We start from the raw sequence: 72,089 nt of genomic DNA on the forward strand, positions 1-72,089 counted from the left end.
CTCAACCCCTTCCTTGACAAAAGTGCTTTATTTTGTTCTTATGGGCTTATTATTAATTGCACTTTGTGACTTACAGCAAAAGATCCCTTGTCTGAGTGGTCTCATAGGTGAGAAGCAATATCTTTATGTGCGCATGAGGGTTTCTGAAGCATTTGCACTGAATATGTGGTTATGTTTACAGCAATGAAGAATGCTTAATATGGCTGAGGAGTTTTGTTTTGGGGGGAGGGAGGAGAGGGAGCAAGAGAAGTCATTCCTGAAAGACCTTGGAGGGAAGGTAAAAATTCTGCAAATGGTACCCTGACTTGAAGAGCAACAGGGCTAATTTACTGATGGTCTAGTAATTGTCAGGCTCCAGTGAAAGCCACAAAAAACCTTTAAAATCCCAATAAAAAGGGTCTGTTTTAAAGAGCCTGTCATTGCTGAAAGGAAAAATAATAGACTAATGGGACCAATTCTAAATGCAGCAGGTCTGGAGGTGAGTCCCCATAGAATAGAAAGAGAAAGCAATCATGTCAGATGAAAGAAAACTTGTAAGGGAAGAATATTCTGCTGGGTACCATCAAGCCAATTGTGGACTAATGCACATGTCTCATTGCTGTCAGTAATTTAAATAGGCTGAACATTCAATCAGTGTTATTATGTTATCTCTTCAGCTGAAGGTCGAACATATGAGCATTTAAATCTTACAATTTCTCCTGCACTCAGGAAAAGCAGATTCCTCTAAATTTGGTTGGTAATATTACACTTGGCAACTAGTGCATTTACTAGTAACTAGAACTGAAGGATGTATCTAAGCAAAAGAAAGCAGAAAATGCTTTGGCTGGGTGGAAGTCTTTATCCAATGAGTAGGGATATATACCACCAAGGTAAAGAATGGGATGCTTCCCTCTCACAGAGCTTGCCAGTATGGACATACATGCTTGGTTGTGGCTGCCAGCAAGCAGGTCTTTTTATTGTGGCTCCTATGATTATTTATCATAAGACTGTATGATGGAAAGGGACAGAAGTCTCTCCTTTATTTATGCACTATATAATGCAGACACTGGGGAAAAAATCACAAAGCAGACTAATTAGCAGGAATCTTAGTCATAAATCTGTAATCCAAAACAAAAAAGTATCTCTGTTCTCTAGGTTTTTTTAAGAATCATGTAATAATTAGGGTAATTTAGATAAACCTCCAGCTTAGGGCCAGCTTCCAGTTTAATAAGGTTGCTCAGAGCCTTTTCCAAGAAAGTTTCGGGTATCTATTCCAGTGTTTCTTGTTCTCACTGTGCAGAAATATCTTTTTTATAATTGTCTGGAAGATTCAATGTTTCTACATAGTAAAAATTGTCAAGTATGGTATATTCAGCATATTAAATACTTGTGGTGCAACTCGGAATACAATAATATATGTTTCATAGCATATGTTCTGCAACAAAACAAAATTCAAGGACTCTTAGGATTTTATTACTCTCACAATGGGACAATGGGAACAGTGGAAACAATGGGAACAGAAATCACAGCTTTTCATTCTGCCTTTAAAAAAATACAAGTCCTACTTTGGATGCACCCTGTTGCAGCTCCATCTCCAAGACAGGACACATGTCATGCTTCATCAGCACTCACCAGACAGTCACTTAAGACAAGCCAACTAAGGGATCAGAAAATATTTAAATTATAATTATTTCTGTATGTGTCCCAGTGTCTTAAAAAGACACGGTTCTGCTACAGATGGTGCAGCAGCACAAGAGTTTCTGTCAAATTGAAGCAGTAATCCATAACCCTCATAGGAGGCGCTTAAAAGGAGGAAAAGAGGACATAAGAGAACCTCCCATCTTTATCTCCTGACTTCTGTCCCAGCCCTAGGCTATCCAAATCACAGTCCCAGAAGCTCTGCATAGAGACCTACTTAGGGGAACCTGCAAAGTGTTGTGCCCCCTCATCCCAGCAGCATAAAGAGAAAGAGGTGACACATGCACATTGGTATCACTTTATTCTCTTCTTCCCCTTCCATCCAACCTGGGTGCAGTGACCTCAGAGCCAGGTGCCTCTGGTGGACAAACAGATGAAAGGGCAGAAAGAGACAAACCTGGCACAAGAAAGTGCTACACAGCAAACAATAATTATAGAAGAACTAAGCAGCACACAGAAATGTCCTTCTACACATGACTGAGTTGAACTTAGGAAACAACAGATTTTAAATGTTTTAACTTTTTGGGATGCCATTGCCAAAATACTTCAAAGCCCAAGTCCATGCTGGTGTTATGACAATGCTCAGTGACCATTTACAAGTCAATGCAAACAATGTCATTGTGTCTTTTGTAGTCAAAAACTATGAGTGATTCAGCAATTGTCAAGCAAGCTGAGACTGGGATAAAGTATAGTGATCTCTATAACTGGAGATGTTTCCTAAATTAATTTCTGCTTGCATAAGAACATATCTCCAAGAAAACATTGACTTGCAGAAGCTCCAATGACAGTAAAACCATTACAACCTTTGAGAAATGATTCAGATGATTAGTAACCTCCATGATTAAAAATGCAAACCCTACTTACAGACTGAAATCATCTTTCAGATATTAGGCTCTACCTTTTTTATACTGGGTCTCCTAATATGAAGGTCCAGTGAGCAGACTCCGATTTCTCCTGTAAAACTATCCTGAAGCCATTTGGCTTCCTCCTTGGGGAGCTCAATGGATTGGCTGACCTTATTTTTTTAATAAGTGGGTCCTGTTCTTACAGCTGTTGATGTTTCCACCACTTGACGTTTCCTCAAGGACATTTACATAATAGTTGTCTTGAACTGTGCTTATTACTCCAGCAGCTGAAGCAGGGCACACCATGGTAACAGGCCCACAATCACTTCTTCCATCTCTGACAGCGCCACAGCAATCATTGCAGTGAATGAGATGAACATATTTACTGACAGTCTCAGGGAGAAAACCTGGAGAATGAGTGCATAAACACTAATCATGGTCTTCCATTGTAAATTCAAAACCATCTGAGACTAACTGACCAAATATTTACGTTTTCTTTAGGTTAAATGTGAATGTAAAGGTACAATCTGTTTTTATCTCATAAAAAGAATGATGGAATACAGATTTAGGGATAGAAAAATGTAAATGGAGATGTTTTGAGCTTTAAGCAGTATTCTTTTTTTCTCTGTTTCTCTCACTCATGCACAAACGCTGCTCTGAGCACACTACAGAATGAGTCAATGCACCATTGCAGTAATGGGAGCAGAACTGGCAGGTGCATTCCTAATTTTGAAAACTCCAGATTGGTCCCAACTCTTTTGAAAGGTGTAATACCCCCAAACCCAATGCCACCAGGTACCTCAATGGCTCCCAATGCTACTACTTGAGTGTGTCACTCAAGTCTCTTCCACACTACAGAATTTCCAAAGCATCTGCAGGAAGTTCCAAATTTCAATACAATACCCAGGAAGAAACACTGAATTTCATTTGGGTTTGCTTTGAAGCAAAGACCTTCAGGCACAGACCCTAGAGTTTCTGAAACTTGATTGAACCTTTTAGGAAAGCTGACTGATATTAGTAGTAAGAGCCAATGTTAGGTAAGCTTTCTTTTTCAGAAACCACTGTAAGCAGTTCAGAACATCAGAAGCACAATGCTTTAACCTAAAAGTAAAATACAATTGTAAAAGTGTGATTTTAGTTATAAATCCAGAGTTGACCTATGGAAATATGTCTGCTGACTGCAGCTGCTCAGAGCCATGATTTATGACTTTATAATTATGTTATTCAGTGAGTCAGCAAACTGGCTTCACTGATTAACCAGTAGAGCTGCTGAGCATGAGAGTTAATTTTTTCAAACTCAATAAGATAAGGGACACAAACAGAGGGGACCTGTGAAAGCTGAGCCTCACATCCTCCTTGGGATGCCCAACAGCTTGCTTTTTGGCTGCCATTGCCAGAATCCTTTCAAACCAAAATTCTTCAGAGATCAGCTCTGAAAGCCTTGTGCAAGGAGGCCACTACCTCCACCTTCCGCTGGGAATACTCAAATCAAGTCCTGAGAGTTGGCAAGGGTACTCATCAGTTGTAGTTCAGCCAGGGTCCTCCTCCTCCCCAGGCTCCACTGCCTGTTCTCACTCAGGGACTCCAGCTGGGGCTTTTCATGTTTCCAGTTCTTCTGCAGAGAGCAGAAAGAGGGTTTCACACATGCTAAGCAAATACTACTCTCTCGCTTCTCAGCCCTTGGCTCTCTGCTAATATTTGCAGCCTGCAGGACTGAACCCAAGCTCATTCACGGTGTACGATGCTTTGGCTTCAGAGCTGGCACCCTAACATGCAGGGGTGGAGGGAGGGGGGTTATGGCACATGAGTGTGCATAACAGAATCAGATTGTTATTCCAAGAAATTGGACCCAATCTCATCCTGGAAAAGCTAGTGGTAATTTTCTTAATTAATGCATTGGAAGCAGTCCTCAGGAACTATAGTGAAATGTAGTTTTCTATTAGCCTCCACAGGGCTGCAGTTTTACAATGTGACAATTATTCAAATATCATTTCATTGTAAAAATTATAGTTTTAAACTGTGTCATGGGTTTTGACATTTGATAAATCCATTATACATTTTATTACATGTTCCTGCTCAGGTGTTAATATGCAAAATCCCACAAATGCAACAAAACACAATAAAACTTCTGACTTAAGATAGTAATTAGGTGATTAAACTGTCACACAAGATTTGTTTGTCCTTTGTAAATTAGTAGCTCAATCCTCACAATTTATAAGCAGAACCAATCCTAAAACAAAAGGCAAAGGCTTGGTTCACTGTAAAAACCACTAAGCTTTTGCTCAAGGCCAAAGCAGCCATGGAAAATTGGTTTTCCACAGCTTAGTCTTGAATAGGCTCTGCTTTGTAAGAGACTTTTCATTGAGTGAAGCCAAAAGTCAGTATAGCTAAGACTTTTAGGAGCAACATGCAGTTTGCTCCATTAATTTTGATGTCACTAACATCACATTTTAATCTCATGTATTAAAATGGGAAGAGTAAAAAGAGCTATTTACGTTTTACTACTGGAATAAAAAGGGGACTATGCTAGACCTTTACTAAAGTGTGGACCATGTGAGAAGCAAATAGGCTGTGGATAAAGAGCAGGTTTAAGATCAAGTGAAGCAAGGATTTTTGTGCAGAGTACAATTGTGGAACTTGTCTATCTAAGGACATCTAAGGACAGTCAACACAGAAATAGTACTAGATAAATTCAGGGGACAGGACATTGAACAAAGTATTCCAGGTGCTGCTTAAGAAATCTTTCAACCAGTGATCACCAGAAGGTAGGAAGCATTTAGAAACCTGGTCTTTCCTCAGAGTCTGGCCTTGATCTGGGCAGCAGGTTGGACCACAGACCTCCTGAGGTGTCTTCCAACACAAACTGGCTGGTACCAGAAAGAAGTTAGAAAGCTACCTGGACAGCTGATCTGAGTTGGTATGGTAATTTTTACATGGTGGCAATACAGAAAATTGAATGACCTGATCCAAGATATATTGAAATCAACAGTTTCCAGTGGCTTCTCTGGTCACTGGATTGCTCTAGTTAATTTTGCCAGGATTATCCATTACAGTGCTTAAAACCAGAAGCACCAGTTGTGATCACCTAATCTGATCTACTTATCATAGGCCATTACCTTGTACTGAGCTCAATAACTTAGTGTTCGACTTAAATACATCTTCCAGAATGACATCCCTTCTTAATTTGAAAATGAAAGATGGGGAATCCATCTCTTCCTTCAATGATTAATCACTTTCTCTGTTAAAAATGGGCACAGACTCTAATTTGAATTTGGCTGGTGGCAGCTTCCAGTCATTTCTTCTTTAGTACTCAGAATTTTCTTATTGTGAACATGCTTGCGCATTTTAATAAGGTTATCTCTGAGTCTTGTTTTTAATTCACTAACATGCCAATTTCTTTATTTCTCCTGGGATGAGGTATTTCTTACAGCTCATAAATCATTTTATTACTTCTTTCCACTGCTCTCTTAAATCTTTCAACAGTTTTTGGTTTAAATATGAATATGAGCTGGATACAATATTCTGTATCCAGATGAATATGATCTGTAGATACAAGATATCTACACAATCCTACTATGAACCTATTTATCAGGAGTATGTTAACTGGATTCCTTTACATGAAATAAATGTCAGATTAGAACACTGACAGTAACTTTATGACAGGATCTTTATTACGCAAAGGTTTAGATGAAAACCCAGGTTTCTGTGTAAAGAAAACAGATTCCATAGTGCTACACACTGACAGTCAAGCTGTGGTCTTTCAAGTCACAATTACCCTGTGACCTCAGCTTCTGTAGCAATAAAATTGGAACACAGTCTTGTTAACTCCGAAGCACTAGGAAAAAGAAAATACTTCTTGCTGTATTACTATCACAGCAATTTCCTTTTTCACCAAAGCCAAAATTTTCAAATAAGTATGCGACCTGAATATTAAAAAATTAATTTTATGCTACAGTCCTTTCTTCTCCAAAGTCTATTCAAAGCAAATTCTTAGCCAGTAGAACCACTGCTGACTTAGAAAAACCTATTATCCTACTGCTGCAATGGTGAGATGGACGACTACTGAGATAAAAAAAGGGCACGGGCTGCACTTTATTAGTTCAAACTTACTCAATTTTACAAAGTTTTAGCTGATGAGTCTCACTTTAGAATCACTGATGCCATTATTGATGTTTAATGATGCCAATTTAAAAGCACTGCTCAATTGAAAAATTGAGCTTTCCAAAATGGGCATTATTTACTTTCAAAACTGTTCCTGTTTAGCAATAGAGATACGGGGTTTCTCAGAAGTGATGGATGCTGCATTCCTTTTGCTGCTCAGGATTCTCACCACTCTATCAGACAATTCAATGTCTCCCATTTGTAAAATTTATTACCAGAGGAAGAGTTGCAAGTATAACCCAATGACTGGAATCAGAACTGTTTTGGCAATAAAGGGATACTTCAATGATCTACACTGACACCTAGAAACCCATAAAAAAAAAAAAAAAATTAAAAATTACTTATGCTTAGGAATTAGAACATATAAAGTAACATGAAAAAGCTCATGAGGGATATAAATCCATTATATTCATAGAACAGATTTCTACGAGATAGACTTCACCTTGAATTAATTTGATGTTTTGAATTTTGGAGATGCCCTAAATAAATGTGAACACATTAAGTGCCTGCAGGCTGATTAGCCAGCGACACTAAAGAAAACAAGTGGAGGCAGAGCATCTTTATCCAAACAGGCACTATCTAGACAGGTTCCCAAAAATGGATCTACTTTAAATCATATGCAAAACAGAATTTGTCAGTAATCTAAATGGGACTATTAAACTCATGCTAGTAGATACCAAAATACTAATGCAATTTGTGACTTCACAAATAATTATTTGCAGAATGACTCAGAGAAAGTAATAGCCCTTTCCAGACTTAAAAATTTATGAACTGATGACATTATTGATTGGAGAATTTACTGCACCCTCAGTAGGTCAAATTAATGAAACTGTCCACAGAATTGAAGATGTTACTTAGCAGGATGACATTATGCCACCATGATCTGCAAATATTTCCATATCATGCTCATGGAGTGGCCTACTGAGGAGCTTACTGTTTGTTCTAGTGAAATCAGGGAGTGTTTCACATTAGCTTCAGGTATCTTATGCCTAACTACAAATGAACACAAAGCTACTCATGAGACATAAATTGCAACATCTGATGAAACAACCCTGTTAAAAATCAAATGTAAAATAATACTTTAATTTTTCTTAGTAAATTCAAATCATTATTATACTGATGCAAACGCAGATTGTCAGTGCAACACCTGGATACTGTGTCATGGATGGGGAAAAATAAATTTGTTATAATTTACAAGCTATATAAAACAGCATCATAATATGTTCCAATACAAAGGCAGAGATCCAGAAATGGTCAATCTAACATAACACAGAACAATACTCTGGAAAGCAGGGATCTGTAGTCCCCAGCAGAAACATGTAATGCACTCTTAAGCAGCTACACTATGGCAAGAAAAGTTAATCCCTTTTTTTAACACATTAAAAGAAAATAAATGAGTAAAAGCAGAGAGACTGTTTTTGTCTTTGTCTTTTGATGAGATCATTTCAGAATCATCTGTTCCTGTTTAACACTGAGGGGTTGGGGTTTTTTGGGGGAGGAAAACCGAACAAAAACCAAAACAAAAACCAACCAACCAAACAAACAAAAAACAGAAATTAAGTAAAAGCAAACCATGAAGCTCAAGGACAAGATAATGCCTTAAAGAAAGAAACCTCAGGGGATTTATCATCTTTATTTTTCAGGAAAAGGACTGAGAAGAGATTGGAAATTAAAACAGAATGTCCTGGTTTGAGCCGGGATGGAACTAGTGACACAGAAATCATGACATAGAAAAAGACATGAAGAAAATCAGAAGACAGACTCAGAGGGAGAGGAATTAAAATTAAAAACTAGACATCATTTTTTTACCAAAGATTAGTGAATTTTTCATCTGTCAGTTCCTTCAGGTGAAGGCTCAATACCTTTCCAGAATTTTTTTAGGGAAAAAAAGGTCAGTGGAACAAAGATTTCAGCTAAAGGAGATCAAAGTTTTCTGGCTCAATTAATCCTGTTGCCAGAAATACACTGGAATCTAATAAGTCATTTAAGAAGACTCAGATTTTGAAAGAATGGAATTTTATTCTTGTCTAACTGTTCAATCTATAAAACCATAGACCTGAGCCTCCCATCCTGAAAGTCACATTGCTACATTTGTAGTACCCTCCTTGTGTTGCATGACCTCATGTTAGGTATACACAGAAACATTTTAATGCACCAGTCTCAAAAGGAGACAAGTCTTTATTTTCTTGGTCTTCAGTCACCTTCAGTCAGTACAAAAATGTTCTTCATATTTGAGATGTCTTAGAACACCAAGGACAGCAAAAAGTTTTGAGCTAGCAGGGGGGCTTTCCACTACAAACCATCAGACAAACATGGTATTCTAAATTCTGAAATTTTGGCTAATAAAATATGTCTAATTCTCAAGTTAACTTAATTCTAAAAGCTTCCAACCTTTGGAAGCTGATAACCTCTCCTAGTCCATAGAATTTAAGTGTGGTTAGCAATAGCAGCACATAATTCATCTCTCAGTGTAGAATTAGAATTTCTCCTAGAAAGAGAGTTCTTCACTCTTCTGCTTACAGTCTCATTTGCTCCCCAGGAGCTTCCCTCCGTTACCTCTTTTTTTCATTCTGCAGCTAAAAAAAGTTTTCATGTATTGAGTGAAGCTGTAATCTGTAGGATACCAACACTGTGACCTATCCTGGCTTCTCTCTCTCAGCTTCTCTGGAGGAATCCCCATACACACACACTTCAAAGAACTTTTGAACAATTTGAATTACAGTTTAAAAATCAGTATGAACATCTACTCCTAGCTGGTCCCATTCAGCTGCCGAGCTGAGCATCTTAATACAATGTGATTTTCCATGTTTGGTTATTAAAATGAGCACTTACCATGGAGCCATCAACAAAGGCTGGCAGATTTTGCTCTTTTTTCCATTTTGGCTAATTTTAAAGCCTTTACAAGACTTGAATCTAACAGTATTTGACTGAATAGGAAATCAGAAGTCAGACAGGAATTTTTCAGCCCTAGAAAAGATAGAAATGAGTTACTGCTTTAATTGGCTGTTGAAGTAGCTAATATGAATAATAGCTCAAGGTCTTTTCAAGTGCTACAGTTTTGTAAGACTCTCTAACTTCTTTGTCTGAAGATTGACTGGACAAGATTAATTCCTTTTGGACAGAGTGATTACATTCAAACTCCAGAAGTGAAAAAAGAAACACCTGTGCAAAGCAAAAAACAGAAATAGTATAGGCCACTGGTAGCACTGTTTTTTTACTACCTTCTCCATGTGGCTAACACAAAGGTCTCTTAATTATGTTGCAGGACAAAAACTGAGAGGGAATTTCATGACATGGGGCTGCACTATATGAGCCATGCAGAGCTGCATGTAAAAATAAAGACAAGAGAAAGCAAAAAGAGACAGAGAAGCTGTATGCCAGTAGCAGAACCATCACCTTTTTAACAGAGCTGGAACTCAAGTGGTTCATGAGCTTTTGTAAGTTCAGAGCTGAACCAGAAAACACAGAGAAAAATTTTATGTGATCAAAATAGCAGAAGCCTATTGAGCCCCATCCCTACAGTACCCACAAGCAGGCACTACCAATAACCACTTTGTGGGGTTGAATAATCAAAAGTTAACAATTTTTTATTCTCCTTGAATTATTTTCATTGTGTTACTAAGTCCCTACCTACCTGACCACCTTTTTCCTTTTAAACAGTAGCATTAAAGATATTTATCTAATCTCCAGGTCACCATGAATTGTTAATACATTGCCATTATATTCCATAGCACCAACTAAATCTCTATTAAGCACTATTTACCCATAGTGTTTCCAAGCTTACAACTCAGAGGTAGTGATTATGTGGGACATAGTAAGGAGAAAATTTCCACAAGAGACAAGAATCTCTAAAAGCTTCATCACCTTTTGCTCTCAGAAGGTGAACTCACAAACCCTATGCATTTAAAATATGAATATAGCCATTAAAGTACTCATCACAAACCTGAAACTTCAAGCGAGCCAAACAAAAAGCCCTTTACTAGGGACAGAAAAAGGCACATGGAGCACCAGTATATTGTTTTATCCCCCTCTTATAAATGTCTCCTGTACAAGAGTGATAATAACACCTTGTATCTATTCATTTTGACAGTCTTTAATTTCTATTTTTGCACTGGACTACTGCTTCTTTCACCAAACAGCTAATCAATACTTTGCTTTCACCTCATAACTCATTGTGTGGCCCATGCTTTGTTTACTGCCCAGTATTCAATTGTATTGTGATGGCAGAATTATTAATTTTCTCCAGGGCTTCTCAGAGGTACCCATCATTTCAATCTCTGAGTGCTGTACAAATGCAAATTAATTTAGCCTCACAAAAATGCACAGTGGCAAAGAAAAAGCAGTGCTGCTGTCTAAAATATAAGGCGTGGAAGAAAAGAAAAAATAAGGGCAGAAGTATTCAGATTTTAGATAGCCTGTCTGAGGCAGCATGGATGTAATTTAAAATTAACAATTTTTCAAACATAGAGATTGGAGCAACAGTCGCAGGTGTGACTGCCAAGCAAATTGGATTTTGGGCTCTAAAGGTGGTCATTAAAAATTAGATAATTAGAAGCTATTAGACTAATAGAAGTTCCTCATACAGAGATCACATAACTGGTTTAAGTGGCTATATTAGCACTGGATAGGTAAAGTCCAGTGTAAAAGTGCATTATTTCAGTCACATGACCTTCCTTTACCCTCCCTTGCTTCACTCATTAACAACTCCCCAGCTCAAGCAATAAATGAGGCAGGGTCACACAGGCATCACTCATCTCTCCTGCTGCACCCCCAATACATCCCTAGAGCAGGTCCATCCTGCAGAAGGCTTGAGCCAGGAATTCTGCATAAACCAAATATCTGATCGCACGTGTAGCGTAAGAGGACCGAATTAAGGTTGCCAAGCAACTACATCCCCACATTATGCCACAAATCCTTGTCCTCCATCTCTTCAGCAAACAAATGCCAGGCCCTGTCTCACAATGCTACCCTTTCCCTAGTCTGCTTCTGCGACCTTAATTACCCTTTCTCCCAAAGGCTTCTTCATTGCATTTCCTTTGTCCAGCCAGTACCAGCTTTCCCTCATTACTCCAGTTGTTATTCTGTCTTTGTGTTCCTCATAATTACCATTTAGCCCATCCCATTACCTATTTCCCTAAGCAGATCTCAGTCCCAAAAGATGAGCCAGACACTGCTAAAAGAAAAAAATATTTCTCAGTGAGGAAAGAAACTTCAGAGATTTCAATTGTTAAGATTTTAACAAGTGTCTTCAAAAGCAGTATAAAGCAGTTTTTTTCTAAAGCATTAAAATGTTGCCAAGTTTAAGCAGATTTTTACAGCAAAAAGACAGTCCATCTCCCTGCTACCAAAACAATTGCCTGCCAGATTTCAATTTTCTATTTCAGAATAGGGCATGCTACTGTATTTCCAAGAAAAGATCACCAAAATAAGCAAAACATTGTCATATTGCCTGCAATTTATCCTCAAAAAACAGCTAAGAAATCTCAGCTGACTTTTTTCAAACACAAACAACAATCATTGGGCATGCAGCACTGAAAATGTCACATGAAGATAATGAAGCCTGGAAAAGCTGTGAGCAAAAGCAGTTGTTAAATGAAATTTGCTATGAACTTTTTAATGGGCTAAGAGTGAGACTAGAAATAAAAAAGTTCTCCTACATTTCATTCTCAGAGTGGTTTTCTGACACTGTTTCCTTCTAAGTGTGAATTCCACCCAAGTGCAACTAGCATCTTCAAAGCTTATTTTATCTGTCTTCAGTGTACTTTTACTTTATCATCATCTGTTGTCTTCACTGTGATAGACCACTAAGTCAAAAAAAATTTTCGTTGAAAAGAGAATAGATGATGAGCCTGATACCAGGAACTGGATCCCCATTTGAGAGTCAGCAATAAGACAACACACACTGTCCTGAAGCACATGTACATATGGATGTGCCTGATGACAGAGAGAAAAAATGGTCTAGAATATACTTGGAGCATAAAACAGTCTGTTGGTCTTCTCCAAGGAGTGTGAGGCAAAAACCATGATGAAACAGCTAATAACCAGCAAAAAATCATAACAAATTTAATAAAGACAGGAGCAAAAACAGCAAAAGAAAGTTCATATAATCATATATGTCTCGCTGGAAACAGTAAGAGACAGAGAAAAGTGATTTAGACAGTTTGCAGAATACTTTTGTTGTCTATTTCTTGTTACTCATTGAATTTTGCTGTTCAGAAAGGTGTAGTCAGCAAACAGAAATGTGCCAGTATATACCTCATTTCAACAGGACACTTGAAGGACACTTTCCAACTAGGCCTTTTGGTCTTGAAATGACGTGATTTAGGTCTGCTGAATGTTGGCACTTTTGTTTTCCAAGGAAAATTTCATTGTAAACCTCTGAGGCAGAGCAGGTGCTGCTGTCCCCCAATCTAATGCCTTCTGCCATTCTAAAAGGAGAAATAGATCTGGTATTCTTGCCTCCATTACTCTTTAAAGAGTGAAGAAGCCTATGATTTTAGGACTCAAAACATACTTTGTATCTCACATCAAGATAAACAATAGATCTTGGTAGGACACATTCTCAAAATAAGCAAACATACCTCTTTATATAGGAAGGAGCAGGACTGTGGACAGCCAAAAGACATGGTGGACGTTGTAGAAGAAAGAAAGATCCATCAAGGATCATGGAGTAGGAAATTGCATCATTGGGCTCAAGCATCTCCTGAGAGCAGTCAGTGGCTGGAACAATACCTGGAGGAATACGGCCTCTCCTACTCTCAGCTTTCCCCCAGCATTTATCTACAGCCAGCAATGATACGGAGAGGCTGGACTACTAGAGGATTACTAAATGTGTAGAGACCATAAGAAGGCCTCAAACTGCATATCCTCTGAGAACAAGGGGAGCGTTATCATATGCTTGCCCCTTGCTGCTACTCCCAGGCCTGTATTTATGGCTGCTATTCCTACTGTCCCCTCTATCAAAGGTCAGTGTCAGCTCCTCCCTTAAAAAAAAAAATAAAAAAGCAGCCCTAGGACTTTACCTGTGAACAGTGAAATGAAGAGGAAAGAAAAAAACAGGGGAAAAAAATGCAAGGGTATATAGAAATGGAAACAAGAAGGCAGGGGAGAGTCAAAGGATTACTAAAGTAGAAAATAGGGGACATTAAGCTGAGCATCTCTAACAGCACTTCTGTCAGCACTCTGAACATATATATGCAAGGATGTGGGGAGACTTCCCAATGATGGCCTACTCAGAGTTGGGTCAGGATGAGAAAACCAAAATAGGCCCGGGGCAATGAGATCCCCCTTCAAATTGCCTCCTCTAAGAGCTGCTGACAAGTTCATTCAAGGCAAGAACATCACTGAGCAGAAAATCCTGTTATCCACTGGAGCCATCAGATAACATCCTATTCTTCCATTCTTCCAACCTGGATCTGGTTGAGACTTAGACTTGATTATTTTAAAGGTCTTTTCCAACCGTAATTATTCTGGGGTTCAAAAAAGAGGATATACATTTTGCAGGCTTTTGGATCAATGGCACCCTGGTCTGTTCCCACACAACAAGTCTCATGTCCTCATGAACATGTGGTCCTTGTTCAGAATCACACAATTGCTTTCCTCCTCAGTTTCCCTCATATTTCCCCACATGGCCTATGGTGGCTTAAGTATTTTCATATTTGCAGCACAGGACAAAGTCTAGATGAAACCCGATCACTCCCATCACATGGCTTCGCCCAACTCAATCTTCCACCTCGGAGAAGGGTGTTGAAGGGAGATTCCATTCCATACAACCCCTGTGTTAGCATTAAGCCATTGCTTACAGATTTCTAGGGGGGGAAAAAAGTATCTACAAATACCACAATACACCATTCCCCACAGTGATCCTGAATGCTGCTCAAAGGAGCACCATGTGCAGCCGTGCAAGTATAAGAGCCTGCGTGACACCAGGCAAGCACTAAAGCTGCCCTGTTCTGACATGGATGGGGAATGAGCAGCGACTGCAGTCACTAATGGTGACATTGTTTGCAGCTGGCTTACCCAGCCACTATCAAGCTTTAACAAGATGATTTTTAAATAGGCTGTGCCCAGCAAAAAAAAGCACAATTTCAGAAGCGGAGAAATGCTGGTATAAGCGTAACAGCACGTTACTACTTTATAACTTGAATGTTACATAGGAAAATGAAACGATAAGAAAAATGTAATTCAAGAAAAAAATGGTCACCGTGCTTCAGATCTAAGACACCGTTAACCATAGATATGGGTGCACTTTCCTTATGCTTTTAGTACAAAGCTAATCTTTTTATCTTCTTGGTGTATTTATAGCATTATGCAGAAGATCTTAGAGAAAGTCACAAAAAAAAGCCAAAACCTCACAAAAATTACAAAATCACATGCATATGTTTATAGTTTTCTCTAAATTTCACATTAAAATATGCAGGATATAGCTGCTTACTGAAACACAAACTATGCTAAGACCTTCTAATGTATACTTAACCTGCTGTGAAGAGTAAGGATAGACAAAAGATTTTTTTTCACCTGTGTTAGGAAAATATTCTGGCACATTCCTTCAAGAGAATATCTATTGTAGCCATGCTTTCAAGGGCACAGAGGACTGTGTCAAGGTTCTGTTTCATGAGAACAGAATGAAAATTAAATATCAAATAGTGCTCACCAAAGGAGTACTATTCATCTTATGTCATGTTATGTTATGTATGTGGAGAGAATCTGGTGGAAAAAATAGCAAGAGTATATAATTAAAACTATATCATTATATATATGCACAGGAACGGTAATTAAGATTGCACAGACAACATTCTTCTGTAACTTTTGAGGACTTCATCATGCAATCTGAATAGTATCTTTTACCATTTTTGGTAAGGATTGGAAGTAACAGGGATGAAAACAAGCTAATTATGAGCTACTTCCTAATTAATTTTCTAAAATTGCATATACACAAAGAGAAAATGCTTGCTGAGGCGTAGTGAAGTAGAAGTGACCATATAAGTAAAAAATAATTTAAAATAAAACAACAGCTCTTCTAAAGAAGGTACCTTATATCCCTTATATTATGCAATAACAAAAATTAAGTCTAAACAAATCTCCCAAAAGTCAACAAGAAAAAAACTGAATTTCTTAAGTTATTTAAGAACAATAAAAAAGTCTGCACCATCTCGCAGCCTATGCAGCAGAGACACAAAGCATAGGCAGAGAGTGAGATTCATGACCTGCTGCTATCTCTGCCATTTATATTATTTCAGTGCCAATTTAGCTCATTTACCTAGCAACAATAGTCTTCAAAGTGCTGCATAAACATTTGTCTTTCCAGTACAATTGTAAGATCCTGTTTAACAAATGGAGAAAAGAACAAATTGGGTGAAGGGGGAAAAGAAAATGAAATTATCTGGCTAAGGTGATGGAAGAAGTGTCCAACAAAAGCGAGATGATAGTCCTAGTGATGCCCCACTGCTATTTAGAAGCAGTTAAGGAGTGGTTTGCTCACCTCCACATCCTTTCAGACTATACATCCACAGACCTGGAGATAGGCTGGGCTGCAAATGTATTTTAATGTCAATCAAGAGAAGGCCCAGCCTGTGAAAAGAAGATCAAGACTCACTAGGACATGCTAGAGCTTAATTCGGGCTCCCCTAAAATTTATGTGAAACACAACACTAAGAGGTTGCAGTGCCTCAGAAATGGTACATGAAGTGTCTAATAACCATTCCCGTTTATGCAGTGTTTGACACAACAGTGATCACCACGCAATTTCTTGCACTGCTTTCTCGGAACCCCCGGCCCCATGGGCTTGCTGTGCCCCCTTCCCGAGGGCTGGGGAACCGACCCACTCCCGCCCCCTCCCCACACCGCCCCCATCGGAAGGGGCTGCGGAGCATTCGAGTCCCAACCGCGAGCCGGGACACCCAGAGACCGGGCAGAGGAGCCGGAGGGATGGGAAAGGGAGAGAGAGAATGCCGCGATCGCTGCGGCGTGGACTACGGTAGAGCCCAAAGTGAGAGTGGGCCTGCAGGGGAGCGGCAACCTTCCCGCTCTGTCTGCCCCCACTCGGCGCCTGGTTAGGCTCGGAGAAGATGGAAAGCAGAATTAAATAAAAAAGACAGATGCAGGGCGTGTTCGCTGCCTGCGTGCCGGGTGCCGTTGCGGGGGATGGGGAGCTGAGCCGAGACAGCATGCATTATACCAGCGGGGCCCCGGTGTCCCCTCCCCTGAGCAGCCGATGCCCACAGAGCCAGGCAGTGCCCAGCCGCTGCCCCAGTACCCCCGGTTCTGGGCAGACAATAGGGACTTGCCGGCCAGGGCGGGGTCGGCACCTCGGCCCCGCACCCGCTCCCCGCTGCAGCTGTCGCGACGAACCTCTGCCTGTCCCCGCCTTGCCTGCCCGTACCCCTTCCCTCCCTGCCCATCCCTCCCTGCTTCCCGCTCCCAGCCCGTCTCCCTGCCTGCCCCCTCTTTTGCCGGTCCCCCCCCCCCTCCTGCCCGCCCCGGTCGGGACGCAGCTGCTACCGGGGGCGTGCAGCCGCCGCCAGCACCACGGACAGCGCCCGAGAGCCCTCCACAAGCTTTGCCCCGCCCTGCGCTGTGCCGGGTCGGGTCGGGTCGTAACATGGCCGGGTTGGGCCACACATGGGCAGGCTGGGCTGGACCGGGCTCGCCGCTTGGAACCGCGAGGGGCCATATCGCCATCATGCCGTCCTCCTGAGAACGGGATAGGACCACCCCTGCCGGGGTACTCGGAGCCAGGAGGGCATTTCTCGTTAGGACGAGGCTACTAAGACCTATGAGGTTCCCCTCCTTCCGCCCTTATCCAGGCAGCACTCATCGTTCCCTTTTAAGAATATGCTCCCCTCCCTACAGACATCCCAGCACAATTAGATCTCTGCTTCCAGCTCACACTGCCAGACACACAGACACACAGCTGAAGGTCCAGAAGTGTTTCACCCCAAATGGCCTCAAGGCCACCTTCCCGCTCTTGGTGAGGACAGGCCTTCCAGAAAGACAGATCACCCTCCACATCCAGCCAACTTGCCTCATCCCCTTCCCAACAGCCAGCCAAAGCTGCCTCAGCAGGGAAACATCACAGCATCTGCCATACTGCAACTCACAGGCTGAAGAATCACACACCTCTCTCTGTACACACTGCACAGTTTGGGGATGTTTCCTTCCCTCCCCCATCTCACTTCCAGACTTTACTGTCCTCATTCAAAGCAAAAAAAAAAAAAAAGAAAAACACCTAGTTCCTGCAATTCAGAATTCATCAACAGTGACTCAGTAGAGAAAGATGCCCCTGGACTCATGCTCTGGGCCCTGCTTTTCTCAAAGGTTTTGTTTACTGACCACAAAGAAGCTCAGAATGCATAATGCTGGGTTACCTGTTCCAGGGAAGCAAACAAGGGGATAGTGCTGGAGCACTTCCTGGGCTGTGCAGCTGCACATGGAAGGAAGGAGAATGGTGCCAATGCCCTGCCTGCTCTGGGAGAGAACACCTCCACCCTGGAGATTTCTGCCCATTTTCCTAATTTTCTCTCCCACCCATACACACCATAAGACAACTCCACAGGAGGATTCGTAGTGTCCTCCAGATTTCCAACTGAAAACATGCCCTATACCCTCTCTCTCTGCAAGCAGCATGTGAGCCTGTTACCACTGCAACCTTTTGACAATAAGGCTGCTTCTCCCCTGGGAGAGGCAAACGAGCTGCTGCTGGGCAGTCTAAGGATGAGAAGGTGAAGATGGAATATCCTTCTCTTTGTACCAGCATCTTGGATATTGACTTCTCTAGGCCAGCAGCTGCTTTCAGCCCTAAGAGGTGTACAAATAGATCCTATCACTGCCACGTTTCTAGTAAGAATTTCAACTATCCACCCACATTTGTTTAGAGGCTGTCAGTCATACCACTGCCTCTTGCTTGGGATAGAGAAACCTTAAATTTACCTTAGAATGTATCCACTCTCTTTCATGTAATAATCGTATGAGACCCCATTCTGCACACTTTATCAAGTGAATTAAACACACAGCCTCTCAGTGTGTGCACATTGGGGAAATGGTTATTGACCATTCTTTTCACACTCATCCTGTTTTTGTCTTTCCAGACCTTCCAAGAGTATAAACAGGTGCAACTGCCATTCTCCTAGTTTTAGCAGAGTTTGATTTGTCCAGAGTTAGGTCTGGGGATTCTAAAATAAACACTGGAATGCAGAAACTGTCATCATGAAACAATTGCATATGATATGTGTACATATTTGCAGGACATGGGATGCAGAGGTAAAATTTATCTGAGAAGTTGTTTTACAGAAATGGTTTAGAAAATCTCTTCCACTGATCACTTTCTTTTTAATATATTTGGAATTAAACATATTAAAATGATTTTGTGCATTTTTTATAGGTAGCAACAGCACAGTCTTCAACACCAATAGGATTTTTCATGTAAGACATAAAACATTTGACATGGAATGTACTATTAAAGCCAGACCAAGGGGGGAGAGGCATTCAAGGACTGATTTCCATTTCAAACTGCATTCTGGCACTTTATACTCCAGCACCATTGGTGGATCAATATTTAATGCCCGGAGATTCTGGCTCTGCAGGAGTCATGTCAGGGGACCTCTAGAGCCAATCTGCTTGGGTAGAGGAGTGATAATTATTCATGGGCTCCTGCCTCTTGCTCCTTCTCTTGCACAGCCCCACTCTGCTGACTCAGTGCCTTATTCAGTCTTCTCTCCCTCTCTCCACTGCTGTAGCTGGACCCCTTTGCCTTCACCACCTCTGAGAGTCTGCACCCCCAACCATGGCTAAAACAGCAATGGGTAAGAAACCGCGTCTCTTTTTCTTCAGCCAGGAGAATGACCACTATTTCCTAGGACTGATGCCTATGCTGGGTGCTCTTCTCAGTGTCCCTAGAGTTTAGAAAAAAATCAGAAGAATGCTGAACATATTTTTCTTTTTCTTTATAAGAAAGAATACAAAAAAAAAAAAAAAAAAAAAAAAAAAAAAAAAAAAAGAGGGGATGTGGGATCCCGGGGCTCTTTTAACATCCTAACCTGAGATCAGATTATTTACTGAAGGGTGAGGTCGGCACATCAGCACAGCCTAATTTTGAAACGGCTTTCATTATTTTAAATATGAATATATATATATATAGTGGTATTAGATATACATATATATATTAAAAAAAAAAAAAAAAAAAACGGACCAGAAAGTTATCCCCGCTATAAATATGCCTCTCACCGCCCCCGCAGTCCCCCTCGACCGGGGCCAGTGCTCCCCTCTGCTTCCGAAACGACCCGCGTGGAGAGAAGACAAGCGGGAAGGCTTCGAAGCAGCGCCGAGGGGAACCCAGCACCACGGCGGGGCGAGGGGCTGTGGGCGGCGGCCCTGGGGGGGGCCGGGCCCGGCCGGGCAGGTGTCGGGGGGTGCGGTGGCCGCGGTACCGGGGACTGCAGCGGGGCGGGCACCCGCCGCGGCGCGCACTGCGGGCCGGCCGCGCCCAGCCCGGCACCAGGAGGCTGCGGGGGGGCTAGAAGAGGGGCGAGCCGCCTGCATGCTGCCCCGGCTCTGCCCGCACCTGCAATCTGACAGGGGCGGGGTGGGGGGAGGCTGAAGTGGGTCACTGCATCACAGACAGCCGGTTTTTTCTAGCAGGTCCCACCCTGGTTTTCTCTCCCAGGGGGCAGCTTTCAGGGCTGTTGTTATCTTGCGTTTTTCAGCTGCAAGAAAAGCATCCTCCCACCCGCACCGCTTTCCCCCCCTCCCAGCCCCCCTTCTCCTTGGCTTCCCGGCCAGGAGCCGCACCCTGCGCCCTGCCGCCGCGCCGCACCGCCCCCCGCTCCCGCAACTCCCCCCCCCCCCCGCCGGGCCACGGGGAGCGGCCGGGTGGGGCAGGGCGGGGCCGAGGGAGCTGCCGCCCCCCAGCAGCAGCCCGGTCCCGGGGAGCGTCGGGGGTGCGGGGTGCCCAGTGATCTCGAGCCCCTCCTGACCCCGGAGCGCCTGTCCTGGCGGCGGGAGCGAGAGGAGCAGCCCGGCTGCGGCCCCTTTGTTCGAGGGAGGCTGCTGGGGGAGTGGGGGAGCGGAAAATGGCAGTGGTGGGTGTGGGAGCAAGAGAACAACAGTGGTGTCAGGCTGCTGAAAGCATCCAAACCTTGATTTTCCTTTTATTTTTTTTTTTATTTTTTTTTTTATTTTTAAATTTTTTTTCTCCATTGGAGGATGGGGGTTGAATGAGGCAGGACCTACATTTGACGCATTCAGATTCAAGTTTTCACAATCACTTACTATTAAAGTCATGAACACACAAACCTGACAGAATACGGGTAGAGAGCTCCAACACTATTATTTATCCTTCCCCAAGAAGCAAATCCCATTCAAATTCCTGTTCAGTGCAGACTCTTGTTACCATTCTTAATCACGCTGCACAAAGTTAAACCAAATTCTCTCAGCGCTGTCTGTAACTGATGCATTAAACGTTTATTTATATGGATGATGATGTTGAGCTCCCAAGGAATAATCACTGTGGATGGAAAGCATCTTGACCTGGCCATAGCACCCCTGGAAACAAGGCATAGAGGAGGGAGACAAGGACTGTGGGAGTCTGGCCAGCCCTGCAGTGAAGAGCACGCCATCCCCTCCCTACTGCAGCAATCTGGTAATCAGTATTGATAATTTGTAGTCGGTCGGAGACTTATCACTGCAGAAAGCCCTGTTAGGGATTCTGTCACTAGGGAAAAAAGTGCTCTTCAGCCTTTGATTAGTGATCTGGTAGCACAGAAATATAAAGGTTTCTGCAGCAGATGCCTGGAATCATAAGATTTGCCCAGAGACAGGTTGACTTTATGCCACCAGTCTTCCTATTAATCCGTGGTTAACAAACTACATACACAAGCAATAAAAAGCAATTTAACTACCTAGGATTCTAAAAATAAGAAATACAATGGCATTCAAGAAAAGAATGAGAAGGATGTTATTAAAAGCATCTTCTTAAAACTCACAAAGGCTCATGATTCTCTTCAGTGTTTCTTTGAACCTTCTTTCTTGCTGTAGTTAATTGTAGTAGAAATTTGGATCTAGACAGCACATTAGAATAAGCCACTTTATTTCAAGAGGTTATTTGAGGCAGCAAATTTTATTTTCATGCGGAAAAATAGATGCATTCTCATTTGTAAAGATTTCCAGTTAATGCTAAATAAGCTACATTTGTTTTGTACTAAAGCTTTACCCAATAGACCACTGAGAACTACAGAGTGCCTGATTTTTTTTCCCCCTGTTGAGCATGGTATTTTGCAAAGTGGCAATAAAGGCTGGATCCTGCTGCCTCTGGAGCCAGCAGAACATTTCTAATCAGCTTAAGCTTGCCCACTATTATGTTACTGGCCCTGGTCCAGCAAGGCACTTAAGCAGGTGTCTTAGTTTGAGCATGTGAATAGTCCTACTGGCTTTGGACAGAGCTCTTTACATAACTCAGGTTAGGCAGATGCTAAATGCTTTGATAAGCCCGTGTTTGTATTCTGCCACTGAAAGCAAAATTAAGCCTCATTTTCTCTTAGGCTGTGTTAAATAAAAGCTTGTCAAGGAATGCTCCTGTGATTTACATAGGAATTTCAGCTACTATTCCATTGTTTATTTGCAGTGTTTAAAGAATATTTACTATGAAAACATCTTCAGAAAATTAGCTTCTAGGAAATCTCAGTCCAAATTATGGTTCTTGTTTATTTTATAAGACATTTTTTAACAGAAGTACATGGGGTATATATTAATAATATGCTAAAGAAGTGGTTTAGTTCATATTACTTTTCAGATCATCAAGAAATCTGTGAAGTGATAAATAGGTGGAATTATGAGGATATGGAAATTCAGATTCCCAGGCTGCCTCCATTGCATAGCTCAGTTAGACTGATGAAACTATTGTAAAAGTGCTTCAAAGCTGCTCTTCTGGCTTGTCATTTGCATTTTAGTTACAAGCTCAGATCCCAGTGGTTCTATTGATGGATGCAATGTCACTGCTAAGTTTGTCTATTACCTGAGTACTGCATTATGGTTTTATCTGGTATGTAAACATACATATGAAGTCATAAATAAGTGTATGGTTGTTGAGTTTAACTGGCTCAGTTATTTTAATAACAAGGTGGTTTTTTACTACAAATGGGTAAGCATTGTGCCCCTGATCTTCCAGGACACTTAAGCAATTGCTTTAACTTCAACAATTTCACATGGGTAGTTATCTGAACATCAATGAGAGGTGACAAGCTGCAAGTTAAACATCACAGGCATAAGCACCAGGCTGAATTTAGATTGAATTTAGAACATGCTCCTTTTTGCATTTTATGCAGTTTTTAGCAGAAGGTTTTAACCTTGCCCCCTATTATAAATAAGTACAGTTCTTTACCTTTTATAAATAAATCAACATAAGTAATCACCGAATTATTTTCAACTGTCAGAAAATTACATTATCTATATCTATATCCTATGCTACATTATCTATATAGATGAATAGGAAATTAAGATGAGAATGAATATTGACAAGATTCAGAAAAGTACTCATTTACTCATAATATTAACAGAACTGTGATGTGACTGACACCATTATAGCAAATTTCTTCAAGATCTAGTAGAGCAAAATTTTCAAATATTTTTTCTGAGAATTTTGATAACTAAGCTAATTTGAAGTTGCTGGCGAGTACAAGTCACTAGAGATCTAAAAGTTAACACCTGTTCACAATCTTTTTTTGTTTTTAAAGAGTAGGTCACTCTTCCTGCTCTTGAAAATATGGACAGTAATAGTTTTAAAAGCAGTCCATATGGCTAAGAATTTATATTGCCTTATAGCAGATCTTTACTTACCCTATTAAGTGTATAGGCAGGAGGATGGATCATCATCTATTCTATCATTTTATGGAAGAGATCCCATAACATGCCAAGGAAATTAAAATAAAATTCAGCATGCACACTTCCAAAATATTCTCTCGCCTCCACTGCCTTTGTCCCAATATAAATTCTGCTAGACTAAAGGCTTCCTTGTTAAATAGTCTAATCCTTTAATTCATTCACACTGATTTTGTCAGTTTGAATTTCCTTTAATTAATAAAGCTTGGTTGGGGTTTTGTTTGGTTTTTTGGGGGTGGGGTTTTTTTTCCATCCTTTGGCATTTTTACTCCAATAGTACATTTCTCTAGGTCACATTTTGCATACCTATTTCTTACTATAAATATATGTGTAATCTGACCTCCTGGTTAGATTTTTCTCAGGTTACATTTAAATTAATTTCTTCATAAAAGAGTTCTCCATTTTCAAATTAATAGCATTAATTTTAAAAACTCATTACAGAAGAGGGATGAACAACTCACTCAGCGATAATTTTAGGGAACATTTTAGCCTTCAAATACTGCACAAAATTAACTAATTAATTCTCCTAAGAGCTTTCTGTGAGAAACAGACGTTATAATGTAGTCTGAAACACAGAGATCAGAGGGTTCCCATGACAGATAGGTCTGGGCAATCCTTGACCTGCTCAGCATGTTCATGTAGGTCTAATTTAACTACCCTATTAGTTCATAGTCAAGAGGAACAAGTTCAGTGGTTCTGAAAAACATCACACTCTTAAAGTAAGCATCCTAAAAAGGTGTCACTCCAAGCAATTGAAATAGTTGGGAAACTGACTCCCTAGAAGCTTTGCTGAGGATTATAAACCACAAAGTCCACCACTTGAACATAAGGGAGAGAGGGTCCCAACCCAGTGACCAGTGGGCAACAATACAGCTGGGAGTGAAATCCTCCAACAAGTCTTCTTCAGTAGTGTGCTCCCCCCAAAGCTGTGTATATATTGAGTACATTTGCTTTTCAGCTTGTGTTATCAGGTTTCAAAGCCCTTCATCCTGGCACTCGGAGCAGTTCTGCTCAGTGCTTTAAAGAGGACCAAATGTCACATCATGAACCATCAGTTTTTACTTCCCTCTGCAGTAACTACCTTCAACAGTCCAATGTTAGTTCTTCATATATGTCACCTGTACAAACAAAAACTGTTGCTTTCATCAGGTGGCTTGTAGAGAACATGTCTTCTTCAGCAGTATCCATGAAATTGGTGATAGATGAACCTTGCAAATGAGTCTTGGCTCGCTGGAGTCAGTGGAGCTCAGCACAATCAGCTGATCCTCAACCCTTGGGGACTTAGAAATTGGTAGCTGATTTGGAGAAATGGCTACTATTCACAGTTCTTTCTAGGCAACACACCACCCTTATGCTATGAATTCTAAGGATACAATCTGAGGTGGTGTTGGTTTTCATTCAGTTTGAAACTACTGCTAGTCCAACTTGGATTGCATGAGTGCACCAATGAACTTCAGCCAGCAGTTCCACCTGGGATGCAATACCTCAGTCATGCAAGGTGCTGGGTACCCAGGACTACAGTCCAGGCAGTGTCTATTGCTCTAGTAGCACTTTGCAAAACCAGAAAAGATGGCTTTGGAGCACAGACCTGCATCCTCAGTCAAAAATACCAAACAAAAGCTGAAATGTGGGCCCCTGGGAACAAAATATTCAAGACATATTGAAGACATATTCAAGACATCGTGTCTGAGCAATACCAGCACACAAAGCTGCTCTGTAATTATTTCATTTTCTCTTCCATTTATTATGTTTTTCTTTTTCCTGTCTGCTTATACATAATTTAACAAATGAAGTGAATTTAAGTTCTTTCTGCCAGGATGTGCAGATGCACACCATCTACACAACACATTAGGCTTTGCTAAATACATTTAGAAATGTTATTTTTTTGAAGTTATAGCTGTCTAATCCAAGAAGTTTATAAACAAATTATATTCTGTGCACTCATTCTGCTAAACAAAAGCCATCACTGTAACAGTTACTGTGCAGAGAGGCTGTGGTACTTCACACACACAGTCACAAAGCAGGATTGATGGTTGGGGTTTTTTTTTACCACTTTATGCCCCAAGGAGGTGGTTTAGTTTAGGGGAGTGACTAAGGATAGAGTAGTAAAGCTCTAAGGCACCTGTGGTGGGGTACAGGTGTGATTGTACCTCCACAGCATGTGAGAAATGGTCAGCACCTCTGGCTATGGTTGATCAACACATGGCTGAGGTCTCCCTGGAGTGGATGTACATGTTCATCAGTCAGCCAGAGGGAAATGCAGCAGGGAGTGGTGAAACTTCAGCCATCCCATGGGCCTTTCAGCTGCAGAGAAGCCTTGCTTCAGTCTTCACCATTGTGGCAGGAGGAAAAAGAGGTGGCAATAGATGCTCTCCTACCCCACAGACAAATACACTGTGGTTGGCCTCTGACTGTGGCATTGGTATGGGTTGACCCCTCATCCCTATGTGTCCTCCATCCCTGGAGAACACTGGAGCCCTCAAGCCCTTCATGCTGGAGAGAGGGTGAGAGCACACAGGAGGGAGCATGACCTCTCCCTAATAACTGGGAAGCCCTGACTGACAGAATCATCACTGGATATTGTAAATCCAGTTGAGAAAACAGAAATAGTTATGGAAACAGAAAATAAAACTTGAGTTTCCTCGGGTGGCAATTAGAACTCTTCAGTTTGAATTGCCTCATTGCTGAAAGAGACTGAAGGCAGCTTTGTCATTTCCCAGTCTGTAGACTGTTCTCCCAAAGGGCAGGAGTAAGCCAGCCATGTTTTCCTGCAGATGCATTTTAAAATAAAGCAGTGGCTGCCCTTGCATTTCTCAAGGACCCTGCCCTATCTGTCAGTGCTGCATGCTCTCAGGAAATAGGCTACGCAGATTTCTTCAGAGGATGAGGACTGCTTTGGAAGAACATCCTGTTCCCAATGTTAGAGGATTTAATATTTCAATTCTGAGGCATCTTTGCTTGTCCCCCAAAAAATAGCATCCTACAATGCATCACTAATTTGAAGAGTGCAATTTGTGCTATTTATGGATTTTCATCATCTCTCTACAGCCATGCAGAAATCTGCAGAATCCACTTTTTGGATTTACAAGTGTAAATTTATCTTAAATATCATTTTAGGCACCCAGCTGCTTTATTGGCTTTGTTCTTTAATCATTTTATAACCTGACTTTCTTTTCATTAAGATGGGGATAATCTTATATACGTACCTCAGAATTATGATGTGATTTTATGTTCCATACTGTGTGGAAATCCATAATAATGCCCTGATGTTCTGCAAGTTGCAAAAATTCATGCTGATCAGATAACAACAACTTACTTTCTGAAGCTGTGTTAACACTCTGTGCTATTGAGGTACTTTTTCTAAAGCTTAGGGAGTTTCTTAGATAAAGAGAAAAAAAAATTAGGTTGAGTAATTTATGCTACTGACTGTCTGGCACAGAAGCCTTACAAGTGGAGAATTTACCTTAAGTGAAAGTATGTTTTACCTGGAGCTAGCTAAGGTACTTTTAATGTTTGAAGTTTTTATATATAAATATGTTCAGTAATTACTAAGTAACTATAACTTTTGATCTTGATACTACTTTTTATCCTTTATAAAAGTTGCTGAAAACAAAAATTGTCCTGCTGGCCTAAGATTTCTAATAGATGTGTTCATATTAATCGACTGGTTATTATTTTTTCTTTTTCAAAAGACAGTAGAGACCACAGCCAGATCAAAGGTGCAGAAAAAAATTTACCCTACATAGAAAAAAATTAATTTTTTTGTTTATTGGTATTTTTGCACTGAAAATCCTCCAGCTACCACAATGAAACTGTAAGAAATGTTTGCTTGCTCCTGGGAAACATTTTTAATTAAAATATGTGCATGAATTAAGCTTTATAATAGTTTTTCAAGGACATTTTTGGAAGTGAAACTCAGCTCTGTAACCCATTTTCTTGGCCTTTACTAAATATTACATTTCACTATTTGATATATTTGTTTCTTACATTATATATGTGGAAAGAACAACTGATGTCACTCAGCAAACATGTCTATAGTGACTTGAATATACAGCCTCTGTATTCAGGTACTGGCATTTATTTGCTTTATTGTGTAGATGTAATACAAAAGAATATTTCTAAGCTAATGTCTCTCTGTGCTTGAGGTTTTTTTGGCACTGTGAAGACTGCAGTCAGGGAGCTTTCAACACTATGTTGTGGATAGGAAAGAAGCCCATACTCCTTGTGGTTTAGAAACAGAAATCACAGTTAATGAAATGGCTAATATTTGTCAACAAAATGCTTCTTCTCAAGGCAAAAATCTTCTTGCTGGAGAAGTTGTTCCTGCAGGCAAGGAAACTGTAGGCCAAATAATTGGCCAAATAATTGTAATTTAACAAAGCCATCCTCAGTGGAAGGAAGACTCCCTTATTTTCTAATGCAGAGGAAGTAAAAAAAGTGGCAGTAGGTGGGGAAAAGGAATGGCTTACTGTGGTGTGTGGCTGACACATTTAGGTGGCTGAGATGTGCAAAGGTCAGGGGCATTCATTGTGTTGGAATTAGATCCTAAACCAGTGCAAATCCATGGTAGTAGAGCCATGCTGGTGACTGATGAACCCATTTTTCCCCTTTGAATCTTACAAAGCAACAGCTTAGGAAGGAAATATCTTTATTATTTGAAAAGCCATATAAAAGCGAGCTACACTAATAACGGAGAATTTGATTATACAGGAAAAGAGACTTTTTTTGCACAGGAAAAAGAATTTGTTCATGCAACAAAAGAGAAAAAAACAGACTACTAGACATTTATGTTTGGGTATTTCCAACTACCATTACTTTTAGAACATACCAAAAAATGTGGCTGCTACTCCAGTCCTGGAATTTTGGTAAATCTGTAATAAATAGTCTGAACAACACAGGAGAGGTTCTGATTTGCCTTTAATGACAGACTATTGATGCTGGGATATACTGCTGCACAGTGCCCTGAAAATCTAGCTATTGTATTGCAAGCATAGATCCCTTTTTATTCTAAATGAATGAAGCGTCCTCACACCAGAGCCCCAGAGAAATCAGTGGAGCATCTCTGCAGGGATCATCTCCTCACGTGATTAATTCAGTAGCAGAGCCACATCCCTGATTTCAAGATCTTTCTCTGTGTAAGTGGAGGCCAATACTGCAGAAAAATAGACAGATAGGTAGGTACAGAGAGATAAACAGACAGACAGAGCAAATGAATCCTAGAAGTTTTCAGTAATATTTCAATCAGGAAAGAAATCACTAAAATGAAAAACAGTATAAAAGAGAAGGAGATAAGAAAGATGAGAAGCAGAGGTGGTTCATGAAAGACTTAATTTGGAGTAGTCACATTACTGAAAGTCCATATAAATTGTTAGCATTCATTTATGTATTCATTTACATCTTCAAAAATCAGTGCATTTCTATTATTCACATATGAGTAAAGCTGCTTAAAATACAGTTTGCTTTCTCTGACCAGTGTTTCTTGTTCTAGCTTTAATGTAGCATCAATTGTAACAAAAATATCCCATCAGCAAGTGTTCTCTATCAAGAAATCTAATAAATTCTGAATAATCTATTCATGTATTTGAACCATCAGCATGGTTTCAAAGAAGATGATGTCATTCTTTTTTCTTCTTTTTTCTTAATGATTTTACACATCTTCTAAATGAAGTACTCAACAATATTTCTAACCAATACCTAACTATGATAAATTTTAGCAATATGTTGTCGAGTGATATCATTATTTTCTTAATGGAGGTAGTCAAATGTTTGAATATATGCATATAGACATAGCAGGATACAATAGTAAAAGTATAAATCAGTAATTAATTAGTAATAATTAGTAATTAGTAATAATAGTTGTATAGATAGTGCAGATAAAGACCATACAGAAAAATCCACAAGCTGCAGAATAACCGATGTGATGAATAGCTCAAAATTTTCATCTTAGAAAGTCCCCAAAAAAGCAAACTATTTGGTTGAGTCAAAAAGAGACTGGAATATCATCCACGAGTGATCTGACTGCTAATAAAACAGTATTAATCAGCTCAAGATCAGGACAAATAACTCCCCCTCAAACTATTGTAATTAATTTTACTGGTAATTAGGAGAAGTTTACAGCAGTAGAATGATGAGGTCATGGGCCATATCTTCTAGATGGACTTCTGGTGGCCTAGTGACCACAAATCAGTGGGTGTTCAAGCTGAAGCCTTATTTAAGCATACATGCTTTGCATGTCTCTTTCCTCAGTCTAAGAAAGGATATGACAGATTGGAAAATGCTGTCAGGAGTCAAGATTATTGAAGAGTTCATCCATCACTTCACAGAAGTCACTTCATTTACTGTTGTCACTGCCCAAATCAGTTTTGCTGAAAAAACCCCAAAGATTGTCCAGTTAAATAAATGCCTCACATTTATTTTATGGTCTGGATTAGGTCTTAATTTTGACCCATAGTTTCTTGCCAATTTCTTGTTAAAATAGTCACATTTTTATCTACACACTCTGCTTCCAAGACAATTTATACTTCTGCTCAATAACAAAACTTTCAGAGACCCCAGATTTGTTGTGCCACGTAATTTAATACTCACTGATGACCAATTGTTATTTTATTTGCAATAGTTCCACGAATGAAATTATCACTTTGACTCTTCAAGCTATACAATGTCTTCCCAGAGAGGCAAAGACAAATGTTAATGCTGTTTATTGGCCTTTATGTATCTTTTTTATTGTGTGTCTATTCTGTATTATTTTTTGCTTGCTTCACAAGCCAATTTAAGTGCTGAGAGACTTTTTACCAAACCTGAAAGGGTGCTTGGAAGACCACATTTCAGAGAAGAGGTAGGATGACTGGGGGAGTGACCTATGATGCTGGCCACACGTGAGGTCCAGTAGCTGAACAGCTGGGGTGTCTTCCCAGCACAACCCCACCGAGCTGCTCCTGAAACATGGTGAAAGGAAGCCATGAGGTTCTTTGGAGAGAGAGGGAATAGGATGGAGGGTAGTGAGTGAGTGGTTGGGGGGAGAGCCAGGAGAGGAGCCAGAGGGATTTGGGTCTGTAAAGTGCTGGGGGTGAGCTCACCAGGAGCCTGCAGCTAATACACAAATCCTTAATGACAGCAATAGTGAAGAGGTCCAGGGAGACAAGGAAAGATGTGAATAACAAAAAGGAGTGAAGCTGTAAGTTGCTAGAAAGCCCTCTCTCCCACAGTGGCACACATAAAATTGAGCTCACTCATAACTAAGGAGAAACTGGTTTGAAGGACAGTTTGTGGTTATATTGCCTGTTCTCCTCCTTGAAGGATCATCCCTGCTTTGTCTATCCAACTCCTGAATGGATGATCTTATGACTTCCCAAGTTACAATTTTTGGCCATTCTTCCTTTTTCTGTTATCTGGAAGAATCTGAGTCTGCTATTTCTTTGGTCTTTCCTTCAGATAGGTGTAAGCAGCTGGTATATTGTTTCTTAGCCACCTCTTTGCCCAACTAAACAAACCTGGCCCCCTTCTCCACACCTCACAGACCACATGCTCCAGGTCCTTCATGTTCTTGGCAGCCCTCCACTGGGTCTTCAGCTGTTCATCCAGATCCCTCTTAAATGGAGGGGCCCAAAACTTGTTGCAGAACCTCGGGTGCAGCTCCACAGCACCTAATACCTTGAACAACTGGTGAACCTAACACAGTCATTGGCCACTCCAATCATTATCCACTCCTATTTTCATGCTCAGACTTCATCTCTCATCATTGACAGATAAAGGTTTATGTAGCCACACACCAAAACATCATCTGAAATATCACTTGGGCATTTGCACTCTTTTTAGGACTGTGTAGAAGACTAGTAGAAAATTACCTTTTGTCTTTAAATGCTGTGAAAATAGATTTCCAAAGTGAACATGTTAAGCACTGAGATCTGTAGAAGTATCCCAAGTTTCTAGATTTAGGTACCTATCAAAATATACTTCTTCTAGTCATTCTGCTGTCTAGTTGCTAGGAGGTAATGCCAGAATGAAACAAAGAGTTTTATAGCATCTGTGTTTTGTCAACATGGTTGATCAGGGAGTTGCTGTCATGAGTGCTTTCAAAGTCTTTTAAAACTTAAAGGCATTATTTTTTTAGCCAAAGGAATTAACAGAATCCTAGGATTTCAGAATGGCTTGGGGTGGAAGGGACCTTAAAGATCATCCAGTTCCATTTCCCTACCAGGGACAGGGACACCTCCCACTAGACCAGGTTGCCCAAAGCCCCATCTAGGGATAAAAACACCTTTGACAGACTTACTAGGTAAGGAGACTTTCTTGAACTAGGGACTAAATTTCAGTTAACCCAGAAATTCAGTTCTACAGAGTCTCTTGTAATTAACTAACTAACTAACTAAATAGATGGATAGATAAATAGCTAAGTAATTGCTCCCACATATACCCAATTGAGTAGGCTCTTAAATTTGTATAAAAGCATTTATATTTCTGTAGTCTTTATTATGAAGGGGGTAATTGAGCTATATGATGTAAAGCACCAGGAGATGAACCAGAGCATCAGAACATCTGCAATACATCCCATCATCACACCTCCTTGGCTTTAAAGCCAAATCTTCCACAAATACAAGTTACATTGACAGGCAAACTCTTACATCAAGCAATTTTATAGAGAAACTTAAAAGTCATGTACTAAGAGCTTTTTTTTTTTCTGACACTTAGATTTAAAATACTATTATTAATTAACACAGTTATAATGTCTATGCTATTGATTTAATTACTGCAAGGGTAGGAACCCTTTATTTTTAAGTAATCCATTTACAAAGGTAATTTTCAATCCTTTACATCGTGCAGTTGTGTAATGTCATTATTCAGGCTGCTGGGACATCTTATTTTAAAATGTAACAAAAAAAATTGAAATTTCATTCAAAACCCAGAAGGAAATAGGATTTTTCAGACTGTCTCCTTTCCTTTTGCATTTTGACATTTAGTTGGTAATCACGGCAGCCAGTACGAGTGATTGTGTAGCATAAAGATGAAGTTACACATATTTGGGTTTGGATTAAATACATTCAATATATGTGAGTTGCTCAAAATCAGCCAATAAACTTATGTAAAAAAAAAAAAAAAGTTTAGAAATATATATACATTTTTTGTATGCACACACACACATATATATAAACTAAATAATGAATACTTCTATGTGTTTCCTATTCAGATACAAAAAAATAAAATCGGTTTTCTAGGCCATATGAAATTACTAGTTTGAGGTGTACCTTCCACAGTCTTCTCAGCAGCACATTGTCTCTAAAATGGATTCTCCTGTTAAGTATGGTGTGAAAATAAGTGCAATAGGTTCTGCACATAGTGAAATGACTCAACAAGCAAGGAATATGTTTAGTTACTGGAATATAAAAGTCAAGGATCTACCCCTACTTCAAATTATAATTGTATTTATCTCATATAATATAAACACAAATAGCTGCTTAGCTGGTTGCCCTCAGTATTTTCTTTGCCTAAAACAAACAGAAGAACATTTGCAACTGAATTTACTCATTGTTTTCTGAGCCTTAAATTACAACTAATATTTGGGGTTTTATCAGTGCAAAGCACAATTTCTAGAATTTTGGAAGACATCAAAGTTTTCTGCATGTTGGAATGGCAGAGAATGTGTATTCAGGGTTGTGCATACAAAACCTATGTGAGTTACAAAAACAGTTCTGTTGAAATCACATCTGATTCCAGAAAAATGGTAAGGAGCTGACACTCTGTTAATGGAAACTGGTAATAATGCAGCCCTGTTCACTTGATTGAGGTGCTTCACAGCAGCTGAAACTCCCTGAATCATGAAAACAGAAAAGTTGGATTCTTTACTCATTCTTTCTCAATTGTCTGCTTTGCTGAGCATTTTGGGCCATCCTCTTTCTTGTGCTGTATCAGTAATTTGCTTGCAGAACATATGGGTAATGCCTAAAATTTGCTCTGCTGAGAAGCTCAATATGGCTCTTAAAACAAAATTACTGTAAACGCAGTCCAGAGATGAGGAGGAGGGATTTCATAATATAATTGAAATTGTATCAGTACAAACTCCAGAAAGGATCTACTGTGTCCAGATGAAAAGAAACAGCAGCAGAACTCTTATTTCAGTTGTAAAGACTGAGAGCATGCCAGGATTATGTCAGTAGTCTCTGCTCTTAATATTACACAGCCACCATGGACTAAAATGACATCCAGTGTCAGTGGGTGATGCAAGACCAGGAAGAGTTTTGCCAAGCCTACATAAAGGGATGAGGGTGATGCAAATAAAAGTCAGTGGACACCTCTGAATAGATCATTAGGAAAAATTTAATAAATGGCATCATCCCAAACACACATGGATGAGGGAGAGATTGAGAAAAATAAAAGAAATTCAGGCAGCCAGCTCTGTCACACCCTGGTTTTACTCTGCCAAAACAGAATCCCACAGCACGATTAATACCTTGGGAAGCTGCTGTTTGCTCATAGCAGGCTGTGCCACTAAACCATTGCCATTCTATTTCATCATATTCGATTTGCATCCTCACCCTAGGGGCTGTCTCACCAGCCAGCACCCAGATTGCCTATAGCACTCTCAAAGACAACCTGCTCCAACAGAGGTACCTCCATCCAGAAACCAGGAGACCTGTGTGCCCCACAAAGCTTTCCTTTCCACAGAACATCATGGTTCTGTGATGTGAGGCAGGTTTTTTCACCTCTGAGTCATTTATTCCCCAGCATCCCTCCCTAACTTTCTCATTTATACCATAAGCTCTTTGGCACAGGGTGTTTGCATCCAACGTGTTTGTACAGAAAGTAGTGCAGATCTCAGCTGGGTTTCCACGTCCTCCCACAGTACAATAATAAGATGACCTTAAGAGCATGCTGGGAGCCTGCAGCTACCTCCAATATCCCAGTCTCTGGCTGCTGGGTGCTCCAGGGGAATCCAGTGTGCTCAGCACAAGGACTTGAAATTGCACTTCCCACTCAGTGCCTGGATCACTGTCCAAGCAGAAAGCAGTAGGCACACTGCCATTGCAGTGACTGATGCCATAGGATCACAGAATGGTTTGGGTTGGAAGGCCCTTAAATATCATCTAGTTCCAAGCCCCCTGCCATGACACCTTCCACTACACCAGGTTGCTGTAATATTTATCTGCAATAAATACATTTATATAGATATATATATATACACAAACCAGGTTGCTGGAATAGCATGCCTGGTCTGTCAGGGAAAAGCAGACTCCAGCAAACTCTGCAGCTGAGCTCTGCAACTTCAAAGCTGTAATTCAGTCCATCCCACACCTCACTTGCTATCTGTTACAAGGACACTGAAGAAGTGGCACCTCCTCTGCACATCCTTTCTTGGTGCTTCAACCACCAGAGTGGATGCAGGACCAAGCACCACAGCTTTGCATCCAGGAAGCAGCACAGCCCATGGGGCTCATCAGAATTCCATAGGCATTTCTGAGGGAAGGATCATAAATCTAGAGGCTTTCCTTTTGCAGAGAGGTTCTGAAGCAAAAACTCCACTAGGCTGAAGTAAAAGCAGGCCAGTAGAGATGGCATCCCCAATGTCAGACATGCTGAAAGAACATAACCTGTGTACAGCTGGGCTGTGATGGGGGGTTGAGTCTTGAGAAGCCTTCTGCTTCTCTGGCCTTCACTTGTGACCACTAGCACTAAAAATGTTCCTTTTAGCTTGTCTAGAGCCTGAGGTTCTGGTTCAATGATGCCTGACAGGGGGGGTCTTCAAATTCACATTAGTGGAAATTTTGGAGTGAAATATCTGTCTTTTTAAGCCATTTTGTATGTAACTTGTCTCATAAATAGAAGAGTTTAATATCTCCTTGAGCTGGTGAAAGGGTATGTCACAGCCCTTCAGGCATGTGATGTGACACATTGCAGACAACAATTATTCATCATGGAAAGCAAATCCACTCATTCAGAAATTCCAGAGTTTGAGGTTTTGATCATCATTCATTTCAGATTCAGAATGATAGTTCTGGAGAAAGGGATTTTTCTTGAGAACAGGAAATTTTATGATAGGATCAGACCCAGAAGAATAATGTTCAGAATTGTTACTACTACTGTATCTGTAGTCCTAAATTAAAATTGAGGATTTTTTTCTGTGAGACATGACAGAGCCAGGCTTGCTACAATACCAGTCAAAAGAGACTTTTCCCTGTGTTGCAGGTGTGGAACAACCCAGCAATAGTTCCAAAGCAGTAAGGTGAGCCAAGTAAGGAGGGTTAATTCCCTTTGGCACAGCTGCTGCCACATGCTCCCTTTTTCTATCCAGTTCACATTCAGGAATATCTCTTCAGCTGACACCCCTTGCAGAATTTCCACAGTCTTGCATGCTCCCACAGACTACAGGAGACAGCAGATAGCAAAATGGGATGGGGCTGCCTTAAAGATTTCCCTACTATTGGTGTTTACAAACTTAGATGATAATATTGTCTCCTAGATAGCTCTCAAGAGCTACCTATGACTATGATGGCCTCTAATGAGAGTAGGCCTAAATTCAGCATCTTAAATATCAGCATCCTACCTGACCATCTGAAGAATAGGGGTAAAAATGCAAAAACTAAACAGTTGTTTTCAGTTAACCAGCAAGAAATAAAGCTGCCTTAGGAGTACTGTAGCCTTTGAGTTCATTCCTCACTGTTCAGTCTCTCCACCATCTTCAAAGTCTGTTTTGGTAGCTCAAATCCTTTTCTACATAAAAAGTTCTATGGGAGGAGAATTGGGGGAAGGGAGATGGGGTGTGGTGGTAAGGAAGGAGATACAGAAGGGATGTCTGGAATGAACTGCAAAGGTAAGGCAGACCTTAAAGAAGGAGGTCTTCTCCCTCTGAAAAAAAAAATCCATGGAACTTTTGTTTCCACCCTGGCTGAATTCCCTGAAGTTCAGTTGGATTTCAGGAGGGCCACAGGTCTCTGTCTTAGCACTGGGCTGTTGCCTTCCCCTCAGTCCCAGAGGGATGCTTGGAACTGAACTACCAAGAGCATCCTTGTGCTCTCTGGCTCTCACACTGCTGCAGACTCCTTTCTGCAGAGCTGGAGAAAGAGAAGCAGCTTACCCATAGCTTTCTTGTCTGGCTTTTGTTTTTCTCATATTTCCACCAGTATGAAATGTTGTGCAGCTGTTGGGGCCCATGGCTGGAGGAAAGCTTTAGACAGGCAAATGTCTGTATTCCTTCCACACTGGAAAGAAATGTGTGTGTTTTTAATTTCAGTAAACAGAATCTGGCCCAAGACTGTAATAGTGACTATGGCAAAGCATCTGCCCCACTGTTTCAAGTAAACATGGCAAGATTTTTTTTTTCCAAGTTCAAAAAAAAGATCCTCCATTAAAATCTCATTTGGACAGTGCAGTTGCATTAGTCTGACAAAATAGACCCATTAACTCATGTGACAGATGACCATAGGGTTCAGAAAATGGATTTTCCTATTGCATTAGCAGCGAAAAATACATAAATTGAAATAACACAAAATGGTAACTTCACATCTCCAGATTCTGACATTAGAAAAAAAAATAGAACAAAGACATCTGAGTTCAATCACACACATTAAGGAAAAACCATAGACACGGCATCTGGAGCAGTCCATTTCAGTACAAAAATCCACAGTGATGGTCAGTGATTAAGCTTTAAATTTAGAGGCAATTTTGAGTGGAGTTCTGCCACCTTCCATTCTGCATGTGGTTGCATCTATAAGCTGTAGAAGGAAGTAATTGGGCAGTCTTTGCATAAGCAAACAGCTTCTTGTGTATTCTTTGGGAGGGGTTCTCCAGCCAGGTCCTGTGTTGTCACCTAAACTATGCTGCAGAAGTGGCATGCAAGGGCTTTTCACTAGAGGATGAGGTTCATTGGCACAATTTGACACAGTCTTAATAGGAAGCTGAAGGGTCAGATCTGTCACTCACATCTTTTTGTGTGTTTTGAAGAACTGATGCTACAGTGCTCCCTGATTTCACTGCCACCCTGGGCTTTTTTATGAATAACACTAATGCTTGAGTCTATCCCAAGCCATTTCAGAGCCATGTGTTAAAAGGATCTCATGTATAAGATAACAAAATTGCTAATACTTCTGCCAAAACCCAGGTACCTCAGTGACCTCAGAATGGTCATGAGGGTTACAGAAATCAATGCCTAAGTCTACTTTTTAAAACTTTCAGTTGCCACAAAAGCAGATTAGATCTCCCTGAGTTCATTCTTTCTCATTTTCTGGACATCTGGTAGGAAATTCTGAGTCTTTCTTGACAGAGAAAACTCAGTAGTTCCCAATTTCTTTTCTTCATTATCTGTTTCTTCTTTCCTTTTCATACTACCTGCTTATTATATGGCCCAGATACAGAAATATCACAATATGCAGGGGCAGGGGACATGACCAAAACTCTGTACTTGTCTGTATATCAAACTGCATTGCAGTATATGAAGAGTGCAATTTTAAAGACTTGATCACCAAAGAATGTGCCCCAAGTGAGTGAGAGTCCTGTGTCATCTTTCCCATAAGACACATGTGAGCACTGTAGGGCATTAATAAGGCAGTTCTGTCCAACTCATCTCGAGTGCCTTTGCTTTGAACCCTTGAGCTATTAATTCAATTTAGTGCAATTTCAAATTTCAGCAATCTGATTTTTTTTTTTTTTTTTTTTTTTTTTTTTTTTTTTTTTTTTTTTGAGAAACTGGACAAGTGTGTTTGTACATGAACTTGTGATATGGACACACATTCTTACATAACATACTCTGTTAAGCAGTGTTTTGCTCTCAGAGAGACAGTCACAAGATAGGTCCCACCTGTGTGAGCCACCAAAATGAGATGTGACTTGTGACTGAGCATAAGGGATGGATAAGATTTCATTCTCTTCATCACTGGTGACTCCAGAAGCTCATAAGCATCCTTAGGTTTTCTGACAACAGAGACTCATTTGCTGAAACATAACCTAATTCATTTATCTTAGACATCTCTCTTGGAATGGGACCAATCACTCACTGGTGGTGCTTATCTCTCCATTGACTAAAAAGAAAGCTTTCATGACTACTGCAAACTAGCTGTCTTAAATATTAAATAACCAGCATTAATTAAAGTGAATCCCAAACTCATAGATCTCAGATGAGTTCCAAAACTGAAATGATTTGTAGAATCTCTCTCCATCTGACCCTGTCTGGGGTTTTATTCCCCCAGTCTCATGTAACTAGTTCTAATACTACTTCAGCATTTTACCAGCGTTTATCTTGCAACTTTCTCCAAAAATGCCACCAGCTATGGAAAAATGATTAAATTTATGACCACATAGAAGCATTTCATTTGACAGAAAATGATGCAGCACACTACTGAAATGGATAATAAAAATACTGGCCAACAGAGTGCATGTTCTGGTGTCCACAAAATGACATGGCTTTTTGTGGCTTAATGCATTGGCTCAACAAACCAAAAGCTCTAGCACTCTAAAGGGAGCATTAATGAAGTGAAATTCATAACAAACTGCTTTGTCAATAGCATCCATGAGAAATCTCTGTAAAGGATGGCTGTGATAGGTCTTCTGCACCTTGCATTTTGTGTTTCACCTTGCATGCAATCTCTTTCAAAGCAGAAAAGAAAACAAGATTTCAGTTCAGTGTCAGAAACCTGACTTTTCCACAGGTGCCTGGCAAGAGACCACGGGACCAGCCTGTGTTATTGGTTGCTCTTTTTGACCACAGGCAATGTGCCAGTTTCTGCTTCCTTCCTTCAAGAACTAGTGGGATTCGAAGTGCCAAAAATCAGTAACACTTTATTATATGCAGACTGGATTCAGTAAGGCAAAAGGATTAACAGAATTGCCTTCATCAGATGTTAATTATAAGTAACATTTACACATATCTCTTTCATGCATTAAAAATAGTCTTGCTTATGAACAATGGTCTCTGCTGTGACACAGCAATCTGTCCTAGCTGTGCTTTGCCAAGGAACCAAATGTGACCCAAATTGCCCATGGCCCATCAGTCAGGACAGATTTTCATTGTACAGCATAAACTGTAAAAAATTCCTTATAGCTATTGGATAATGGATGGGAATAGAGTGGCCTTACCAATGTTTTCCCTCAGCAGTGGTTTTTTTTTTACCAATGCTTTTCCTTAAGCAACCAATAAGTGGTGGTGGGCTTCTAGTGGCAGCCATAGAACTCTTCCTTATTAGCTGCACCCAGTGGGCACGTGAGGTGCCAGGCTGGTGATAGACTCATTTTCTATCCTTGGTGGAGGAACATGGGATGCACCTAAATAAGCATATTTTTTGAGACCAGGGTAGCACTTTTGAAGAGAATCATCAAAACACCCCAGATGACCAGCAAGTGAACAACCCACAAAGAAAAAGCATGGAAATGTTCATCCAGCGCAGGGAGTGGCCTCACTGTTTCTAAACATAGCTGTTAAAAATAACTGCAGAAGTTTGAGAAAATGATGAGATTAGGTTAAAACAATGATATTAATTAAGGTCTCATGCAGAAAAAAAGTAATGGAATCTTGAGTGTCAGACTTATCTGAATTTCTTCTTCTCTGAAGCTGTCAAAGCTTCTAGGGGCATTAGATAACATTTCCAAGGCTTTCTCTGCAACACTGAATATGATGAATTTATTTTAAAAAATAAATAAAAATAGGTGAGGTTCTGAAATAACCACTTAGCTCCAGAATTTAAGAAAACCTGTAAATACTAGGATATTCACAGCAAAACTCCAAGAATTGTCAATACTGAAATCCCTCCTCGTTTTAGCAAAAATGAGGGCTTTGCTCTACTCCAACTTTGAAGCATTTAATGCATCTAAACATTTAAATCTTGCTACATGTAACTGAGAAGATACTGTTGCTGTCTTCTGTCAACATTGTTCTTTCCTGGCAATTTCCCTATCAAAGCTTTTGTACTATTACAATTGCCATCATTTACTTTCCTTCATTTAACTTCCACAGTTAATGGAATGATGTGTACCCTACATGACTGCACAAGGAGCTGTATAATTAGCAAGACAGTTGAAACACACTTTGGAAAATAAACTTTGTGGCAGTCACTGCATGTCTGAGTATTTCTAAAAGCTTACAATGAAATGGATCATTTTTATACCTATTTCAGTAAAGACAATAGGTCCTGCACAGATTTCTGAAATGTTGTGCTGTTGGCTTTCTGGCCTAAGTGTGATGCTCTTTAATGGAAAAGCATTTGTTTTTGAGAGAAAAGGTTTCCATGGCTAAACACTTTGGGAAAGCACAGCCATCCCCCTGTTCAAACTGTGTGACACTGCTCAGCTGCTCTACTCAGACCATTAACTGTATGTGCCTGCATAGATGTCACTGGGCTAATAATACATCTCTTTTTTAAAATGTATGGCATTTTAAGGAAACCACAGCGAAGCAAAGCAGGGTTTCTGCTACTCACAGCTGCCAAATAAGCTGTTCTTTGCCTGGTCAAGGGGGACAATTCACAATGTTGATGTTTGCATTCCCAGAGAGATGTGAAGGTCTTGTTCATTTGGCATCCTCAGCCCTTGTTTCCAACAGAGAAAACATTATGTCTCAATATGTCAGGAATAGGATGCATTGCATACTGTCCCAGCTGTCACCCAGGGTAGAGTAAGACTCCTTTCTTACCCTCTCCTGTAGCATCCACATGTTGCTTGGTTGCAACATGTGGGCTGCAGCAGTCTCCTGAACTTGCTGTGAGTATTCAAGCCAGAGTTGCAACTGTAGTTGAAGGACTTTCTAGGGCAAATGGAGACTTAATCAATGCCATGAAAAAAGAAAATGTAATGCTTGTAAAGCATGAAAAGTCATCTTAGTTCTATCAATGGCCAGAATTAAATAAGACAGTCATTTCACCGTTGTGCTCTGAGTGCAGCTATTGTGCTGAAAGAGAAGAGAGCTGAGCATATTCTTATCTTTCTCCAGCCACATTTTGCATATGACAAGCTGGGAGAACAAACACCATTTTCTAATTGGTTTAAATGCTGTTAGAAAACAAGACACACTCAATGTCAAGCAAAGATAAAAAACAAAGACAAAGGCCCTCAAAGGCAGGATTCCTGGGACACTGGTTGTAGTAGCAATTCAATAGACCTTGTATGAGAATGTTAAACTTCTCATTGCACCCACTCCACAACCTCCCTGCTGAAAAGGATGAAATTTTGGTGGTGTGGACAGCTGGCTGGGCAAACTCTCCTCAAAGGACAGTCTGGACTACCACACCTGTGCTTTTGGAATGATACATGTGGTTAATGCTTTGTTGGATGGAGGCCTAAATAAATATATCATTGCCTTTGACTGCTAACAGACATTAGTTGGACATGATTTGCCTCTTCAGAGGATTTTTGAGCTATTACTTGCAAGTTGGTACCTATGTTTCCAAGCGAAATAATGGTCAAGTCCAAGCTTCCCTGACAACCACAGCATGCAGAAAGCAAAGTTTTCAGTACACACTTGCCCTGAGACACTGGCTTGTATAACTGGTTTCTGTAAAGGTTTCTTTGGGTGAGTTATTTAGTTTTCATTAGAGGCCCACATGCAAAATTTAATTAGATAAATCAATCATCCACTAACAGTCAGAAATCCATTCCTGAACTGATTTCTAATAGAACCATTTAGATTGGAAAAGACTCTTAAGAGCATCAAGTCCAACTGTTGACATAGCAGCACCAAGTCCACCACTAAATCATGGCCCCTGGCACCACATCTACATTTAAATACCCCAGCTCCTTCAGTCCTCTTAAAATTTGTGCTCTAGACCCTTCACCAGCTTCATTGCCTTCTCTGGGCATGCTTCAGTAGCTCGATGTCCTTTTTGTACTGGGGGGCTCAAAACAACATGGGCCTTGAGGTGCAGCCTCACCAGTGCCAAGTAAAAGGGGATGATCACTTCCCTTCTCTTGCTGACCACACTTTTACAATTACAAGCCAGGATGCTGTTGGCCTTCTTGGCCACTTGGGCACATTGCTGGCTCGTATTCATCTGGCTGTCATCCAGCACCCCCTTTTCCACCAGGCAGCTTTCCAGCCACTCTTCCCCAAGCCTGTAGCATTGCCTGGGGTTGTTGTGACACAAGTGCAGGACCTGGCACTTGGCCTTGTTGGATCTCATACAGGTGGCTTTAGCCCATCGATGCAGCCTGTACCCATCCCTCTCAATATCCTTCCCAGCCTCAGGCAGATCCTGCCCAACTTGGTGTCATCTGCAGACTTACTGAGGGTGTTTGATCCCTTTGTCCAGTTCATTGCTAAAGATATTAGAGAGAATTGGCCCCCACCCCAGGGGAACACAACTTGTCACCTACTAGATTTAACTGTGTTCACCACAACTCTTAGAACCTGCCCATCCAACCAGCAAAACATACACCAGTCCAAGCCACAAGAAGCCAGTTTCTCCAAAAGAATGCTGTGGGAAAATACCAAAAGTTTTACTAAAATCTAGGCAGACAGCATCCACAACCCTTTCCTCATCTACTAAGCACATCACCTTGTCACAGAAAGAGATCAGGTCAGTCAAGCAGGAACTGCCTTCTGTAACCCACACTGACTGGGCCTGATCATCTGGTTGTCCTTATCATGTGTGATGGCACCCAAGATTATCTGTTCCATGACCTTCCCCAGCACTTAAGTCAAAATGACAGACTTGTAGTGCCCTCGATCCTTCTTCTGTATCTTCTTGTAGATGGGCATCATATTTGCTAGCCTCTAGTTTTCTGGGTGTTTCCTGGTTAGCCAGGATGTCTGGTAAAGGATGAAAAATGGCTTGGTGAACACTTCTGCCAGCCGTATCAATGCCTTTGGGTGGATCCCGTGTACTTGTATGTGCCTAAGGGGTAGCAGGTTGCAAACCATTTCCCTTTGGATTGTGGAGGCTCCATTCTGCTCCCCATCCCTATCTTCCAGATGAGGGGTGTAGCAAGCTCAACTACCTTAAGATCTTACTACTAAAGACTGAGAAGGCATTAAGTATTTCAGCCTTTTCCTTAGCCTTTGTCACTGTTTCCCCAATATCCAATACAGGATGGAGACTCTCCTTAGCCCTTCTTCTGTTCTTAATGTGTTTATAGAAAATAAACTTATTCTCTTTTTATAGAAACATTTTTAGTTGTCTTCTGCAGCAGTATGGCATCATTCAAATACCATTTGACCTGCATTCAAATACCATTTTGAGAATCACCTAAAGGATCTCAATCCCTCATCAGCTTCAGGGGCCTTTCTGAGTTGGTAAAAAAATTCAAAAAGCACAAGAGAGAGGATGAGTGACATGAGAAAGAAGGAATGACAATTTCATAGGTATTCACAGTTTGAAGATCAAAGGAATGTCTGATTTTCCTTTAATAACATCAAGAATTGATTCGGTCTGATCTGCCAAGTACAATACTGTAAGCCTGAATTATATTTTATGGCATCTTTTTACATGCTGGCAGCAAATGTTTATCTGCCCCTATAGATAGGATTTTGATAGTAGCAAGGATTTGTGTGTGCCAGGATGAATTCTGAAGCAGCCTCCTCCTCAACATTTGCAGTTTGGGCAGTGGATAGGGTATTGCCCCAGGACCTAGGAGAGCTGGCTCTAGTCTGGGGTCTGTCACTGACTTTCCATGTGACCAGATACAAGAATATTTTCCTGCTTTTAAGCTGGGATGATAGCAATTAGAAAGGGTGAACAGAGAACATTGTATAATGGTTAAATAGTGTTATCACCATTTCTAGACCAAGACTTCCTCAGTCCATGACTGGGCCTACAGACATTACAAAGTCAGTAAAGGTAACACTTTAAAAGTAAATTACAAGGGTCTTTATTGCATCAGTAGGAATACACTAGACCTGAGCATGGAAGCAAGTAAGCAAGGAATAAAAAGCTTTGTTTCAAGTACTCACGCATATTAAGAACCTTATGCAAAGGATTTGATAAATGTATCCTCATTTCTGGTTTTATTTTTAATTATCTGGATGACATTTTCATTTGTAACACATAATGTCTTTAGCATCTGCCTATGGCAACATGCAGGCAGTGTTTCAGAGCTGTTCTCAATTGCATTTGGATACGTCAGAGAATTTGAAAGAGCTTCCTTTCTCTCCACCTGCCAGGAGAGAGTGGAGTGATGGCTCTCTTCCAAGGCTAAATACATTTTCTGGTAGCCAGATTCACTTTGTAGAAACCAAACAGGATTGTCTCTGTTAAACCCGAGGCTGAGGTCATGTAAGAGATCAGAAGCAGTTTCTGCAGTACTGAGCATCTCATGTATGATTTGATAAAGGCTCATATATTTCAGAAGAAATATTTGAAAGTTAATATTCTAGAGAAACCTGCCAGGAGGATGATAGAGCAGATTTGCTGGTCCCCAGCCAGTCACCTCAGTTATAGATTCACTAAAGAGGATCTGGGGAAGTGAAGCATGCTAACATGGTCTCTCATTTCAGCTTACAAGGAAAAGATGAAGGAGCTGTCCATGCTCTCCCTGATCTGCTCCTGTTTTTATCCTGAACCACGCAACATGAACATCTATAAGTATGATGGTGAGTGACTGGCTGGCAAGCATCCTGCAGGTCAAAAAATGTGCTAGTGCTGGGAAATGACTCAGTTCACCTTCCATAATGTTAATGAATCTTTAACAATTCAATTGCTGATTTTGTCTATTAACTTCTATTGATTCTGTATTACCCGTGATGCTGGATATTATTCCTAATAGCAGCTAACTAAACTCCTAAAACTAGCCCTCTCATACTGAGCTGTACTTTTCCTACTACCCATCTGAGAATTACAGCTCTTCAAAGCTGATGTAATTCCCAAGGAAACGAAGAAAAGATGAAAGCATGCTTAAAAAATTAATCAGTTTGGGCTCTGCTCACAGGGGGTGTGAAATGACACAGAACCCAAATAAGCTTCCAAAACCGCTGTAAATTTTTATCTTTATGAGATTAAGGTATAATTAAGCTATTACTGATAAAATGGAATATTCTTCTCCTGAGAACAGTTTTCAGCCCATAATCTGCCATTACATTTAAAATGCCCAAGGCAAAGATGCTAAATCTTTTGTCTGTGCTTCTGATCCTACACTAATGTCTGTGCTGCTTCTCTCCTCTCTTCGATACCTCTGTGGTATTGAAGAGCTTACCAGTTCTCATTTTACTGTGCAGACATGGAAGTGAAACAGATCAACAAACGTGCCTCAGGCCAGGCCTTTGAACTGATCCTAAAGCCACCATCTCCGGTCTCAGAAGCACCACGAACTTTAGCTTCTCCAAAGAAGAAAGAACTCTCTCTTGAGGAGATCCAGAAAAAGCTGGAGGCTGCAGAGGAGAGAAGAAAGGTATCTTTCCTTAAAAAAAAAAAAAAAAAAAAAAAAAACGCTAGAAATTGGACCTGGCAATGTACAGAATAAGCTCCAAGTTTGCTGTCCATTGGTGTTTTCCATTGCCAGCACTGACTCACAGTGGCCTGAATAGAAAAAAATTATCAATATGTCTAAAGAAATAAATGAATTTATTTTCTTTCAGAAGCTTCAAAACAAACCTCACTGGTTTTGATGGTTGGGAAGTATGGGTCACAAAATATAGATGGTTTTGATAGAAAGCCCAAATGGGTTCAAACATGCATGCTTACTGTGTGAGTGTAAGTCGTTCATTCAGAACATCTAGAACAGTTGTTGAAAACCAGTGAAGTTCTTCTGATGTCTAAGTTTAAGGGATGGATGTGCAGTTCTGACAGCTACTGTCTGGGCTACCAGATCTTGATTCCTTGTAGTGTCTATGGAAATCACTTAAGAGACCTCCCTGAGGCAACCAAAAATCTTTACTTATGCAGTATGGAAACATGTCAGCTCTGACTAAAAGAGTGTTCTGAACCATCCACCACACACTTGGATGAAGATGCTAGTATACAGAGATGCTAGTGCTACAAAGACAGGCATTTCTAGCAGACAGTCTCAGTGATGCTGGAAGCTGGCCTTACAGGGTTATCTGTGGAGTAAATCTTACCTTCTTTATGACCTTATTTATAATAATAAAGCCCTGATTCATAACCAATAAGCTTATCACATAGGGTTTGGAAGAGTTGTTACACGTTATTCACAGAGGTTAGCACAAATGCTGGGTTTGTGCAGCAGGAAGCCCACACTGACTATTTCCCTTTCATCATGAATGATGTATTGAAGAGGTCTTCATTTGTTCTAAGGCAGAGATAGTTCAGATTGTTGGTTTTGTTGTTTTGTTTGGGTTTTTTTCTTTCCAGAAGATAAAAGACCAAATTCCAGATCAAATAGGTTGGAGAATGACAGGCAAAGCCAATAAAACAATCCCTATTGCCAGACAGAATTATCAGTTTGAAAATTAGAAGTGTTCATTTAGCAGTGTTCAGTGGCCATTAGATATGGACAGAAATGTATAGAATCATAGAATCAGTTCTATTCTATGAAATGTATACAGAAGTCCAGGGACAGCAGATATGCCACAGATAGTACAGCTCCAACATAAGCAGCTCCTTTGATTTTCCACCCCTCTCGGAATTGCAGTTATTACATTGGTATATGGTGAGATGTGAACCCATTGATGTCAGTGGATTACTGACAGGTCCTTAAAACCTGGCCCTCAGTTTTGATTGGCAGTGACTATTCTGGACCTTACTAATTTGAACAATTCATTTAGGTGAACACTGAAGTGTTGCCACATTTGCCACTTCTTCTGCCTTGCTAATACAAGACCCTACTTCTAATGCATACATATTAGCACCTTTGCTTCTTTCATAGAAATATTTCTGCCAAAGGATTTGTTTCAGTAAAAGGATATGACTGTATGTGAAAGAAATATTAATTTGCATTAGCACCTGCCCAGAAATAGGGGCTTTCATACCCCCAGATGACTGACCTGTGAAGTGCTTCTACCAAGTACTAATTCTAAAATAAAGATATAGACACAGAATGAAGTGGAAGCAATTAAGAAGCCTGATATTATTCATATATTTAGTGGAAAATAGATATTGAATGTCCCAGTGATTTCATTTCATTGATTTCATTACTGTTCATTTCTTCCTAAAGAAAAGCTCATTATGCAATAAATTGGTGATCAGTGATAGCAATACAGACACCTGCCATTTCTTCCTCTTGGTACTATATTAATTTTGAATGAACATAAAACTGAGTTATTTTTAGTAGACAAGATCCTCACAGTAGCATTGCAGCAGAAATTGCTAGGAAAGAATCAAAGAACAGAGCAGAAAACTTCATTACCCCACTGATAATATTACTGCTTCGTTTACCCATTGATAAAATCCCTGGTTCTCCCACAACTCAACTGGTGCCTTCATTTTTGGCCTGAAAAGGAGCATATTGCAGAGGATAAAAAAGCAACCAGAGTAACAGAAAATCTTCCATAGGAAGATTAATATTCCACTTGTCAACTTGGAAAGAGACCAGAGGTGGAAGATAAGATAGATGTCTACAAGGTCATGAATCATAGAATCACTTTGGTTGGAAAAGACCTTTAAGATCACAGAGTCCAACCATTAATCCAGCACTGCCAAGTTCACCATTAAACCATGTCTCTAAGCACCACATCCACATATCTTTTAAATATCTCCGGCGGTAACTCAACCACTTCCCTGGGCAGCCTGTTCCAGTGCCTGACAACACTTTTGGTGATGAATTTTTGCCTAATATCCAACCTAAACCTCCCTCAGTGAAACTTAAGACTGTTCCATCTTATCCTATCACTTGTTGCTTGAGAAGAGGGACCAACACCCAGCTCCTTTCAGGTAGCTGCAGAGAGCAATAAGGCCTCCTCTCAGCCTCCTTTCCTCCAGACTAAACAATCCCCATTCCATCAGTCCTCATATGACTTGTACTCTAGACCTTTCACCAGCTTCATTGCCCTTCCCTGGACACACTTCAGCAATTCAATGTTCTTTTTGTATTGCGGGGGCCCAGAAATGAACACAGTATTCAAGGTGAAGCCTCACCAGTGCCAAGTGCAAGGAGACAATCACCTCCTGGTTCTGCTGGCCCCAATATTTCTGATGCTGGCCTGGGTTGACCTTCTTGGCCACCTGGGCACGCTGCTGGCTCACATTCAGCTAGCTGTCAATCAATACCCCCAGGTCCTTTTCCAGCAGGCATTTTTCCAGCCACTCTTCCCCAAGCCTGTAGCATTTCATGGAGTTGTTGTGACCCAGCTGCAGACCCCAGCACTTGGCCTTACTGAACCTCATAAACCCATCAGTCCAGCCTGTCCAGGTAATGGCACTGAAAAGATGAATATGAAGAATTATTTCCTGTTTTATGAAACCCAAAGGGGGGAAACACTCAATGAGAGAGAACAGAGAGAGGGAATCACCTTTTCATTCTATTTGTTACTACAGACTACTTAGATACTATTAAAATATTAATTTTTTTCAAAAAGATAATAGCAAAATTGATGGAGCAATACCTTGTAAGAAATGATTCTATGAATTCAGCCTCTGGCTCAGAAAATACATAACTTGATGACTGCTGAAAGCTAGGGAGATACAGAGTTATATAGATACATCGCAAGGAAAGGACCAGGCAGATTTGCCCAACTTCATCTATACTTTTCCTAAGCATCTTCTACTTTCTTCTGCTAGACAAACAAGAGAGATTTTCTGACATCCAGCATGGCATTTTTTATCATACTTTTCAATCTATGCACAGCAGCTGTTAGACATGACCATAGCAGATCATGTCCTTCCAACCCAGTTCTAATTAAAATCAAGTATAACTAATGGATGAGAATTACTTTTTTGGAAAAAATACTAATTGATTTCACACTGTTTAGGAATTAGGTTCTGCTCTGTTAATTAGGCAGAGTTCATTAATGAATTTTCTAACTGCTGAGAACATCTACAGCAGTACAACAGAAGTTTCCTGATAATGCTCTTTCCTGATTATCATTCTTATTTATTCCCTTATAGGGTTTTATAGGCCTCTTTCCTTTTCTCCCGCTTTTTCTGTACCTCACTTGGAAGTCACTGTGGCCTCATAATCTCTGACCAAACCAAAAGTTTGGAGCAATTTTTTTCCTTTTGCACTACAGTGACACCTATTTGGGCTAGTTACAGATTCGTCCTTTCCATTTATAGAATCCTCTTTACACCATGTCATTATTATCCCATTATTTTTTTTGGCATATGTGTGCTATATTTTCCTACCTTGGTGGATAATCAGAAAGATCTTTTCATCCTTCCCACTTAAGAAATTAGAGCACAGTGACATTGCAAGCAGCAGTAGTTTTTTTCTTATGGAACCATTAGCATTTTCAATTTTTATCCACTGGCCTTGAATTTTTAGCTATGATTGCACCTGATGTGCAGCCTTCAAGAGTCACATGTTGAGCTATGTATCTTTATTGCCCATGTTCAGCTTACTGGCATAAAGATGAAACACCAAAGGGATGCACATTTCTACTAGACTGTGGGTTATGGAAGAGAAATCATATGTAATTAAATCCTCTTAATGACTTTGTATTGGGATGAAATTGAATCAGGTTGTCCCTATTGCCTAGTGCCACAAAGAAAGTAGGAGAACAATTTTTTAGCTTCCATGCTTTTGGATATAGACTTATAACTAGATGAGTTTTTAATGCCATTACTATGAAATGCTGCAAGATAAGCCCCCTGTGCAGCCTGGCCTGGGCATCACTCACTGTGCTCCCTGCAGCAGGCAGGCAGGCAAGCAGCCCAGGGCATCTCTGCCAACATCATGGCCATAATCTGCATCAGGCTTCAGCACCCAACTCACTGCACCTTCGAGCCAGCCCCACAGCCTGCCCAGAAGCAGTCCTTCAGCTCCTTGATTCACCTCTAATTTGGCACTGAAGAGGCCACCCATGATTAAATGTCACAGTACAGCAGGCTGCTGGGAGGGAAAGGCTCCTAGAAATCACATGAGACCAACAAAACTGACAGTCCAGGCAAGAGGAGAGGCAGAGAAGGAATCAGCACCTTCCCTGGCAAAAAATGAAGCCTACTTTGTTCTTCCAACTCATTCTTATTTCCTTCCTTGGCTTCCTGTAATGTGTAAGCCAGCAGGCTGGGCGGGAGGACAGGCAGTGCCCACGGATATTTTCCTCCTGTCTTGCCCATCTACTCATCTCCCTTCCTGTTTCTGCTGGCCCTCAGCTGTGCTTGTATGGAGAAGGAATACAGCATGAGATGCTATTCCACACCAAGGTCCCAACAATATGTGTAGAATCAGTACCGGAACCAGGTATTTCTGCCCCATTTTGATTTACACCATTGCATTTCCATACCTGATGCTTCACCAAAGATAGCCAGAACCACAAGCTGCTCCACAACTCCTCATCCAAAAAACGTAATGCAGCTGCAGGAGGATGTTTGCTATCAGCTAGGAGAGGGCTTGGTGTTAGGCACAAAAGTCTTTGTCAGAGCAGAGGCAGCATACATCCCAATGCTGGCAAAGCTTCTCCCCACACTCTGCCATGTGCTTTGCTGCGAATGAAACATAAGATAAACTGGCATTCATCTTTATCAACTTTAAAAGGCCAGGTCTAAGACTTCATCAGGGCAAGAACCTCATAAGCAGGGTAGGGAGCATTGAGCAGAGGACTCAGGTGGTACCTCATGCATCCCTCCAATACGTTTTTTCACTTTCCATGGGTCACAACCCTGAGAAAAGAATTTGTTTTGCCAGTTAAGGAAAAGAAAGTGAGGGGGTTTGCTTACATTGTGGATGGACTCTTAAGTTTTGTTTCCTCTTCTTCGTATTCTTAGTAGCTCTGACTCAAAGCTTCACTGGCAGAAAGGACAAAAAAAATAAAAAAAAAAATGCAGCAACAGAATTCTTTGGAGTGTCTCTTTTATGTCTGTTTTGTGTCTCTGCTGTGGGAGAGAACCTGCCTCTCCCTGTGTATTTGCATATGGCCTGGGACAGTGAGTCCTCTCTAGGAGGTGCTAATGTAACAAAAATAATGGATGCAATAGTGAGCAATAGGATCTAGCCATATATATTTAAAGAAGCCAGTGCTATTAGGGGGTCTAACTTGAGTCCATTCCCTTGATTTCATGTGGGAAAATCCCAGCCTTGATTCCTTTTCTTGAAAACATCACTAATTCAGCTCACCCTTACCTTCTGATTAATAAATATCTAAGCTTCACCTTGGCATTTACATTGCAGTAGGAGCTTTTAATCCTGTCTTCACATTGTGCTCCATTAATAGTATCTTGTAAATACACAATACACTGAAGAATACAAAGGTTAATTTAATTTTTAAAAATCTAGCCAGTGAATGAATGTGTTACGAAATGAAGCTCTCATGACTCGTAGTTTCCCTTCCTAGTAACTAAGAGTCCTAGTAACTAAGGTGAATGTATTCAAGCTAAAATTCACAGTTTAAAAGAAGTTATCTGAGGTGATTTGCTGCTTAATTTTCTCTCTGCATAAATGGCTTCTGTATTTTTGTATATATGTAAAAAAAATTAATAAGTGTGAGAAAATAAACAACCAGTTACTCAGATAAGTAGAATTTTCTTCCTGTGAGTAATAAATACAAAAATTATGTATCTCCAAAGCCAGTTTCCATAAATAATTTTGAACTCATGAAGTGAGTCTTTAGTTGCCAATATCTGCTGGCTAAGTATGAGAGGTGGATTTCTTTTTGAAGCACTCGTCTCTGAAAACTGGGGATGCACTGATCCTTTAGAAATATGACACAAATAGGAGTTTGCCTGCATTACCCAATTTTTTAGCACAGCAGTACATTTCTGAGGGCAAAGGTATCTATATCAGAAATATTTTGCAACGTTTTTCTTCCTCTACCCCTAACTTAAGATACTGCAGCCATAACTGCATTGATTATGCCTTGTTATATTTAAGAAGTCTTCTGGATATTTCGCCCTTGAATATTGATTTTTTTTCTTCTCCACCCTTTCGTACTTGGCAACTCCTTATTAATCTTCTTTACCTTTCATCCCATTTCCAGCCTTTTTTCCTCATTTTCTCACAACAGCTGTACAAAAACCACTTACCATAAGCCATTTTCAAGTGTGTTAGAACATGAACTATCAACGACCTGAAATTATCCTTTCCAGCACCTCAGACAAAATGATGTTGAAAATGAGCTTGGAACAAAAAAAATTCTTGTGTCTGTTGGAATCCTCTATCAAGACTGTGGGAGTCCAAACACAGCATTTAAAAGCCAACACAAACAACAAAGGGAATCTGTCAATCCCAGCCCCACTGGGTATCTGGGGCCTTTTATGCAGCCATTTCTGGATGTGTAGTGGACTTTGAACAGAGATGGTGGCCAAGTTCTTTTGCCAAATGTGTTGGGAACAGAAAATCATTTGGCACTCCAGTGCACAAACATACAGACCACCTTCCAAAATTTTTGTAAGGGTATTTCAGAAAGGGGCTGAACATCAGGGAAATGGGCAGACTCACAGCGGTGGTACAGCAGCATGAGAAGAGGGACATCAGTCTAAATGACACTCTATCCCATGGATGCTTCATGGCAGGGAGAGGTGTCCCTGTATTTTGAATCTGTCCTGGGTACCTTGGACTATCTGAGTGAGAAATAGTAATGTCATCTGAGGAATATTGTAAAGGAAAAGCACTCTCTGGATGTGCAGACATTCCTGAGGCCTGGTTTAGTTTTCATTCAGACTCTTACTGCTGCCAATGCCATTTGCATCCAGTAAATACTGAATTAGAGTATAAGGATTTTCTTCATTATCATGCACTAGTGAACAAATTACTTTTGAATGTGCTGTCTGCCAGCATAGCCTCCAGAACAGCGTTTACTTTGATATGAAAATGTTATTTTTCACTATTCTCCTGTATTTATGATAGCAAGAAGGAGTTCCAGAAGGCAAGGGGTTTGAATGGAAGAAAATAAATCCTGAAAAATGAGCAAGTGCCCCAAAGTCTCAAAGGCATTTTGTTATCTCCAACTGAAAGCCAATGTTCTTTCAAAAAATATAGTTTATAGGCACAATCCAAATCCTACTTTTTATTATAGCATCTCCATGGGCCCTGGTTATGTCCTTGGAAATGTCTGGTTTACAGATCGAAGAATTCTTGGGTTTATAACACACTATATGTACATTTTTAAACAGCATGAAATGTTAGCCATTCAAATTAGCAAGTGAATTCCTAAATATTTCCTAGAAAAGGACATTGCTACTGGTATCGATAGTCTCTTTTCTGTCTGAACTCCAAATAGGAAGGGAAATAGATTCTTAGGTTATCAAAGGTGCTTTTCACTGAAGCAAAGGGTTCACAAAAGTTGTATCAGCAACCAAAGTTTAAGTTAATAACTTTTCCAAATTTGATAATAAGTTGTCATTGAACAAGTGATGAAACAGAAACCATAGAATAACTTCACAAACACTGGTCAAACTGAGCCACTCATGCTGGTCCAAATATGATAAAGCAAGATGAATATGTTCAATTCTTTCAGTTTTATGTTGTACCACATCATCTAGAATAGCTTTTTAACATTTTGAAATAGATTATAGTTAAATAAATGTTAAATGCTTAGTAAGTATCTGAAATTAAATATTTTGGTTTAAAATAACCTATTTTTATTATAATATTATTAAAATTATTTGTGTTTTTGTTAAACATACGGGGCTTTCATTATTTTCCAATTAGTCTACAAAAGTCCTTCTTTGCCCAGCTTCCTTTCTTTGGCTCATCCTTCTTTCATCCTCTACCAGCAATGCTCTTCTGCTCTTTGCTGTGCTGGTGATTTTCCATTTCCTTTGGCCTGCACAGTTATTTTTCCTGAGTTAAAGATCTGAAAAATGCTTGCTCTATTAGTCTCTGTTCATCATATGCTATAATGAGGGTAAAAGCAAGGAAGAGTCTGTGTAAGGTACCACTCCAGGAGACCATCCCCATCAGTAGGTACTCCAGGGCCCTTAGCTGCAATCAAGCAGGAGATGACAGCAAATACATTGTGGCCAAGGTGGATGAGAGTAGCCTTGTCCTCTGATCTCAGGCAATTCACTACAACCTTGCAAAGACAGATATGTTTCACTCCGGTGTTTTGCTGCAAGATCTTCTGCCTGGGTTTTTGCAGTCTTTTCTAGAATCTGCTTAATTTGTCTCATCAGTGCATTTGGCTTTATGTATATCTTACCTTGTCTTCTTACTTGTCTCCTCCTTCTAGTTGGATCTCACTCATGTAGAAGAATGGCAGCTTTTTCAACTTCATTTGAGGCCACGTTATAGAATTTAATATGATTCATTACCAGTCATTGTAATTATTAGTTAAAGCCTTTAATTTAGACCTCAAACTAATTCATTTTTACAGATAACAATGGCAACAGTGCATTGTGCTCTGTGCTGAAATACACACTTATCTTCCCAGAGCCATATCTCATTTCCTGTTTTCTGTTTTCTTCTTGTGCTCTCTCCAATTTATGTGATCCAACAGCGTACAATGTTGTTTACTATTTCCAGATAAGCCCTCTGAAACATATTGTCTGTAGAGCAGACTTGCCTAGAGGATGCTCCCAGTGTTGCAAATTCTTTGGCTTCTCTCCTAGGATTAATGTTTGCATGGTAGCAATTTGATGTAAAATAAATAACAATGAGCAATGTGTTTACAAAGAAAAATGACACAGTATTGTGCACAGCCTGTATCCACTTAATTCTTACCTGCAGTTTTCATCTTCCATGCAGAATTTGGATTTTTAACTTAGAATCGGGGTTTTTTATATTTTCTATGGAATAAAACATTTTTCCCCCTTCCTGATCAGTGAACTGAAGCCAAAGGTAAGTATAATGAGGAAAAAAAACATGGAATTGATGCCGGTTGTCTTTCACAACAGCAAACTTCAAAGCTTGCTATTGACTGCTCAAGCTCATTAACAGATGGTCCAACCTGGGTGAAAACCACACTTCTGCTGTAGCAGCAAACCCCTTTTTAATACTCGAAGTACCTTCAGCCCCCAACCACCTATCTCTACAAACAAAATGCTCATAGCTAGCAGACTGCAGCTGTCGGAGGTTGAGCAACCACCACAGTAACCCAGACAACCCAGGGCAGCAACATACAGAAATATTTCTTGCGCTTTAGACACCTCTCTGCTGCTGCCTAGGGCACATTTTAGCTAGAGCTTCTAAGCCCCTGTTATTAAAGCTAATCTGGTTTATACAGAGAAGTGATCTTTCCAAACAGTCCATGTAACAACAAATCTTAACACAGCTTCCAAACTGAATGAACTGTTGCCCTTTGGGTTGGGTTTTTTGCTCAACATGAATATTTCATTTCAACTGCATGTCTCCCTGTTTCCAGTCCCAGGAAGCCCAGGTGCTGAAACATCTGGCAGAGAAGAGAGAGCATGAGAGAGAAGTCCTTCAAAAGGCTTTGGAGGAGAACAACAACTTCAGCAAAATGGCAGAGGAAAAGCTGATACTGAAAATGGAACAGATCAAAGAAAACCGTGAAGCTAATCTAGCTGCTCTTATTGAACGTCTCCAAGAAAAGGTAAGCACACCATCACTCCTCACCTTAGACCAGAGAGGAAGATCTAATCAATATTTTGAAGAGATTCTGTGGGCAACTCTTCCCGCAGTTGCTACACTTGAGAAATTTTTTAATCAGAGCCCCCACTCACTTTTGAAAAAGACCAAATTTGTGTAATCACACAATCACAGAATATTTGAGTCAGGAAGGGACCTCTGGAGGTCATCTAGTCCAATTCTCTTGCTCAAGGAAGGCCAGGATCATGTCCAGATGGCTTTTGAATAACTTCAAGGATGGAGACTCCACAGTCTCCCTGGGACACCTTTGCCAGTGCTGGGTCACCCACACAATGTTTCCTGATGTTCAGAAGGTCCTGTGCTTCAGTTTTTGCCTGTTGCCTCTGGCACTGTCACTGGGCACCACTGAAAAGAGCTTGGTCTTTTGTACACTCAGTTTGGGAATTTATACACATTGATAAGATCTCCCTGAGCCTTTTCTTCTCCAGGCTGAACAGTGCCAGCTCTCTCAGACTTTCCTCACAGAAGAGGCTGAGAGATGCTCTAGTTCCTTAATGGAAAGGTTGATTTCCTAGTTTTTAAAGAATTTCTGTGAACAAATGAAAGATCACTTGTGTTTAGATTTTGGCTCTTAAAAAAAGTCATTGATTAAATCAAACAGTTTCCTGTGTCAGTAGTTCTTGGTTTCTTAGAGGAAAAATATGGAAACATACAGGGGAAAATAAATCTTTCCTATACATTAAATGAGGCCTTTTCCTCCATAAGTCTTAGAACTAAAAGAGACCATATTTTCTTTTGGAAATCCGTGGTACAGCCAGAGGAAACATGCAAATCACAAACTCCACCATATAGGATTGAGTTTCCCTTTCTCTAAAATAACCCTTCCATACAAGAGATATGCTAAAAAAGATTTGGAGGTGCTAAGAGAAAAATTGCTTAGTTCTTTTTTCTCTCAATCATGAACTTTATAATGTGATAGTAGATTGACTAACAGAAAGAAAATAGCTCCCCGTGGTTTTCAATGAGATCTTCCCCATAAACACCTCTGCCTCTTTGGTGGAGACAGAAGTCTCACAGAGCAAGAGGAACAGAAACCAAAGTATTATGTTGCAAAAGAGTATGCAATGGGATAATCCTCAAGCTTAGGAACTGAATCCGGACTGCCTGACATTTTTGCACTATATTAGTCTGCAGGCACATATCCCAAAGTTTATAAAACAAAAGGAAAATCCAACTAACCTTCCTTGAGATCCAAAAAGAAATGGGAAAGACAGACGAAGCATCTTTCTGTCCTAAGATAGTATTAACAAACTGTTAAGCCCTGGTTCCACAAAAATATGATGGCATATGTTAATGAAATCCAAAGGAGACTCCTGACCAAAGATGACAATAAATTATTTGGAAACATTTATACAGACAAATTAGAAATTGCATGATTATACAATTTGCCATCACAGCAGTTTACCCTAAATATGCAGACAAAGAAGTGAGATACCTCAGTCCAAATCTTCAACAGCTGCACTAACCAAAGGCACCCTGAGGAGGAAGGAACAAGTCCCATCTAAATCGAGCCTTCAGATTTATGGATCTTATAAGAAATCGTGATTTACAGAATCACTTGATGCAATAAGCTGTCTCGGCCTGTGACACATAGGTCAACTCAGACAATAAAAAGATAACTGTTGACTTAAGTGATTTTTTGGCCTTTAGATAATCTCTAACGCATGGCATGCCTTAAATCTGAAGTCAGCTAGAGACGGATGTTTGCTTCTGTAGTTACCCTGTGCTTGTCATTTGGCTATGTGGGGTTTATCTTCAGTGATCAGACTCAAGAAGTAAAAGTCTGATAGTTTAACACTATAAAGAAGAGAGGCATAAACCAAAAGCCCTAAAACCTAGATGCTGCCAAAAATAATAGGTTTATAAACACTCCAAATAGAACATTTCTATGTTCATTTTACAGTTGTTTCTGGCCACAGTCCCTTTTCCACAGAAGTATCTGAATATACAGTGGATTAAATAAGGCTAAATTATTTAAGCCTGCTTTTGTAAAAGAGAAGATGGCATGGCTGAAGGTGGACAGAAGTCTCTAGCTTTGGCTTTTGGTAACTACATCCCATCTCCATCATAGCCAGAGAAAGAATAGAGAAGACAGCTAGCTTCAGCATTCTAAGGGGATGCTTGAGGTGCTCTGATTGACCCATCTTGGTGGAACTAGATCACTGAACTTTTATTTATGATTCCTAAATGCTACAGATGACACAGTAACTAACAGTTCTGCATTCAATGTGCAAGCAATTCATCCAAGCCCCTTCATTCTTCCCTATAATTAGTTTAACATCTAGGAATTCACAGGGCAAATGTGAGCACTTGGCACATTTTATGCTTCAAGAAGCACTTCTCTGTGTGGGCCTTGAAAATGAAACCCTGTGAGGTGCTGAGGACTAAAAGAAAGGCCATATAGGATAAAAGACTCCAGAGAGCTCCAGAGAGTAAGTAGGATGCAAACAATGAACATTCCTCAGCTGGTCTGGTGGATGATGACGCTCCTTTAAAGATGGTTATACTGTGAAAGACTCGTTGTGGAAGCACCAAATGCCCAACCTAAAGAGGTTGTCATCAGGAGGCTCCCTGGGCTGGTGGAATGAGAAAGAGGTTTGATTTTTCCCTTCTTGTTTTCCAGGAGAGGCATGCTGCAGAGGTCCGTAGAAACAAGGAGCTCCAGGTGGAACTGTCTGGCTGAAAACAGCAATGGTGGATGTGACCCATCCCCACCATTAGTAAACTCCCTCTGCCTATATTATTATGGATCATGCGATATCAGTATGGGAAATGTATGACATGGTTTAAAATTAAAAAAAAAATAATCAAGAACTCAATAAAAAACTTTGAAAAAGAAACAAAAATAAAAATAAAACGAATGCGGTCTCTTTGCAGAATGATTTGCTTGATGTTTAAAAAACTTGGATCTTATTTTGTAAATACTTACATTTTTGTTAAAAAATACAAGTATTGCATTATGCAAGTTATTTCATAATCTTACATGTCCTGTAACAGGCTTCTGATGTTGTCTATTTCCACTTGGTTGAATTTGCTGGGTCTGTTCATTTGAAGCACCCCACGTCTAATTCCATTCCCTGCGACTTTCATTCAAACCCACCACGAGGTCAGTAGTAGTTCTATGGTGCTAGAGGCCAATCATTGCCTAATAACCTAAACTGCTTTGCCATCAATAAGCTTTGTTGAACCAGTGATTGACTCACAGGTATCGTGACTTCACATTCAGCTGTCCAAGACAAAAGGCTCTTAAAAGGTTTGTTTCTTCCAATGCAACTTATACTACAGGGCTCTGCAGTGTGCTATGTAACTGAGGTTAAATCACCACACGCAGTCCTTGCTGCTTCTGCTTTTTGAGGTGAGAGGCAACAAATAACAGCTGTGAAACAGAGTGAAAGCAAGTGGGATCAGTACGAGGCAAATTCAAGAGGCACATTGTGACCATCAAGCTATGACAAATTCTGGGTGATGCCAAACAGCCATACAAATGCTAATTGTAAAGTGAGCTTAATTCACCACTTGAAAATTTATTGATGGAGCAACTAAAAGCATCAAGTGGCTTTATCTGTAGGTGCCATGATCTATGATACTTAACCTGAAGCTATGACATTACCTGTGTAATAATAGTACAAGAGGCTACCAATTATACCACCTGGAACCCATGAGCCAGTTGTTACCTTAGTTTTTTTGACACTGCTGACTTCCATTCATCATGACCTTAACTCTTCAGTGTTAGCCAACCCTACCTAGTGACAGACATCTAGGACCAAGAGGGCTGAAGCAGGAGGAATGACTAGACAGGGTGCTTGTGCCAAGTACAATATCACCAAACCTAACACATCATCCCCAAAATAGCTGCAGTTTTGAAGTTGTCCCTACCCCTCTGGAGGTTGCTGCCTGCATATTCTACTCTTCATTAGTGCTATTTTCCTGTATGTCATTGTGAGCAAGCTGTGATTAATAAAGAATTGGGGTTCTGTGAACTGAAAAAAGGGCTTGTCTCTTCTCTCACTACATTACTTCTCTGACATGTGCCCATGTGCGGTGAAAACTTAACGTAGTCATAAAAGCACAGAAATGAGACTTAAGACCTACTAATAAACCAAGCCTATTTCTCTGCTAATGTAGGAATAACCCCTGCTATGTGCTTTGCAGTGCTTAGGCTGGTTGTTTTTAAAGATTACTATACAAATTGAGTCTATAGACGTGACATCTAACACTGAGTTAATATAAAAAGGAGAACTAGCTACACACATATGCATATGCACCCTTTAATCCTGACTCAATACTGGGAGGGGGGAAAGGAATTTGGGAAATGAAAAGTGAATAATACAACTCTGAGTACATACACGAGTAGCAGCAGCAAGATTCTGGCTGTTGACATGCTGATTTTCAGGGTAAAAGGGATTAATTTACAAGATGTATTGAAAAACACAAACTTACTAGGGAAATTGCTGAGCAGCAGATCTGATACAACATTTTATTGGACCCCATTTGGAACAGGACAAATGATGGAGTGTTAGCTCTAGGATTAGTTTTCTCATTTACAGTCATGAAAGTGGCACCACCTACTCTCTCTTTTGGGGTGATGGATCTCCAAAAGGTCCAGATCCATGATACCATCAGTTTCTGATGCATGCAGCCTGGTTTATTTCAGAGCCAAGTTCTGTCCCTGGAAGATTCAGTCAATAGTGAAAATCCAGCAGCAGCTGATCCAGGCTCAAGGCTGCAAGCACAGCTCTGTATGCAGTGAGCTCTGTACCACAGAATGAGAGGAGTACTCCAACTTGTCATGGCAGCTGGGTTTCCTTGACTAAATTCTTTGTCTTTCTGGCAAAATTACCAGAAGTAAACCTGGCAGACTTTGGATCTGGATGTCATGATCTTCAATGTTGCCAAGCACTCAAAGTCTGTATATTGCTTTAAGCCCTAATAAAAAGGGACATTCTGTCAAGCTTGTATTTCAATTTAAGATCCAGGATCTTGGTTTGAGGACTCCTGGATTTTGGTTACATTTCCCAATGTAACCAATGGCAATTCACTCATGGTTTTCCCTGTCTGTTGACTTAACAAGATCTGGTCGTGCTTTAAGCTCTTTTCCTGTTTGTCCTTCTGGCTACACTTCCTTGGAGAAGAGGCCAAGGAGAAAGCTCTGGTGTTGAGGCCAAGCAGGGCAGCCTGCCTCGCCTCCATGGGGGTGAAGTCTCTTCCTGCACAGCTGAGGGCTCCCACATCCAGCATCCCTATTGAGATGTTCCCTGACCCATGCTCATGCCAGCACAGGGATCAGCATTGTGTGGGAAATGCTTCTCTGAAGGTACCAAGGCTGAATCAGGGAAATGAGTAGAGAACAAGACAGGGTGAGCACTGTAGGCCCATGTCAGAGCCCATTCTCTGCTCCTCTTCACTTATACCTTTTAAGAGTTTTGAATCTTGAGTTCATTTCATTAAGGCATAACTGTATTTTGAAAGTCTGTTTGCAAATACACTGTATATTTAATCTACAATAGCAAAAATTAATATCTGGATAGCTGTAGCATGGCCGTTTCCTTAATTTACTTCTGTTTTCTAACATTTTTTCCTTATATTTTTCCTTAGCACTGTGTTCCTAGCTCCTCCTTACTTGTGCTAGCAAAAGCATATTAGTGACATGGGTCATTCATGTGGAGTAGATGATTAAAGATCTTTTCAGTAATAAAATATTCAAAACATCCATTTTCAAAGTGTTACCTTCATGGCTATTTGAAATTTCTCTGATTATCTTTTAATTCAGTGGCAAGCAGTGAGCTCAGGACATTTACATTAAAATAATTAGAACAGTTCTTTGATTGACTGTAGATGCCCAGCAACACACTGTGAGCTTTAAGAAGCTGATGCTGCAAATCTGAGCATTTTCTGTATTCTGCCTGACACCTCCCAAAGGACAGGAGGGAATCTGGAGTGCCACACAAATGCTCCCTCCTCTTGTTGAGATGTAACATGGCTTGGCAGCCTGGCAGAGCTGTGCACACACCCAGAAGATACCTCTGAGCTGTGGTCCCTATAGGCAATGGGTGGGTAGGGCTCAGGTTCCAAGTAGCTGCACCACCAGTTAAGTCAAGGCTGCCACAAGGTAAATGCCCATAAGAGAAAATATTAACCATCCAAACCTGTCACACTCCGTGGTCTTCCTGGAGCCACAAAATTTATGCTCAAACCAAGTCAAACATGTTCAAAATGAGAAGGCTTGGATGTAGGGTTTAAACCCATCTCTGATACAGCAGACCTTGAAAACAATGGCCTTTTTTTCTCCTTTCTTATCACATTCCTTCTCACACAGAGGGGTTTTTTGAATGACTGGAACAAAGCCCTAACCTTTCTATAGCCTGATAGCAAAGTCCATGTCCCATGAAAACCATGTCCCTAAATGCCCTGTCTACACATCTTTTAAATACCTCCAGGAATGGTAACTCAACAACTTCCCTGGACAGCCTGTTCTAATGCTTAATAACCCCTTCTGGGAAGACATTTTCCTAATATCCAATCTAAACCTCTCCTGGTGCAAGCTGAGGCCATTCCCTCTTGGCCTATCACAAGTTACAACCCCCACCTCACTACATCTTTGTTTCAGGTAGCAGTGATACAGCCTCCCCTCAGCCTCCTCTTCTCCAGGCTAAACAATCTCAGTTCCATCAGTCCTCATAAGACTTGTGCCTAGACCTTTCACCAGCTTCATTGCCTTTTTTGGGACATATTTCAGCCCCTCAATCCCTTTCTTGTAGTAAGAGGGCCAAAACTGAGCACAGTACTCAAGGAACAGCCTCACCAGTGCTGAGTACAGGGGGGAGAATCATCTCCCTGGTCCCACTGGCCACAATATTCCCGATACAATGATGGACAGAAGAGAGGATTGCAGGGGAAGAGGCAGCTCCTGCTTCCAGCTGGCAGCACATGAGCCATTTTGAGCACATTTCAGTGATGGGAAGAGGCAGCCATTCACTCAGCAGAAGCAATACTGCCACGAAGGTAGCAGGAGACTTTTAAATTATCTTTCCCGTGTCCCAGGGCTGGTGCTGCAGTGATGCTGGAGCAACGGTGCCATGCAGTGGTCATTCTTAATAAAAGGGATCACCTCTAAATAAACCAGGAACTGCAAGGATAGCCTCTTAAGGATATCCATTTAGTCTGCTGCACAGTTCATGTGAGGTCTGTTTATAAGGTAGATGGTGGGTCTGAAATTTAAAGGCTGAGTCCAGACATTTTCAGGTTTAACTACACTGTAACATGAGTGGCATGGCCATGGGTAGTTGTAAGACCAAAATGGGCTGATACTTTTGTGTTTAACAAGGAGTGGCCAGAATTACACCTATTGCAAAACCACCATTAGAAACTCTCATGAGTATTGACAATATTCCCGTTGCTGAAACTTCAAACATGTCTAGAAAGCAACATATAATACACAGTTACCAGCCCAGAAGAGAGACAGAGGAAATAATGAAAGCAACATCAGGAATACAGGGAAGAGCAAGGAAAACTATCATCAAAGCCATCAGCAGATCAGGGGCTATATGAGCCATGAAACAACCCTCACACTTGAAAATTAGGATTCATCTTCCAGCAGAGGACAGAGGACGGTCACGCTTAAAGCCGCTACCCTTGAAAGAAACCAAACTCTTCCTCAACTCCCACTCCAATACTTAGAACAAGGGCACAAGAGAGTCTAAAATCCAGCCATACATCCATATCTACTTACAGTACATATGTAAATGTAACCTATAGCTCTGTGAGCAGCAGAACCAGGGGCCTGCTGGGGACTCCCCATTAAGTCCTCTGTGGACTCCACATGGTTCTCCAATGTAGAATAAAATTCATAACTTCAGTGTTTCGTTGGCACTCAGGTAGGATCTGAGCTTTAACTCTTCCTCTGAGGAAATTAACGGTGGTTCCTTTTCTATTCAAAGAGCACAGGAATGCATGTAGTTGATAATTTGCTCAGGGAAACATTCCCCTTCAAGTTTACAATGAAATGCCAGCTGCTGGAAAAGGTATTCCTACTGTAACAGATTGTCAGATGAGTCCCAGAAGACAAAGCTCCTGGGCAGCTCCTGAAAATGGAAGACACAATTTAACCAAGATACAGCCTAGGCTTGGGGGAAAATTAAAAAATAATGATTTTTTTTTAATTAAAAAAGAAGATAAGGAAAATAAGAAATAAGGAAAGAACCAAGCTATAACTTAAATTTCTTCTAGATATTATAGCTGCAAAAGATCTTAAATCAAACTTTGGAAAACAAGAACGCCATAATAAACTACATTTTAAAAATATTAAATCTTAAAATACACAGGATGCCAAAAGTCTTGTAGACAGTGACTCCCACAGGTTCACAGTAGTTCACAAAAAACTCCCCATGTACAAACTGCTTGTGACCAGAAGAGGGCAAACTCTGATTATTTAGCAGGCAGTTACAGATGTTGAATTCTACTTGATAAAGCTGTGCTCCATCCTGAAATCCTGATTTAGAGCATTGTGAAAACTGATGTTCTACTTTTGCCTAAAATCTGGATTTGTGCTCATATACATACATAAAATACAGAAATTTTTCCTTGGGTAAAATTCATTACTTTGGCTAGATTTACTTGACACTAACACAGCAGTGGGAAGGTGTTTTATGCACTATTAAAGTAACCACATGAATAAAGAGGTAAAAACGAGCTGTTCCATTAGTCTGAAGTTTAGGAGCTGGTTCCTGCCCTCAGGAGTCTGAAGCAGCCCTCCTGAGTGCAGGATGGAGGCAGGGAAACCTCACTGCTTTTCAGCTGCATTTCAAGGAGGTTTGGAAAGGGTAATGCTCACAGCAGAAGCAACCAGACTCAACAGCTGGGACATCCCTTCCTGCACCGTGTTTTACACTTTTGCAGATGGTGAAAAAACATGTGGAGCACTCTGGTGTAGGAACAGCTCTCACTGCTGTGTAGGTGTGTGCCCCTCTGCTCCTCATCTCAGAGCAGGTCATGAGCCTTGGGTATTATCTGCATGTCCTGGCCAGCTGATGGCTCCATGGCTCTGTATCAGAACTGGCTTTAGAAGTTAATTTTTTTCTTTCTCAGTACATTTTTACACTCCTGCTTTATGAAGTAATCAAATGCTTGAGTTATTTTCTTTTTTTTAAAAAAAAAAGTCTTTTTCTATGAAAGGATTGATGATGATTCTTGAGGGCAGGCACACATCTCTTTTGTCAGGAGGCTACCTGCATAGCTCTGATACAGCTCGTCAGCTGTGTCAAACCTCAAACCAAGCTGGAATTTACAATGTTGAAATTAGAGAGATTCTTCCTCATTATTTCTCAGTATTTCTGTGGTCAGTCTCTCCACATCAAGGCTGAAGACAGATTTTTTTCTTTCAAAGGTACAGAGTTGTGGAGGACTATGAAGAGACAGTTAAAAATTAAAAAGCCACCTAATGTCAATTCTTTTAATATCTTCTCCATTTTACCAGGAAGTTGCTAACTCAGAAATCTTCTCCCAGAACTCTGGAACATGCAGAGTTCACTGTGTTGCCAGACACACTTCTGGCCAGTGCAAGCTGGTGCTGTGCCTGGCAGGTCCCAGGCAGCACTGGGGTGTCCCACACACCTACCTGGCATCCTGCAACCATCTGTGCTTCTTGGGCACTGAGATTATTTACTGAGACATGAGCTGTTTGCACCACTTGGCCTCCATGCTGAGGCATGCTGAACACCCATAGACATAGCAAGCTGCCTTGGCTACACAAAGCCTTTTGCAATGCCCAAGCCATGCTGTAATGCTGAGGCTGACTCCCAAAACCACTTGGTTACCTCCTTCCCTTCACTGCTGCCTTGCACCAAGGCCCCTGCCAAAGGCAGGTAAGAAGGGAAAGTCTGAGCAGGACCCTTTTTTTTTTCCTGTAGCACCAAGCAAGGCTTCTCAACACATCGACTGATTTTTCAAGTTTTTCCATAGTCCTCCTGCTGTTTCCCTATGAATTTAATAAGTAATTGCAATACTGATGTCTTGCAAGTTTGATTCATTCTGCATCTTTTGAGTTTTCAGGAACTGCACTGGATGAGACCAGGTAACCATCTGTCCCAGTCCCTGGCCACTGCTGGTGGCCAGTAACAGATACTTGAAGATGATTTACAGTTAACATCCCTGATGAATGAAAAGTTAATAAATAAAAAATAATCATACCAAGTTTCTAAGCAATATACTGATTTCCACAGTGCAAATCAAACATAAATACCTTGGCACTGAATCCCAGCATACCTATACCCATAAACTTAATCATCCTTAGTTTGTGCAACATGGGAAAACATGGCCTTCCTCCTTATTCTGCTCAGTGATTTATTCATTATTCTGGTATTAACAACAACTTTCCTTCTTTCCTCTAGCCTCTTAGTAGAAGTTATAGTTGACTGAAAGCACAGACAAGTTTTTGCACCATGCATATTATCCCACTAAGGAAAAGGCTGAAAACATGCTTTCACATCTTTGCACCACTATGAAGACAGTTTTGTTCCTCAAATGATAACAGTGCTTACAGTGGCCTTAAAAGAAAGAAAACAGAAATTAAATATGAAATTATGTCCATTACACTTGACCAGACAAGGGCTGGCTGAAAATACAGATACAAGTAGCTGGTGTAGTTGCAGTTTTATTAAGCAGCTCAGAGAAAAACTATGAATTTGAGATATCAAAATGCCTAAGGAAGAGTTGGAACAGCTCCACAATTTTCTCAGAATTAGGTAAGACCCATGAATAGCACCATCTTGAGGGCTGTTCCTGAGAAAGTGATTGGAGATGGAGATAAATGTTATCAATGAAGCAGCAGACCTTAGGGAGACAAAAGCAAGTGGGGATGTGTGTAACATGATGAATATTCAGAGTATTCATCGTGTTGCACTAGGTAGCTTCTACCCATCAGTAGAGTTAACTGTCTGAGTAACTGCAGTTATTTTATTACATCTGCATGTGAGGAATAACTTCACTATGAGATTACAAATGTGTCCACTTAAAATAGCTGCAATCCACCTACTGGAGAAACCATTAACTACATGTCTTCATAGGCTTTGGGTATGTCACTAAATTAATACAATCTGTGAAGCATTAACAACTCCACAGGGAATAATAAAATTATTTTCACATGAAAGGCTGCATAAAAAGAAAAAGCAAAAAAACAAACAAAAAAAAACAAAAAAGCAACACCACCCTCTAACAAGTGACCAGCAAGGAGGATTCTTCATGCAGAAGAGGAGAAATAGTCTACAGTCCTGCACAGAAACAGCCTTCCCATGAAGCAGAAGCCACCTGTGAGACACAGAATGGCCACTCCAGCAAACAGTGGGCCAGATAGGTACATGGCTGTGGTGAGAATGTCCTGTATTCAGGTAGATGCAATTACCTGACCTCCACAGACAGATTTTAAGCTGCCTTGGAAAGTTGTTGGAGGCACAGACCCTGTTGCTATAAATAATACTAGATTCAAGGCAACACAAAGCAGAACTCAAATGGATAACTCACACGCTGCCTACCTATGTGAGCCTCTCTCATAACCCAAGTTCTCCAGGTTACTGCCCTTGGTACCCTTAAAAGCCACCTATCCTCCATGTAAGGCTGTGCATGGCTCCATTTGGGACATCAGCAATCATAAGACAATATGTATCCACAAACTTCTCAAGTGCTATTGAACACCATTGAAAGGATACACACACACCCCTTACTACAAACTGCTTAATATTTTCTGGCAAAAGAGGTCTCAGAGGCCATGGTAGAGAAAAATATGTAGAGAAGGAGGCAGACAGCTTCTAAAATACATCTGGTTATGTATTTTGTCCATAAGAGCATAAAATAAGATAATAATCACAAGTCCTGGTAAAAGTGTTTCATGGCTAGCACGGGTCATTCTTTGGGATTTGCATGAGGAGATGAAACAACATAAATAATAAGGTAGCACATCATTTCGAGTGTACAGACCTCATCAGTTCTTGAACACTTCTCGAAACAGTGCAATGGTTACCCTATGGAAACCTGTTTAAGTCACACACAAGGAATTGTAGAGAATCCAATACTTGTCAAACTGAAGAGGTGTTTTACTTTGTGAAGAATTAACTTTGTGTCTCAAAAATCAGATGTGGATCTGCAAAATTACTTAGGGATAAGTTTCTTCCCTTTTCTTCCCCATTAATCAGAATCTGGTTTACTTAATTTACTTAAACTTGGACTATTTCCATGGATTCTTAAAAGATCATGCATTATAATGAAATGGCTGTGGCATGCTGAACATACATGAATTCTTTAACTGGAGACCACTGGTAAGTGATGCAAATGTTTTGTATTACATTAGTTTTAAATCAGTTTTGATCATCCATGTTTTCTCATCTGAGTGAATATCAAATTAATTTCTGTGGTTGAAATTCTATCTCCACTTTGATTATTCTAAAGAAAAATTGACAATGCTATGGAATCCCAAATAAATACATCCTCAAAGTAAAATCTTTTTTTGATAGAGATTTAAACCTCCATATTTTGACCATACTTTAAAGAAAAAAAAGAGCACATTACATACCTTGTAGTTAGACATCTGTGAAGGTGACTGCAAAGATTATTTTCATCTATTTTAATCTACCCCAAAGAGAAGCTTCTTTATCAACTCTTTTGGAGAGAGGTATAAATGTTAGAACCTTCATGCTCACTTGATTTACGGTGTTTTTTAGACTGGAGAGGAGAAGACTGAGAGGGGATCTAACTAATGTGTAGAAATATATGAGGGCTGGGGAACAAAAAGGAAGGGACAACCTCTTCCTACTTGTGCCCTGTGCAATGGACTGAGGTGCAATGGATTCAAGATAGAGCACAGGAAGTTCCATTTCAATGTGAGGAAGAATTTCTTTACTGTAAGGGTTACAGAGCCCTGGAAGAGGCTCCCCAGAGAGGTTGTGGAGTGTCTTTCTCTGGAGACTTTCAAGACCCATCTGGATGCATTTCTGAGTTACTTGCCCTAGGTTTGGGTTTTTTTCCTCTGGCAGAGGGGTTGGACTCGGTGGTCTCAGAGGTCCTTTCCAACCCTTGACATTCTGTAATTCTGTGGTTTTGGGTGTGCTACCAGTGGCCCATCACCCATAACATTTAAGGGAACTGGAAGAAACTGCCAAGAGCTCAGTAGTGATCCCACATCATTTAGGATTATTTAGAACTCTGGCAGGATACCCTAAGTAAGCATAGCACCATGTAGGGCCAAATGGAGTGAAGAACCTGATTCATCCCAGTGCTAAAAAATTACTGACCTTTGAGCAACTTCACAGGTACTTGTATCTACCAGAGTAGGCCTGAATTACAGATAACAAATGATGCCTCATGATGACAGCTAAAACCAAAGTCTTAAAACATATATCTGCTGAACAGAGCCAAACAAATCATAAACTGGTGCCCCTGATCAAAGGCCACTGATCAAGGCTGCAGCATTCCTTGGCACGTTCAAGAGATCCCATGTCTATTTCTGGCAGCTGGGCAGATGATCAAATCTTGTTGCCAACAGCTTTAAGAGATTTACTCTCTTAAACAGATCCACAGGATTTCTGTGGATTTCTCTCTCCCAGGCAGCAGCACCTCAGCACAGGGTGAGCTGTGACACAGTGTCCAGCTGGTGATGGGGCCCTTCAACTCACCTCTCAAAAAAAGAACACAGAGCTTATGGTGTTCTTTCAACCAAGCCAAGGGACCCCTCAAAGTCACCCATACACCAAGAGGAAGGATTGAGTCAAGGCTATGAAGGTGCCTTTGTCACGGGTGAAGTCTGGTTTGAGGCACAGACATGCTGTTTTGCAGTGTGTCTCCGGCAACCAACAAAACCATAAATCTGTTTAGATTTGACAGCTGCTTTATACAGAGCTGAAGCCCCTTTTAGTAACACTCTTCTGTCAGCAGAAAATAAATCATGCAGATATTATGAGAGCTGAGCATCTCTTTTAGCTTTTTCAAACACAGTGTCACGTAGGACAATGCCAGAGAAGTAGTGAGAAAACAAAAGAAACTGCAAGCCAGGGTCTTGCAAGTCTCGAGTGGAAATGGTTTCCATGTCGAATGACATAAGCGTCAAACATGAGTCACTGCTGCCATTTCTCCATGCCCAGAAGAGGGAAATGTACACTCTGTGGTCAAGGCAGAGCAGGACAGGATGATAGATGTTATGCAGTCTGACTCCGGTACAAATGAGCTGTTAGGGTTTACTAAAGGTATCTCTCTCTAATGCATTTTACATTTTCATAGCACTCCATGAAGGGCTGGAAACTGAGCCTTCCAGCCAGTATGAGTTTACCCACATTTCAGTGACAGAAAGCAATACTCTTGGAAAGCTCTCCTGAGCCACTGCCCACATTTGGTAGCTGAGGTGACTAATGCAAAGCTGCTGTTTAAAACATCACATTGGAACAAGAAAACTGTGGGTTTGCTTCGTTTTCCTCCCTGATTGCATGCTGAGTGGCAGTGATGACTGACAGTTTAATGCAAAGAAAAGTTTAGGTTGGGGTGTTATTGCTTAGCCATAAAAAGATGAAGCACGTTCATAAGTGTGTACATATAATACACGTCTTTTTTTGAGAGCATGGTTGTGTAAAAAAGGGGCTTTTTAAACTAAGAGCAAAGTGGGTCACTCCTCAGCCATTACAGCATTTTGAGCAAAGCTCCACCAGCCAAAAATCTGGCCTGCTGTCTGCTTCTGAACCCCACTTCAGCGTGAGATTCTCCTTCAGTTTACCCAAGTTTAGTGTACTTCAGTAACTCGGTCAACAGAGGGAAGTAGATGGCAAACATTCCCTCCCAGAAGCCTGGGCTTCCTTTCTGGCAGTTCAATGCCATAAGAACCACTGGTGATGCAAATCCTTCAGCCAGCACTGCTGTGCTTTGCCATCAGGCATCAGCACTGCCTCCCAAAAGTCAAAGTGATGTGGTTCATTTCCATACCATGTTTTCCATACATGGTTTGAATCACATCTCACTTCTTCAACAATTTGTCCAGAATTAAGCATCTGTTGGGAAAAAAAGTGGAACGTTGATCCTTCTCTGCTCATCTGAGCACTGTAGAGGAGAGAGTGTCACTAAGGTCACACTGTGTCATCCCTTGCATGTGATCAGCAGGCTGGGTTATTTCTGAGATTACAGGAGGAAGTTCAGGAGGGAGGATTTGCAGCAATGCCTGCAATTGCTGTTAGTTTTTAGGTATGTTTGTATGGGAGCCTGCAGGACTCAGACACTTCAGTGTGCTCACTACATTTGACTTTTCAGACTGGGGTTCTCTATTTTCTCATTTTTTAAAGACAGTCAATTCAAACCTATTGATAGTGACTATTTCAACAGAGCATAAATACAACCCCTCATTTGGAATAGGCATTTGCAGGAGTGTGATGCTCTCTCCATGTAGATACCAATATAGTTTCAGAGAAAAATTGTTTTTTATGACATTAGATTATTTTCTCTAATATATCTTTTAGTGCTTAGTGGCTCTGAAATTATTTTGCAATTTTGACCACGTAACACTTGATCTCACAGGTCCCAGGAAGAAAAGGCACTCAGACTGCAACAGCGATCTGATCCCCATGAAGAAAGCAAGGTGAAGTTTTAAATTATTGCCCATCATACCCAGCCTCTGCACAGATTTTTAGATTTTGGGGCTTTTTTTTAAGGAAATCCTCCCTCCCTTGTCCCCTGCATGTTAACAGAGAGCCCAACCACAGCTGTGGGCTTGAGAGGGACAGGAAGGAAAACCAAGGGGAGTCAGTACACTGCACCCCAACCTGCAGAAAGCCACAGAGATATCAGGAGACAATACATACTATAAAGTTCTCTGCTGGAACAAAAGCACCTTCATTGCACTCTCATTCCCTTTTAAATCAACCAAGTTGTAAAAGTTATTTCTATAGAAGCCTATTTTCTCTCTCATAAAATTGTATGAAAGAGTTTCCCAAACAACTCCATGGCTATTGTGCAGCCAACACCCTGCCCCAGCCGCCGCTCCTTTGCTCCCATGGGCATCACCACTGAATACAG

General features: G+C 40.6%; 1 protein-coding gene across 1 annotated transcript; it reads left to right on the forward strand.

The window, feature by feature from the left end:
* The first annotated feature begins 19,224 nt into the window (after positions 1-19,224).
* STMN2 (stathmin 2) lies at positions 19,225-58,920 on the forward strand. Its single transcript, XM_008493511.2, has 5 exons — positions 19,225-19,483; positions 44,956-45,051; positions 45,673-45,845; positions 55,807-55,998; positions 58,678-58,920. The coding sequence occupies exons 1-5, from the start codon at positions 19,465-19,467 to the stop codon at positions 58,735-58,737; spliced, it is 540 nt and encodes a 179-aa protein (XP_008491733.1). The 5' UTR covers positions 19,225-19,464; the 3' UTR covers positions 58,738-58,920.
* Positions 58,921-72,089: the final 13,169 nt, after the last annotated feature.

This window comes from Calypte anna, chromosome 2 (genome assembly GCF_003957555.1).
Source record: "Calypte anna isolate BGI_N300 chromosome 2, bCalAnn1_v1.p, whole genome shotgun sequence".
NCBI classification, from domain to species: domain Eukaryota; kingdom Metazoa; phylum Chordata; class Aves; order Apodiformes; family Trochilidae; genus Calypte; species Calypte anna.

Bases quoted from the DNA above. Each gene is read 5' to 3' on its own strand.
- STMN2 (XM_008493511.2), top strand. The intron at 45,052-45,672 runs GTGAGTGACTGG...TTTACTGTGCAG, and splicing joins GAACATCTATAAGTATGATG to ACATGGAAGTGAAACAGATC. The intron at 55,999-58,677 runs GTAAGCACACCA...CTTGTTTTCCAG, and splicing joins TTGAACGTCTCCAAGAAAAG to GAGAGGCATGCTGCAGAGGT.